Source organism: Carassius gibelio, chromosome B8, assembly GCF_023724105.1.
Source record: "Carassius gibelio isolate Cgi1373 ecotype wild population from Czech Republic chromosome B8, carGib1.2-hapl.c, whole genome shotgun sequence".
In the NCBI taxonomy this organism is placed as follows: domain Eukaryota; kingdom Metazoa; phylum Chordata; class Actinopteri; order Cypriniformes; family Cyprinidae; genus Carassius; species Carassius gibelio.
In genome coordinates, this window is record NC_068403.1 from 24299013 (window position 1) to 24371101 (window position 72089).

At 36.8% G+C, this 72089-nt stretch overlaps 2 protein-coding genes across 8 annotated transcripts; both read left to right on the forward strand.

The window, feature by feature from the left end:
* Positions 1-8157: 8157 nt before the first annotated feature.
* On the forward strand, positions 8158-49041 carry fgfr1a (fibroblast growth factor receptor 1a). 4 transcript variants are annotated; one of them, XM_052563660.1, is made up of 18 exons: positions 8158-8776; positions 18300-18491; positions 27274-27531; positions 27622-27705; positions 28146-28318; positions 30834-30957; positions 32658-32848; positions 33992-34139; positions 38022-38218; positions 40033-40178; positions 40317-40438; positions 41990-42100; positions 43311-43501; positions 43607-43729; positions 44999-45069; positions 45152-45289; positions 45373-45478; positions 47185-49041. In XM_052563660.1, exons 2-18 carry the CDS (start codon positions 18371-18373, stop codon positions 47362-47364), a joined length of 2484 nt encoding a protein of 827 aa, XP_052419620.1. In that variant the 5' UTR covers positions 8158-8776; positions 18300-18370; the 3' UTR covers positions 47365-49041. The 4 variants fall into 4 exon arrangements, with proteins under 4 accessions (XP_052419620.1, XP_052419622.1, XP_052419621.1 ...); XM_052563662.1 differs by having other exon boundaries at positions 38022-38212; XM_052563661.1 differs by lacking the exon at positions 33992-34139 and adding an exon at positions 35447-35591 and having other exon boundaries at positions 8160-8776.
* Positions 49042-58232: 9191 nt separating this feature from the next.
* lgi3 (leucine-rich repeat LGI family, member 3) lies at positions 58233-71556 on the forward strand. 4 transcript variants are annotated; one of them, XM_052562674.1, is made up of 11 exons: positions 58233-58656; positions 60069-60140; positions 62481-62766; positions 64189-64260; positions 65494-65565; positions 67506-67577; positions 67848-67919; positions 68160-68329; positions 69085-69249; positions 69608-69698; positions 69902-71556. In XM_052562674.1, the coding sequence occupies exons 3-11, from the start codon at positions 62555-62557 to the stop codon at positions 70629-70631; spliced, it is 1656 nt and encodes a 551-aa protein (XP_052418634.1). In that variant the 5' UTR covers positions 58233-58656; positions 60069-60140; positions 62481-62554; the 3' UTR covers positions 70632-71556. The 4 variants fall into 4 exon arrangements, with proteins under 4 accessions (XP_052418634.1, XP_052418636.1, XP_052418635.1 ...); XM_052562676.1 differs by lacking the exon at positions 60069-60140 and having other exon boundaries at positions 58233-58437; positions 62548-62766; XM_052562675.1 differs by lacking the exons at positions 60069-60140; positions 62481-62766 and having other exon boundaries at positions 58234-58656.
* Positions 71557-72089: the final 533 nt, after the last annotated feature.

Below are 72089 nucleotides of genomic sequence, written 5' to 3' on the forward strand. Positions count from 1 at the left end.
AACATCTGTTGTTGATGGTATTTTTTAGTTGAAATCAATAGACAGGATTGAAATAAACATTAATCTGTTTTTATGCAATACGGATTAAAGTGACTTCATAAGTTATTAAAAAATAAAACACACCACATGCAAATTCTTTGTTCTTCATTTTCTACAAGGGGAGTTAAAAAACCCTGTTGTGTTTTCTTGTAATATTACAAAAGGTACATCGCTATCTTGTGCTGCCTAAACTGACTTGAACACACCCAATGTCATATTTACAACTCAATGCTTAAGTGCAAACTTCCCAGGAGGACTTTAACGCAGCATGTGTTGTCAGGGATCTGGAAGGACGCAATTGACAAAACAGACTGATACAAGAGGGTAATAAAGTGCACAAGAGATACCACAACATGAATACAGAAACAGCTAAGGAAGGCCACTGGGACAGCTTCCAACATCAACTGGCAGAATACTATGGTGACAAAGGAGGCAACAAGACCAGCCTGATGGAGAAGACCACACCAGGCATCATATTGCAAAACTCAGATACTGGTTGACCACAGACCCTGAAGCAGACCAAGTGCCAGGAAAGTAGAACCAGTGGCAGAACACACAGGAACTCGAACACAAGAGTAGACAGGACAAAGCGCCACAGAAACAACAACAACAAACCCACAAGACAAGGTGAAAAATAAAACTGATAAGTAAAACAAGATATACTAATTAAACACAGAATAACAAGACAAAAAAAATATATCAGTATAAGAACTAAAAAGTTAAAATTAAAAGCAAAAACAAACAGATTACTAAAACAAGGACCAAGTCAAGAACAGGGAACTACACATGACCAGACAAATCGAGGGCACAAGACCAACTAGGGCGACACTGACACAAAATCAGCCATACCCACAGACAGTGACAGGAGGTGTGAGAATGACCACAAACCAGCAAACACAAAAGGGTAAGGGGCACTATAAATAGGGAAGAAAATACATGAGGGACAGGTGAGCACAATTAGACTTACCAGGCTAACAAGAGGGTGTGGTAGAAAGGAAACAAGGAGAAGGGGCTAAAGGAGCACATGGACATAGACACAAGAAACAAAACAAACAGTGCAAAACCCTGACATGTATCTTAATCAACTCATGGTGGCACATGCAGACAGTAGAATGGACATGACATGGCGTTAACTGTGGAAAATACTGCTTTTTAAGTGTTTTAAATTGACTGTAACAATGGATGCGTGACTTCTCTACTGGAGCACGGTCCAAAAAGACAGCAAGGTGGCCAATTAGGTTTTGGAACATTTCTGTTGTCTCTATGGTTCCTCTTGCTAGGCTAAGGCTCTGTGGAAACAAGTCTTCTAGAAATTTCCAGATATACAATGCCACTTTATTGTATCTGACAGAAGCCCCATACTTTCAGCCCCCACATAATATGCAATATTACATCATTGTGTAGCCATTAAAATGTCAACCCTCCCCTAAACCCCAGTGTCTCAGGAGAGAGCAATTCATTTGAGGTGATTCTGACCGAAGAACTATTGCTGCATTTACACTGAGGTTAAAAGTTTTAGCCTGAGCTGTTGCCTCTGTGCGTCTAAATCAAACATAGGGTGTTATACAGTGTTGTACACAAACTCTGAATCATTGAGTTCAAAGACCAGTGCATTGGGATGACATTAACAGCAATCTTGAACATACTGCACATTTAACGATCCCATTTTTACTGCACAGATGATGAACAGGCTTGTATGATTCACCCACATACTGCACTCAGATATGCACTGTATATTTCATACAGTTAATCAGACAGACCTTGAGTGAATGCTTAGCTTAAGAACTGCAAATGCATTCCATGTGCTTCCACAGAATTAAACACATTTCGGATGGTGAGGATGTTCTGAGGATCTGAGGAATGTCTGTGGGCCATTTGAAATGCCTTGTGGTTCTTGGCCTTGGTTACTGTCATGATCCACTGCAGCTGGAAGCCGTACGTGCTGCTGCACGGTCACTGTATTTAGATAATGATGTGCTTATGGTGTTGGCTAAGTAAAGCATCACTTTCACTATTCATACATTATGTGGGGTTAACAAAGTATTAAGCTTTGCATTTAAATGTAACCTGTTAGAAGATAAAATAATCCATAGATTTACATTAAAGGAAAGACCCAGGCCATAAAGTATTATAGAGACATGGGGGTAACAACCACTCAACACATTGTAACAAGCTCTTAGGACCGTCCTGGAAGGGGAACATTCTTCATAAATCACATGGAAACACGTATTTTGGAGGCTACCCAACCCCTGCTGCCATGACAATGAAAGGCAAAGTCAACTTGACATCTTGTCCTGGGCCAGACATTATGATTTCAACCAAGGTGGACCTTCTTTCTCCCATAGAGTTTTTAAAACCATGCCCAAAATTTGGATATGAAACTATAAAATACATGTATTGGTAGCTAAACTTAAAATTGTTGTTTGCATTGTCGTGCAAACATTGTACATTGTCGCGAATTGTTGTGTGCATCTTTAGTATATCCTGAAAGTAATATTTTAATGCCAAAAGATAATTTGCCGCAAACTGTTAGTAAATCTGGTCCCATTATGTGTTAAGGGGTATGGGGGCGCTGGTAGTCACTCAAAGCACCAAGGGAACATCTTTTACTTTGGAAGTCTCTAGACACCCAGAACACCTTATAAATATGGTAGCAAGTTTTGTGCATTTCTTTCCAATTCCAAGCTCTCATATCTAACATCCATCCACCGAGTTTTCAAACCGCTTGTCCTAAGTAGGTTCGCAGGGATGATGGAGCCCATCCTAGTGTCTCTGGAATAGGATGTGAAAAACCCTGGACAGATGGTCGTCCATTGTAGAACTAAAACTCATACCTATGGACAATTTATTGGCCAGTCTAACAGATCTACATTAATTAAAATAACATTCTAACACTCTCCCTGACTTTGTAAATCTTTTTGTTTAAAAAGTGCCAGTAATTATCATAGGGAAAAGAGGTTAGGTGAGAACAGACAAGCTTTTCCTTTTAAATGGATTGTATGGTGCTTGTGATCAATAATCCCAATTGATTTTGGTCAAACAGCTGTGAAGCTACAATCCATTCAAAGGTTCTCAAAAATATGACCAATGAATCCGTTGAAGGATGATTACCTTTGTACAGAAGAAGAATTTACACTACAAAGAGCAGTGAATAATACAAAGGGATCACACTATTCTTTAAAGCATGTTTACTTCAGAGAGAGGATTTGCATTCAAACACAGCATCTCTTATTGACAGTCAAGATGATTTGCAGATTCTATTGAAGAAATGCCAGCATCATTTAGCAGCCAAATGTTGAACACACATGCCTTATACAAGATGAAGCTGCAATGAGTTCACTTTGAGCATTGAAGGCACATATGGGGATGGAAATATATACAGATATGCAAACTAGATGATTGTAATATTACTTCCAGATATACATTCTGTTTTATTATAATGGTTGTGCAATTACAACCGTTCTGAACAACTTGTTTTTGCCTAATTAGTAAATTTCAAACACTGACAACTGCATATTTTAAACTTCCCATAAAGGACTAATTATGTAAACAAAATGGTTCTTTTGTGATGCAAACATGACATTTGACTCTGAGCTGCTGCTAATCATTATTATTTTGTCTATAATATTCAGACTGTCTCACACCTAGATTGCCTACAGTTCTTCATTTCATTGTTTTTGAGGATAACGCTAGCGTTGCAACACGTTTACATGAGTTTGTCAGAATGTTCTGAAACAGTATACCGTCGCTCAGCCTTTTCAAACTTCTTTTTGCCCCCCAAACAAAGAACGAAAATGAAGTTTGTTTGAAGTATATTGGAGCATTTATGAGATCTATGAAGAATAATGGTGTGTGTACACCGAAAGCGAAGTGAATATTCGCATCACGCTATCACTCTAGATTACGTGAATTAAATCATTGTGTAATGCTCTGCTTAATTTTCTGATACAGCCAGATGTGTCAAACAGGATGTGTCAAGAAGGATGTGTTTTTTAACCTGAAATTGTTATTATTGTTAACTGTGTGCTCAACTTACATTTTTGGGTCTAAAACCAAAGTTGTATAAGCCTCAATCGCGTTTTCCACAAGAATAAAAAAAAGAAATTCAACTTGAGCAGAAAATTCAAATGCCGCTCAAGTTTAATTTTTTTTTAAATTAATGCGGACAACGCGATTGAGGCATATATTGCACATTCGCAGCAATCATGTCAGCCAATTTGTATCATTCACTTCCCCAAGTGTGAATTTTGATACAACTTGTTGTTACCCTTATCAGGCCGAAGAGACCCAAAAGTTGAGCACACAGTTAACAATAATAACAATTTCAGGGTTACATTACATTAGAGATACATTAGAGTCAATACTGAATTGAACAATATCATTTTACCTTGTTTCTCTTTACAATTTTGATTTTAGTGACTATTTTTCTTTCTATATGCACACATAACACATTTATGATTTCAACCCTCTACAATCTCCACTATATTCTAACATCTAAGTGACCTCTGACCCATGTTATATTGCTATGATTTCTCTTTCTTTTTCTTTTTAAACCCCACCTCAGTACCCATTATGACACCAATGACAAAAACGATGATTAGGCATATACTTGTAGTAAAGAGCATTTTCACGTGGAATGTATTCCTGTGTAGACTAAAGTGTCTTTGCTTCTGTTCTACAAATGTTAATATGATGGTTCACCCAAAGCATCATGTCTAAACATTTCTCATGGTTTTCCCAATCTTTCTCACATTTCCTTCCTCCTCCTCCTCCATTTCCTGCATCTCTGACTACTTCTTCTCCTTCCTTAGTCTATCCTCATCTTTATCTGGCATCATAGACCTTGGACTTGGAACAAATCTATGAGTCTTCATGTGTTCCTAGTACAAATCTTGAAATTGGTTTTCCAGAGGATCACATCTTTCATCAGGATAGAATTCCATTGCCATTGGACGAAGGTGAGATGTGCTTTGGGTTGTTAGAGTTACAGGTTCTCTCTCTGTTTGTGGAACTGTTCCAAATTTGTAGCAAGGTATGTTTATACAAAGGTCATACTGGTAAGTATGTTCCTCCTCATCTGTGGCATCTGAGTAAGGCTCCTTCTCTGGTTGACTTCTCACTTGCTTTCTCTGTTTTACTTTCTTTGTCTACTTAATTCCAGCCATCGGCTTTTCCAAGGGTAAGTTATTGACAGCCAGCAAGAGGTTGCAGTGAAACACAGGAAGAATATTGGAACACCGGATTGTATCTTGTGCACCGGGCCATCACCAATGTGCTCTATGACCCAATGTACATCCTTTTGCCAGTATGCATGCAACTTTCCCGGGCCATCTCTCTCAAAAAATGTTCTGACCAACACCCGGTCTCCTGGTTGATTGGCACCTGTTACTACTCAGTCACAGTATTTATTGCCCTTTGCTGAAGACTTTTTGCCTGTTCTATTTTGCAATTTGATATGCTTGGCTCATTTTGTCTTCTCAGCATGTTGATTTGAACATGGTCGATTCATGCCTGGCGCTATTATAAGCATGCATAACATAAGGCAGGTAATCTTTCCATTCACTCTTTTTTTTACCTCCTTCAGAGTCCTAAGCATGATTTAGCATCTCCACAGGGTTACACTGAAGGTGATATGGTGTGGTTCGGTCAGTGGGCTATTCCTGACAGCTGTTGTAACCTCTGAAACAGGTTCTCAATGTCCCTGCCCTGGTAGTGGTGATGTTTTTTCAGAATAACCAAACCGAGGAAAATATTCCAGGACTTATTTCTCATTGGATATGTCTGTGTAAAGTAGCAACAATATATATACTGCTGCTTTTTCGCATAGATGTGTAAAGATGCTCGACCGCTCCAAGCATGTAGACGAGTCCACCATCTTGGAATGGTCAATTTAATGTCATCCACAATACTATGGGTTTTCAGACCATCGGCTGTGCAGGATTGTGGCATCTTCGAATATTCATTGGTTACTATGATGAATGACGTCAAGTTGACCATTACAATATGGCGGACGTCTTACGAATAGTGGCCCAAAGAAACAGTCACTAATGAGGAATCTATACATATCTATGCCTTTTTGCGGGTTGTTGTTACCTAGCAACAGGCGTAAACAATGGTCGTTTTAAAGACAGAAATGTATTGTGGTTCTGACCCAAAAATTACAACTGTGAACAGAATCCAGCATGGAAAGTAGGAGGGGAAACAATCAAACTCTTATTCCGACCAAGCAATTGTCCAAATATGAAAGTAGCTACTCTAAGTACATGTGATGAAAATGTTCTGCTCACTCAAAGTGCTAGCGTAGTTCTCCTCACCAAAATGCATGAATAAAGATATTGTTTGAGTAGTACTAATGGTGCAGGACGAGTTACCCCACAAATTGTGCTTTTGACCAAATGTTCACTCTGCATCTATCAGACTTGTTTGTCTGCACCCTCCCCCCTTCTTTCCTGCAGTCTATCACTCATTAGTCTCACTGAGGTCGGTTCACACCTCATTGCCACCTCTATTCATTGCTGTATTTGGTGATAAGCCCCCTTTAGTTGGTCAATGGGACCCTTTCAGATTCAGCTGCCTTCTTGCTTGCCAAAAGAACAGGAGGGGGACTAACAGACAATTAGTTAGATTTATTCCTAGGCTTTGCCATTGTGGAAAATAACCTGAGAGGAACACTTCCTCATTTCAGAGAATGTATATTTTGGGTCGTACCAGCATCTGGTCTCATAAGTGGAGTTAGGGATGACTAATCCATGTGATGGTCTAATGGGAAGTAGGGGTATATAGTAATTTATCTGTCACTGGGAAAATAATGTTAAAGTAACTGATGTTTCAATAAAACGTGTCAAAAGAAAAGAAAACAGACAAGGAAACATTAGTCCTGAGGCCCTTTTTGGAATATGAGTGGTGTGTCACCCATTGCAGAGGTGTCTGCTGTCTCCTTCTTGGAGTTTGCTGTTGTTTGGAGAGCAAATTGGGTCAATAAAGGTTTTAACCAGAGAGAAAATTGTCACCCCGAGCCCTGTGAGGAAACATTACAACTGTGAACAGAACACTGCCAAACAAATAAACAATGATCAAATTAAAATTTCTGAGGAAACTGTTTGGTTGTTTTTCAGAAAGAAGTACACCACACTTTACTTGTTTTATTGTAATGTTTTTACTTGTTAAGATGTTTATTTTCATTTTAATCATATTTAATATAGCATGCAAATGTGTCTCTGCTTCTCACATGACAAAACAAACTAACATTTTATTTGCTCTCCTGAGCTTGTTGAGTAGGCTCTAGCATAGAGGACCTTAGTGGGGCCACCTTCATTACAGAGCCGGGACAATGGCCCCCAACAATGGCTGCGCTGCTACTTAAGCAGATGCTTCAAGGATTCACAGATGTTTTCTATGCTATAGTACTTCCAAACTAATTGGAGTTTGAAATAAAACAGGAGATGTTATCTGGAGTTTGACCGAACCTTTTCCTGCTGTTGAGATAATACATTTGCAAACTCTTAACAGTGTTGTGGTCATCTTTACTATGCAAACACAAACCGTGTCGGGGTGTGTGGACATTGTTGACACAAACACAAAGAATGGACGGAACAGCTTTATCAACGGAGGATAAAGAAACAAGACTTATCAGTCATTCCATGTATCTAACAATGTCTTTCAAGCATTTAGAATGGGTAGTTTATGCATAATGTTTACATAATAACAATGTGTGTGTGTGTGTGTGTGTGTGTGTGTGACCCTGGACCACAAAACCAATCATAAGTAGCAAAGGTATATTTGTAGCAGTAGCCAACAAAATTAGTCAGTTAGTCAAGTCAAAATTATAGATTTTTCTTTTATGCCGAAGATATTTTGTAAATGGCCTACCGTAAATATATTAAACCTTTTATTTGCGATTAGTAATATGCATTGCTAAGGACCTAATTTGGACATCTTTAAAGATGGATTTCTCAGTGTTTTGATTTTTTTTTTTTTGCACCCTCAGATTCCAGATTTTCAAATAATATAATATAATATAATATAATATATAGGATTATAGGATTTTTTAAAGGATTTTTAAGAGGGGTTTGGCGTGATAGAAACTACAATCCCAGGATGCACTGGGAGAGCTGTTTGGTAGTCCTGAGGTGTTCAGTGATGGAGGGGGAGTCAGGTCTTCCATCCGTGAGTGCGGAGTCTCGCTGTATCCTCTGAAGTGCTGGGGCAGGCCGACGACACGGACTATCTTCAAACCAGTTAAAAGATACAAATGTAAACTTGGTTTCCGACGCCTATAACACTCTATACAGAAGACTGAGTGTCGTATTTGAACGTTTTGGTTAGTTTTGACTTTGAGAGGACTGCCGACCGAAGTGGAGATTGCGGTAAAAGTTTTTTCTCCCTCTAACGTACCTTCTTTTCGCACGAGTGCAAACAAACACCGCACGGGTGGGATCTTCAGAAGAAAACAGACGAACTCGGTCGGAAATCGCTTTGTTGGGTCTGTAAGTGAGTGTTCGCTACTTTACGAAATCATCTTGACTCGATCTTGGGGACGAGCACGCGAGAGTATTTCCACTCACTTCAAAGAGAAACCGAGTAACAGCCGCGTGATTTATTGAAAACCCATAAAGCTACGACTCAGAAAGGAATGTGGAGTTGCGTCCAGTGACTATTTGGGAGCCTGTATTTTGTGAACTTCTGAATCTGATCTGGGATTGACTCTTTTCAGAGTATTTGTTCCCGAAAGGAAAAGGTGAGTGACGCCTGTAAACGGGCTCTAGCACGTTCGTCTGATAGCTAAAAGTGCTTTGCGGTTTTATGGAATTTGAATATAGTAGTGTTTTTACAAAAACGCTTGTAGTACACCTTTTTTTTTTTTTTTTTTTTTTTTTGAAGGAGTTAATACATTAATACATTAATACATCTGTTAATACATTAATAAATAGCATTCCTTAAAATTAAGTTGACCATGCAATTTGTTTTAAATGTTACAAATGTTTAAATTCGTCTCTCACTAAGGCTGACTAGATTTCTCTCTACGTTTTTCGTATGAGGACCCCGGATCCCATTAGCTTTCATCATCAGATGGCTCCATATCTTATCTGTTATGAGAACAAGTTGATGCGCGTGCCTGTACTGCCATGCTCGCTCTCGAATAACATCTCATATTTGAAGCCCTCCAGCAGGCTACTGTACAACAACAACAATAAAAAAACAATTTCTCAGCAATTTGAGCAAGAGTAGCGTAAGACATTATATCTCTCCTGTAGATACAGGTAAATAAAACCTTTCATGTTTCACTTAATAGCTTCTGCGGATAACGTGTTTTGGTTTGTTCAGCTACAGTTTGGAGCTATTGATTTTTTTTTAATAGTAAGACATGGAACCGGATTTTGAGTAGAAATTGCCCCTGCACTTTTGTGTGTGTGTGTGTATTGTTATTTAGTTTATTTGTAATTATTGTTATTGTGTACATTCAATATTGGCCCTCCATCTTGAGGTTTTGCAGATTCCCTTTGCCAAAATAAATGCCTGAAGTTATCTTGATGTGAAAGGCAGGTTTGTTCTTGCAGTTGTTTATCTTCCCACAGTAAAGGACAAACAACACAACTATACTAAAGCATGAGTCTGGATGGCACTGTGGCAGAAGGGTTATTCATAAAAATCGTAAAAAAGACGTGAGACGCATTAAATCCTGGAAGCGTTTCAAAATTTTCAATGACAGGAATAGACCGTTCAGCTGAAAGACACATTTATGTCCTTATTTGGGCAGCTAAAGAAATGTACCTTTTACAGAAATCAATATATATTTATTATATTGTATTGTGTATATGTGTGTGCGTGTATATATATATATGTATGTATGTATGTATTAGGGCTGTCAGTCGATTAAAATGTTTAATCTAATTTATTACAGGGTGCTGCAATTAATTAATCTTATTTACCACAAACTAAATATAATTGTGAAAATACACCCAAAAGATCATTTAAAGCTATTATTGTTTTAAATGTTTAGACTACAATGGCCTAACATAAAGTATTGACACGCTCACGGTGTTTTCCTAATCTTATCACAGATAAAGTGAATTAAATGCAATATTTGTAAAATATACAGAAACATTTTTATGAGCTACAGAAACATTTTTTATATACTGCTTAATACAGCATCTTCTGTTTAAGAAAAATGTTCGGCATATAAACATATACACTACTAAAAACCAATAAAGTGGTGCTATATATCATTTTATCATTGTTTTTTATAAAAATGACTGTGTGACTACACTAAATAAGCTTTTACTGTTATAAAATCGCAGATATGTGAGCATTATTGGAATTGAATTGTTAGAATAAACACGCAAAACACTTCGTGCTTGTCATCACAAAATCTAACCAATGAGAATAAAGTGTGTCGTAATGACCTAGGTGGCTGGACTTGCTTTGATCTCGCGGTACTTTGATGGCACGTGTGATTGTAAGACGGCTGCTCTGATCAAAATTGGACAAATGTTGTAACCAGAATGCATTGTTTTGTGGTCAGGTGACAGCCGATCTTTGCGGCGCTGCATGAAGTCGATATTTGTTCACACGGTTCATTCAAAATACGGATTCATTCAAAAACTAAACACCGCTGTGTTGCTCTGAGATGCACAACAGTTCTGCTGTAGCTTTATAGGTCTTTTTTTTTTTTTGGCAAAATTTAACAAAACGCACATCATTGTGTTTTGCACAATATTAATTATTACTAACTTATTTACTGAACTGTTGTATGAAATCACATGTGCACTGGTGTTCTTCATGACAAAAACAGCACTCCTGTGATATTGCTCTCATTGCTGGTGTGATATTGCTTATCATATGATATAAATATGAAACAAAAACTCATACAGGGACGTTTTTTGCACCAATATTTAGATATTTAGAGCATGATTGTATTTACAGAGTTGTTGTCCTGCATCATATCTGTAAACAGTCAACTATATTAAATTTCTGTTGGTGCACAGGTCTGGGACGGGGCTAGTGTGTTAACTTCATTCAAATATTTGAATCACATTCTTTTTCATAATTAACGCGTTAAACTGACAGCCCTAATATATATCTGTGCAAGCACAACAATATTCAAGAATGTTAAGTGATGCATATACACACATGTATACATACATATGCATATTTATCATTTAACATTCTTGAATGTTGTTGTGCTTCAGATCGTACGTTCTGTCACTAGGTACATGGCAGAATAAAGCCTCTGTTATACTTTCTGAGTCCGCTATGGACCGCTAAGGTAGGCGTGACATAAAAATCGTCATTGGAGAGTGTGCGCAGAGGCTCCGAGCGGACGACCGTGTGCCTCCCATTTTTTGTGAGCGCGCGGAGTAGGCTTCAAAAGCACCATTGCATTTGCGCAGGCTTTCTGAAGAAGCCCGTTGCTACCCGAACCTGTACAATCCATCAATAAAGCAATATAAATAATAAATAATTCTGGGCAATTGTTTGTTTAAATGTCTGTTTCGGAGCAGACAATCAGCGTACGCTTTCAGTAGTATAAATACAAGTTGTCCGGATTGCTCAAGCGGAAAGTATAACAGGCTTAATTCTGTACCTTACCTCACAGTGTCACCCTGTCTTCATTCTCGGACCGTGTAATAAAGTCTAGAACTTTCTGATCATTGCAGTACTCTTTATATATACTACAGTTACAGACTTTTCTTTCAGTTCAGTTTCAGTTCTGCTCTTAAGTGACCATTGTCATTTCAAAGAACATGCACAGATAGTCTCCAACTCATCACCAGTGTGAAGAACGTGATGGAGGGCAGAGCGGTTTGTGAATGGCGACATGCTGGCTGGCAACTGCATGCGCAGACTTGACCAATACTTGTTGCAAGACAGTGCAGAAATGTGAGCAAGTCAATTAGATATGAACATCTTTAGGCAGTTTGTTCAAGAACGTTTGCTGAAAATGTTTCCTAATGAAGAACCATATTGTAGCTTGTATTTCTGTGATTTCAATCGAATCTTAAAAGTAATTTTCACAGAACATAAAGCTCATGGTAGATGATGTTTCTGAATCATAGCTGGTTCCTTTATTCATGAAGCTTATTTAGTGCTTTCCATTGAAAGTTTTTTGCTAGTTCTAGTCAGCCACTGAAATACTAAAGTACTGTAACTGACCTTGTGAAAACGTAGTTGTTTAAGTCCATAATTACATCAATTACTTAAATTAGAGGGGAAATCATTATGGCTGCTCGTCCCTTAGGATCTGACCAGTGATTTTACTGTTAGCCGCTCCAGACAGGTCATCAGTTCGTCTGGTTTGCAGTCAAGTTAGAGTATATTGATTTAAGATTCGAGATTTTATTTGTCACATACAACAAGCGGTGAAATGTAGGTATTTTTTTTTTTTATAAAAACAGCGTCTAAGTGGAGCGACCAGGATGGCGTCTGAACGTGGTGGCACCATCTTAGTATTATTGCAAAGCATCAGTGGTATTTCCATAGAGGGATATGGCATTGAGAGTTTGAGTTGCATTGATCAAAGTCAGCAAGCTTGTTTCTGTGTGTTTGAGTCACAGCACAGTGACTTGTGTCAGAGTTTGTGTGTTGCATACGGTCCCAAACACCCATTTTGGTTTGTTGTGGTGATCTTGTAGTTGCCACTTTATAGTGAAATGCTCTTTTGTTTGAAAATGAAAGGAAGCCAATGGATGAAGGAGAAAAGACGTGCTTGTGTTGTGGGTGTTCTTCCGGTGGAAGTTTGTGTTGAGGGTTTGTAGAGAAGAGGAATTCTCTGCCCTCTAATTTACTGGGCTGGCAGGGCTGGGCTGGCACAGTAAACTATCGCCCAGGACTTTTAAAAAGAAAGTTGCTATTACACAACTTTCTGAGACCTTAATCATGAAACTTTAGGTGGAGTCTCTCACAATGGAGAAATTCTGTTCACACCAAAACATCTGCAACAAAACTAAATGTCCTCAGCTGTCTGAAATCAGATATTTGGGGTATGAAAGGTTAGGGTACAAGATGACACTAGATAAGGGCTGCCCTCGACTAAGGATTTTTCTTGTTGACTAGTAGTCATTCATTTTAAGCATTAGTCGACTAATCGCATGCTTATTAATAAACCATTTAAATCATAATAATGAACTTTTAATAGCCTAATAAGCACTGAAGCACATGCATAAAACTTGCCACAGAGCAGAATTAGCCTGATGATTATGAATGTGTCAGGGAAAAACAGTAAGGAGACTGCAATAACATTTTAATAATTTTGATAAGCCTATTTTGTTTTCAGTTTAACAAATGAAGTCGGCGACGCTGACTCGTCTTCTCCACAGTAGTGTATGCACCTGCATGCATGTTTTATATGGATTACATAATCTGGGAATATTTGTCTTCCATTTAAAATGGTTTATTTGAAATTAGGGCTATGCAAAAAAAAATATATTTTCACTAGAAAGGTGCTCCTGTGATTATTAGTAAATTTCCAGCACGTGCTTTCAGACAGAGTGGCATTTACTAAGCAGGGCTGTAGTTCCGACAAACTACACAAAATCACGTTCAAAATCGCGGGCAGTTCATTGCCGGTTATGAACCCGATTTTGTGTAGCTTGTAGATGAACAGAGACAGAGACAGCGGAAAGCGCATCCTGTTTGCTTTCATTATTTAACAAAAGTGCCATGTTTGTTTGTTAGCACGAGTGTGCACAAATAAACTAATAATCGTTACAGATTTGAAAGATATATTACTCTTATCTGTATGACCAAAAATGTGTATTATAGGCGCAAATGAGCACTCTTGTGTCCATCTGTCCTGCAGTGAGCACTAATGTTCAGCTTCCATATCCACACTTGAAACTTGAACAGCGCACATTTCTCTAGTTTATCATCATTAGATTGAGCAGCCATGAAAAGTTGCTAATACTTAGATATTCCAGATGATAAACCATAGTTGTGGTGGATGAATGATATGCGAGTGTTTGGATGCCCTCCTCCTCTGGTCAACTAACGATTATATAATCTGAAATAACATCACATTTCTGAAGCATTAAACATAAACCACACGAGTCAACTCAAAAAAATATACTGACACGCGATTAGTGTTGTCACGGTACCAAAATTTCAGTATTCGGTAACGATACCAGTGAAAATCCATGGTTCTCTGTACCAGTTTCGGTACCAAAGCAAAACACAAAAACACACGTATTAAAAAATGCTTTGCACTCTATTTGTGTCTTCATATATGCAAATGTATTCTCTGCCAGCAGGAGGCGCTTGTAGAGCAGGTGAGAGAGGTTTCTCCGGTAACGGCTGTAATCAAATACGCGCTGAGCCTGCATTCACATGCACTTCTCAGGAATTATTGGCTAGAAGAAATGAAAATGACACCCATAATTTTCTGAAGATGGCCGGTCTCCTTCAGAAATACAGTGATATAAAAACAGCCGCACCAGGTTTCAACTTTGACACGCAGTGCTCAGGTCTATTCACTGAAGTCAAAGCATTTTAGAAAACCTTTTTTTTTTGTGGCACCCTGTGAGTTTAGAGTAGAATTAGAGATTTGGCAGAAAACTGATAAAGAAGCAGGAAAGAGCTATCAGCCTGGCCCTAATAGCCTCCCCATGGAGTGGCAGTCTCCTGGTTTAGTGGGCCGTTTTTTGCTCTGGCTCCCACCGTCGCTGGAATGAGTGAGGTCAGGCGTCCCGTCTCCGACACAAACCAATGCTGTTCTCTGGAATGTTCCGCTCCAGTAGTAGGCAGCGGTAATGAGCTGGGCCTGCTGTACGCTCTCCCCATGTTCCCCTCCAATGATCAGAGAGAGAGAAAAACACTCTGGGGTTCATTAATTAGGGTACTAACTTCTCTTTCCACTTGACTTGGTCTATTTCTTTTTTATACCGTGCACACTCTCTGTCGTTTGTCTGCGCCTCCTTTCCTTTTTTCCCTCTCAAAGGAACACTGTGGAAAGAATTTAAATATAATCAGCTGAATGTTCTGCTGTTTGTTTTACTTAGAAATTGTTTTTTTCCTTTTAAAAAATGTTTAAACATTTGCATCAGCATAACCGTAGCCAAGTAATTTGATCATAAACTAATCCTTCTCCCTTGTGTTTTTTCTCTTTCCAGATGAAGGAAATGGGTTATAAGCTAAAACTAGTTTATGGTACATTAGTCTTTCAAGCCAAGTTACGGTAATTTGACCTGCTGAATCATTATAAGGCTAGATTAAAAGAAAGCAAGATGTTAAAGAGATTAAATGAGCACAGATTTTCCAAAATGTACACTTTTTATATCAAAAAATATTATGTGATGAAGACAAAGAAAGAAATGTCACAGAATCAAATATGTTTCTTGCATGAACAACACAACTTTATATGCTAGAGCCCGTGCATTAGCTGTTCAATAGCTCCAAAAAAGAATTACCATGCTTTTTTCCTTTTTTATTTATCTTTTTTTTTGGGGGGAATCGGCAAACTGAGATTTTGTTAACATGTTTGTATGTAATGTATTTGTTCTGATTTTGTCATATTTAGTTATTGTTATACTTCATTACATTACTGGCACACAAAGCAGATTCATATTTAGGGCTGGGTAACATTTGTTTTTTTTGATAAATTCCTAGTCCAATTCTGCTTTTCGATTCCCAGTTACAATTCCAGTGTGATTTAAAAAAAATAAAGTCAAACATTAAGATATCAAACATATCTATTCTGTGTCTCTTTTTGCTAAACATTTAGTTGAATTTATTCGTTTAGCTGAATACCTTGAACAAACTGGACTTGTTTGAGAGCTGCTTTTGTGCAAAATATATATTTTTAAATGAAGATTGTGGTTTTCTCATGATTCTGAAGGAAAAAAAACCACATAGACTACTAAACAAAATCACATGTAATTTATGAATGAATGATTCAATGACTCAATCACTCAAGATTTACTTGTTTCATAACTAGATGAATCAGCGTTTTTGTAGTTACTAATCTCTTGAATGAAACAAAGGCAGATACATTTTAACAGCCTTTTTGCCACCTACTGCCATAACAATGAAATCGATAAATCTTTTTGAAGTCTCAAAAGGTGATGTACTCTATTTTAATCGCTGCCGTACACATTTAGTTCATATCCGAAATATAATCTATTATCCAGTTACTTCTGTCATAATTTAAATGTTTTTAACAAATAATAAGAAATAATGATAAATAGTGTTTCATTCATATACATGACAAATCCTCTTTAAGTCAGTGTCAGCACAAACGCAGATTTGAATGATCCTCATGAACTAATAGTGATCACAGTGTTGTGTCAAAGGTTGAGGAATGTTCGATCACAATATTATGATCACTCTTGGTTCGTCCCAGCAGTGTACAATCATTGTGAAACCTCCTTTGAAACATGTTTAGCTTATCACAAATATGAGCTTTTTTCGGCTTCTGATCACAGGTGTGACAAAACTTTGGAGTGCTTAGATTAGCGAGCAAGGTTTTTTTTGGTGTATATTTCTGGCTTGGGGATGATCATTGGCATGTCGTAGGTGTCTCTTGCAGTGTTTGGCAGGGGATTGGAGTTGGCACAAGCTTCGAGTCCGTCTCCCCTGTCTGACCATTCGCTCGTCTCTCTATTATTCTGGTTTGTACCAGCTGCAGACATTGCTTGGAAAATGAAACCAACAAGAACTCTATGGGAACAATTTTATGTGTATCAAGTCTCAATTCTTGGTGTTTGTCCAGATTTCTCGTTCTTATTAGAACAGCTGTGAATGCGATAGACATCTCATTGCATTGTTCTGTAAAATATTCATCTCAAGGGCATTATGCACCATTGTTTTTACAGGGGCAGTAGAACTAGAAATGATTGCCTAATACAGTGTAGGTTTGATTTGGAGTCTGTACGTTTCTTTAAAGAAATTAATACTTTCAGCAAGAATAGATGCATTAAATTAACTAAAAGGGCTTTACATTGTTACAACAATTATATTTAAAATAAATTCACTTTTTTTAGACTTACTCTGTTTATCAATGAATCTTGGAAAAATGTATCAAGTTTTGCACCAAAATATGAAGCAGCACAACTGTTTGCATCATTGTTAATAATCAGAAATGTTTATTAAGCAGCAAATCAGTATATTAGAATGATTTCTGAATGATCATGTGACACTGAAGACTGGAGCAATGAATAACTGTTTAAAAACAGTTCTTTGTGGATTAAATAAATACAAATGTATATGAAACCCTAAAATCAAAAGGACAAAATCGGAATTACAAGCAAAGATGCTCTAATTACTACAGCTGAACATTCTGAAAGAAAAGCATCTGGCGAATTGTGAAGCGCTGCTCTTTTCTGACCGATCGGCTCGTAATGGAGTGTGTGATGAAATGTGTAAATGATGAGTTCCGATAGCTAGTCGGACAAATGGCGTGTCGGGGTCATGCTGGGGTCTAAACCGGCACAGGGTTGACAGATATCTGTGAAGGGTTGGAGGAGTGTGGTTGTGTTTCTGTGTATTTTACTGCGTGTGTTAGTAAGAGCCAACAGATGGAGCGACCCTGGCACAGAACAGCACTATGGAAAACTTTCTACTATAAAAGTATGTACGTCAAGCTTTATGTAATCTGCAGTCTTTGTTAGCTTTGCCTTACTACATTGATATACTAATTATGAAAAAAGTGCCATGTTAACTTGTTGTTCAAAGACTCCGAATGTTCTATCCTGTAGTAGTGGAAAAACCTGATGTGAAAATCCTTGAGTTCTTAAAGAACGTGCTGTTCCACTAATGACCTTATACAGAAAAGTTATGTTTTCGTCGGCCTCATGGCTACATCGTAAATGGATGGATAGTTTTATCAGGCTGTTTATATATATATATCATTGATCTTTGCAACGTATGCATCATATTAGCTTTAAACTGAATTTTTCTGTCTGTGATGCTTTTCTATTCTCAACTTTACAATGAAAACTGTAAGATTTATATTGTTAGTAAATGTCCTTCGTGTGAATTTGTACAATTCCTCAGTGCAGATAATTAGCAAATTTGTTAGTATGATTTATTATTCTGAGCAGAATGCTTGCTTAGTAATGGTCGTGTGAGTGTAGGAAAATTTGAACCAATAACATCACTGCCTTTGTTTAACAATCCAGTCAAATCCAGATGGTGTCATTCAAGTCCCGTCCAATGTTATTTCCAACTGAACAAACTGTTTCGCTGAAGTGTCACATTATAAAAGATTCATGTTGTTTTTAATCATTATATGTAAATATTTTTAATTGTTTTGCTTTCTGCTTTCCCAGTTCTGATGTCCTAGCTGTTTTTATGGAGAGCTGGGCTGGATGCAGAGTTCAGATGTAGATAATCCTTGTTGATGACGATGACGACGATGATGATGATGATGATGATGAAGAAGACGACCATGTTGCTGGTGATCGCAGTACTTCTAACTCAGGCTCTTCAGTCCCAGGGCAGACCGGCCACCCAAGATGAGAGTAAGTCTTGTTTGTAGAACTCTTGTTGTATCTCAGTTGAAGTTGAGTTATTAATAAGGCATTTCTCAGACACTTTGCAGCAACCTGAAATAGTTTTTAAATTGGTCATATTCTACACGTTTATGGCAATTGTTTTCTATTTTTCCCACTTTAATCCAATTGATGTTGCTTAAGGTTTCTCTCACCAAAAACAAGTGCGATTGTTTTCCACCCTCTGTCTGTGCCTAAATGAATCAGACTGTATACTGCAACATGATCATTAGGATTTATTCATATAAATGTAAACCTGTAAGGTTTCACAGTGACCTAATGTTAGGCTTATATGCAGGTATCTGTCTGCATAATACATCAAACACTTTTCTTCTTCTTAATATTCACTATAAAACATGATTTAACCAAATTCAAGTTCATTTTTAAGTTTAAAGAGATTCAACTCAGGTGTTTAAAACAGTTCAAGATTAAGTAATCCGCATGTTTGATTATATTTAAAATAAAATGTTCTTATTCTTAAGAGCAAGTAAAATGCTGTCCCTATGAAAATGAGTTTGTTGAAATTGTACAGTACAATTGTATAGCTAGGGCTATGTTGTATGACTAAATAAACATTCTGAAACCATTTTCATATCTCTAATATGCTGTGCATAAGTGGTGTGCCAAAGGGAAAATACATTCTACACTGAGCTGTGGAAGTTTACACTCGGATACCATTCGTTCTCCATTTCCACCTCATATCCAAAATAGTAATTTAAAACCCTATGGACTTTCATGCATTTAGTCATAGATAGTGAGTGAAAAAGGGAAACGGGTTAAAAAAAAAAAAAAAACTCCAGCTGAAATAAAACCCTGAAAAATGTGTCCTTTGGCAGCATTCCAGCTGAGCGAGTGCCTGTGGCTCTCACAGGCCCAAACGTGCTTCCGTAGCCTCATCATCTTCTTTTGGATTTCGGAAACACAATGTTCCCAGTAGACTTCTAAATGCCTTACATTACAGTTACCACCATTATAAAGCGAGCGGTCACTTCTGCTCTGGCTGTCTGTGGAGGCTTTAAATAAACACACTAGGTTTGAATTTACCCCAGAGCTGGAGGTGTGAAATAGCTTCCATCTGTACCCTCCGGCTATGCAAAAATACCTCACTTTTCACTTCCCCCACTATCTCTCTCTCTCCCTCCCCATTGTCTCACCATCCTTCTTTTGTAATGAAAAGGTATTTGTTGTCAATGGTTCACTACCGGAGACGCTATAAATTACTGCTTTTAAAAGAAGACACAGAAAGTACTCCGCCCTGTGGCGCTATTCCACAGTGGAGATCGTGTTTCTGGGAAAACTAAGCATGTTTTCTTGTGGTTGTGAGACCTATGGGTAGAGAGCATAGACCTATGGGTAGTACGCTTCATGAAAACAAGAATTGCATGAGAAATCTGGTAAATATAACCAATAATCCAGATTTATACCTGTAGACTGATTGTGGATTTAACAAAGTGGGGGCTCGTCCGGGATGTAAGATTATTTTGTTGATTTCTGACTATTTTATTAATACATTTCAGTTTCTGACTATTTGTTTGAATACTTCCCTAAAATATTTAGTTGTGACTATAATGTAAGGAGGAAAACTCAACCCAACCAAAATTTGATGGATTGATTTTTACCCACTTAATGCTTGACAGCCAAATGGCTAGGCATGCTGATACCCTCTACGCGTTTCCTCTACTCCTCCTCTCCCTTCCTCCTCCTGTCAGGACAGAGAGCATTTTTGCCTCTCTCCCCTCAGGCCTCCTGTGGTGTAAATTATAAGTTTCAGCTGTTGATGGGTGGCTGACACTCCAGCATTTGGTTACTTTTTTTTTTTCCTAGGTGGGAATACAACCTGCACAAACAACACAATTTCCTTAAGTAGTGTTTCAAATTTTCTAATTTGTGGTTTGGGATCAGAAAACTTTCAAAGGCCCAAAATGCATTTAATTCAAAGTTGAAATAAAAATCTAAATCTAATATAAATGTGTCATTCAAAAATTTTCTGTTTGTACAAATAAACATGTTACACCTTTTCGATATATATAGCAAAACTGTAATAATGTGAGAAATGTTGAAGGTGTCTGAATAAATAGGTTTGATTGTATATTTAATTTTTACATTGAAGACTATCTATTTTACATTTAATTATTTGGTTTCTCTACCTTGACACCTACAAGCTTGAAAGAAACTTAAACATTGTGTAAATAGCACAAATAAATAAAAATAAATGAACATACAAATTAAACAATTTCAAACAGGGCCCACTTCTTCAAGCATTTTGTGATACATTTTGGAAACAGGAGATGAGCCCCTTTTCTAATGCACCACCTAGCTTGATAAACCTCTTCTCAAAGACTTACTGTTTGTCAATTTTATTTGGGTAACACACATATTCTGAACGCCTTCGGCAGAATTCGAATGAGCCATTTGAATCTAGATTAATCTAGATTAATTTCAAGATCACAGTGAGATTAATCTAGATAAAAAAAAATAAAAAATCTATGCCCACCACTATATATATATATATATATATATATATATATATATATATATATATATATAATGTATGTGTATGTGTATATATATGTATTTCTTTTTTTATTTTTAAGTTATTCACTGGAGCAACGTTTCTAATTAAAACATTTTAAATGTAAGCTTTTTATCTAATATATATATTTAAACTTTGTTTGACTTTCATTAAAAAGTATTTTTAATAGTTTAACAATAGCAACACTATTCTGTTAACTTCCAAAGAGCCATGCGCACACTACAGTACTCAAGCTGATTGTCTTTGTTTTGGTAGGTAAGTAGTCTGTGGCAATATAAAATGCTCCAACTAGTCATGGATGCTATGACAGATTTCAAACCAGTTTCGTACTTTAATAAACCTGTTTCAATGAACCAGTAAATCAGTACATTGAAAATCATTCAATTAGTTGTCACTCAATAGTTTCCGCATCATACATAATACATTGCTTCAAGGATATAGAAAAGTATTGTTAATATGTGTGTTTCTATCATTCTGATTCCTGTTGTTCATGGTAAATGTCCACTGATGCATTTTACTGACTCTTTTCTTATTCTTGCCACATCATTTTTGCTCTCTGTATAACAATTTGACTCTCTAGAAGGAGATGAATAAATACTTTGGGGAAACAATGGGTGTGATTCAGCAGCGTATGCTGATCTCATTCCGCCCCTCCTGCAGACCATGTGCGTGTGTACATGGCCACATTTGTGTGTAGGCAAGCGGTGATTATGTTTGTACAACCATGGCCATTGTGAACAAATGCCATTAGCATCCAAGTCCTGATGTGGGCTTTAATTGACGCAGGCTAACATAAGACAAGTTAGGTTAATGTTAGAGGAGGTGTGCGTGTTTCTTTTGGTGTCACACTTAGCCAACACCTTCACTAACCAGAGATTTCTAATCAGAATAATAAGATTTGGTCACAAAATAAACTTAACAGTCTCATTCCAGTTTCTTTGCATTCAATTCTCATGATTTTCCTGTGTTACTGAGACTAAACCTCTGATATCTCAGCCGCAGATCACTGGGATAATGGAGTAAAGGAGTGGTCATTTGTTGGAATATATCTTTGAGTTTGCTCTGGCTCTCTCGTTCTGCTTGTATGTTTTCCTCTTCTCTGTACTTGACCATCATTCTCTTTCATGAAAGGAAATCCCTATGGTCATTCTCTTCTTGTATTGCTTCCTCTCTTGTTTCCAGTCTCTCTCTGAAAGGCCCCTCTGCCCTTCATGCACGCCGCCTAAGACTCACTCGCGCACCTCTTTTTGTCCATCGCCAGAAAACGTCCTTTTCATGATTTACTGTAATTAACTTGATTTTCAGGGATGTCAATCATTTTTTTCCAAACGGCTTGAAGCAGGAAAGAAAAAAATGCAATGGCTATTCCAGCTCGGCTGCTTTCATGAAAACATGGACTTCAATCCAAACTAATCTGGTCCCAGTATCTGGAAGATCAACAGCTTTAGGTTTCCACACAACAGAGTGCACCTTTTCCTGAAGGTAGTTGAATTAGAAATAGATATGCTATATGAATTGTAATAAAAACAGCATTGTTAAAAGGTGACTGCTACACTACACTCAAGATTTACAGGTGGTTATTGCGGGGCTTTTGCAGTGCGTGATCTGCGTGCTCTTCTGCTAACGTTACACCACTGGGCAAGCAGCACATTGCCTGTTACATCGTTTGGGCCGTCTTGTTGAGTGCAGTGGCACTGAGATCATCATATTTCACACACTTTAAGTTGCTTTTTAATTTCCAAAAGTAATCGGATTAGTCTAATGCATTGAATCGTTAAACCGAAAGCCTCGTACTGAATGGTTCAATACGAATACGTGTATCATTATACCCCTAATGTCTGTCCGTCTTTCTTTCTGTCTTTCTCTCAAGCCAGATTTTTGTTCCCAAGTGAAAGTTGTAGAAACAGACCATTACTTTTTCTTAACAAAATGAATATCTAAATAGAAAAATGAGTTTCTTAGTTTCTGCATGTTCTAATGAGTGATATTTTTCAAATTAAGAAACCGGTTTGGGTTGCCTGATAATATTAATAATAATATCATCACTTTTTGTCGTTCTTTTAAAAGCGCATTTGATAGTGGCTTGAGTTAAGATGCAACGGTACATTTTTGTTCATTATCAAAATCAGTAACATCTGTAAAAAATTGCAGCAACATCAGTTTTATATGGTTAAATTTATTCTGACCAAGTTTTTATTTATTTATTTTTATTGCGCATATTTAAATCATGATAAACCGTTAAAACCACGCATATAGCACATCGATACCCATTTCAGGTAGCCTATTTGTATGAAAAACAACAGTCTAAAGACATTCAGTATAAATGCACACATGCTATAGCTTAATCAGAAATAAACATTGCAATTATATATACCATTACTCCTTTAATAAGTTTAGTGTGAAAATCCCACATTTCTGTCACAATACCATGGTGCAGTGAGTGTTACTACAGTAAATGCATGGTAATTTATGGCAGTTTGTAGATTGAAAAGCCTTGACTGTCTCATTTCTCCTGCTTGGCTTTAAACTAGTTTACATCACTTAGGCCCCATCCACACGGCGACGGAGCTTACCCCAATCCGATCTTTTTTTTCCTTGTCTCAAGAAATATCCGCGTCCACACGAAACAGCAAAATGATGTAGTATACATGCCAGACCAGTATGTGGCGCTGTAATTCTGCCACAGAGATACACTAAAAACAGAGAAGAAGACTTGGACTATGCTCATAAACATTGCGCGTGGTACACAAACGAACATGGAACAATACATTTATTAATCAGTGTTAATGTTAGTTAATAAAAAGACAATCGTTCAGTGTTTGTCATGTTTTTGTTGCTGTTACGTGACGTAGAGATGTCTGACTAGGGGGAAGACGTGGGCTGATGACGTCATCGTTTCAGAAAATATACGGATTAGCCGTCCAGACGAAAACGCAAAGACAGTGTTTTCTAATTTATCCACTTTGGGACCCAGTCAACAAATAGCGGTTTCACCTTGCGAAAACGCCAGATCCGTGTGGACGAAACACCTATCCGATAAAAAATTTGTGCGTATTGACAGAAACGCGTCTCCGTGTGGACAGGGCCTTAGTCATTTGTGTTAACTGCTGAATTCAAGCGCTTCACACTGGATCTCACAGCACTGTTCAGTGCTCGCGTGACCAAGTAAACACATCTGCTCTAGTGAGATTGCGTTGCCCAGCTGTTTGAACTCCGTTCTGAGCGGGTAAACGGTCCGTGTGACGCGATTCAAACGAGTCACACGGTTTTGTTCCGCTTTTGCTGCATAAACGGTGTATTGAACATTTATCAATCTTTTCATATTGTTTTATTGGCTAAAATTATATCGCGACAATTATTATTATCGAATTATTGCCCTGGCCTTTACATTCATATTATGTGTGTGTGTGTGTATATATATACCCCAAATGCAGTAGTTGTGAGTGCCAGACTACATCTGGATTCTATAGCTTGCTCACCAGTGCATGTCTTCATTTTTGTTCATTCATGTTTTTGTTCATTCATGTTTTGTTCTTTGAACTGACTGATGGCTTGGTAACATGCCACTATTTCATATCCTGGAAGGAAGCATGTCGATTAATGACTATAAATCATGAAGCAGCTGTATAATTTTCTCCCTGTGTGATTATTGCAGAATACTCTCACTTGATTCCTCACAGTAAACAACTTCTATGGTGACTGGTGCAAATTTTTCGGCACCTGCTCTGCTCAATCTAAAATGCCAAAAGGAAATTACAATCCCATTGTCATGACCTTACGATCAGTCAGTATGTCTGTAATAAGACTTTCTCATCAATTATAATGTGAAACATTTCTGGCTCACTGACACTGAGGTCAAGTGAGGCTGTGCTGTTTTTAGTCTGTGAGTGTCTTTGAATGGACCCAGGACCCATTTGCTGGGTTCCATGGCTGGCAACCCAGAGTGTCAAAATTTTCAATGAGCAGAATCACACAGACCAAAACAAGACATTTTGACACAAAATACACATTTTAAAGCAGAATAACTGGCTGTAGCATGAATTTTCAGAGAAACATGATTTTCAGATGCATGATTTTCAGAGAAACAAGTATGTGAACTCATGTAAACTCTGCAAACATATTATATTTTTCTGCTTCATTACAGTCAAAAATTACATACAGCAACTTTGAATCTTTACTTTCCTGAGCAGTAAGCATGCACATGCTCAATAGCTTTTCTGTAGTATAGAGTTCAAGGTCAATAAAAATGACCTGCCAAACTTGAAAACAATCCAACCTTGAGAAGTCTTTACTTATTTAAAGTAAACTTATTTACTTATTTTGTGGCTAAATAAGTCTATGCTAGCTCATCTTCTTTTCTCCTTCCTTCATTCTTTTCAGCAGTGTTTTGGTGGGGAAAGTTGATCCCTCCCTGGCCCCTGTTCCTGTCAAGATTAAGAGCCTGTTAGACACATGCGAAGCAGGAAATACCTTAACTAGACCCTACTGAGGGCACCATGGATACCAGCCCAAAAACCTGCTGCTACAGACCTCTCACTCGCTCGGCTCTATTAGCAAAGTTAATGGTAGTGATGGGCGAAGTTACTACAGCAGAACTAGTCAAGAGGAAAGCTGGCTTGCGTTTGCACTCTGTTTACTATTAGAAATGTGTCAGTAGTGAGCATGCCAGTATTACTAAGCACTTTATTTTCTTAAATTGTTTTTAAATGAATGCTTTTTCACAACCTTTGCCAGGCTTTTCAGAAAAAGGGGTATTTTTTTTACCACAGTGACTGGATTTTTTCTTTAAATTTACTTTTCAAAACAACAGTGTAAATGTGGTCTTCAGCGGGTGGCAGGATTTCATAGAAGTTTGACCTTTTTTTTGAACAATCAAGTCCTGATGCATCTTTTACAGGAAATCAAGCATTCATATCCTTTCAGAAAGTCAAGTGCATTGTTATTGAAAGGAAATTAATCCAATTACCAATTGAATATGAAGCCGTCACCATTTGTTTTGTAAATACAAAAATCTCACCTTGGCTTACTGTAGAGTCAGAATGTGCTCGTCAGTCAATTCTTTTAAAGAGGACCCCCAACAGGGATAATTCTCCAGTGCACTACTCTAAGAAGCAGCCCCCATTAAAAGAGTATGGGTAGTTGCAGACGGGTGACATAATGTTGATTGGCAATGAATCAACATAATTCAATTTAGACGTCCCACCCCCCAATCTTGCCCCCCCCCATCTCTACTGGTCGTCAGGAGCAACTGGTTGGCTCAGGTGGTGGTGTCTGAGGCAATGCCCCTAACCTTGCATCCCATAATCAAATTTCAGCTCTATCTCAGAATTGATCTGACAATTGGCCCTTGACTACTTCAAACTCGGATTTGATTTAGCAGTGACTGAGGTGGGATTTTGATAGATGCTTGTAGGTGTTGTCGCTCATCTAAAGGATGCCAAACACTTATACTCTGGGGCTCAATTACACCTTTCTTTTCAAGAAAGAAGTTAAGATAAATTCTGAGATGATCATAATAGGGATGTGCCATATCACACCATCCACAATAACACCAGTATACAATTTTACATAAAAAAATTCATTTTTACAAAAAAAGTGTCAATTGCAATATCAGTGATATAGCGTCACAATGATGTATTTACTAGGGATGCACCGAATGTTCGGCATCGTTTTGCACTGCATCTCATGTCTCGATTAGAAGAGAAAGGGGTGGTTGTTGCAGGTTACTGTATGATGATTAAAATTGCAAAATTGCCTTAATTAAACTGCAGAATGTTAATGCAACAAAAATATTTTACTTTGTGTTCCGAAGGTTTGGAAAGAGATGAGGGTGGGTAATTAATGACAAAAGTTAGAAAAAAAAAATACGGTTAAGAAAATAAATTCTTAAAAATGTGTCACAAATCTTGCCCCTAGATTCATTAACACATAAAATGAATGATCTAAATTAGATAAAATTCAAATGTTTATTGTATGGCAAGTGTGCTTGGAGATTGAATGGAAATGCTATATCAGATAGTGTATATAGTAATTCATTTAATGAAGAATTGAGTTTATAGAAATAATTTTGATTAGTTTGACTAGGACAGTTAATTTAGTGCAATTAATTATTTAAACACTTTCTTTAAAAAAATCGTACACTAATTATGCCCCCAATCTCTATTTAACGTCCCTAATTAATTTGATTAATCTAACTAATCTTTTACATCCTGTTCTTAGTGTTAGCCCTGGTCGAGCCGATGCTGTACACTTTGAATCCGGGGGTCAAACTGGAGCTAAACTGTAAAGGTTTAGAGGAGCCACAGGAAGTGACCTGGACTAAGGACCACATTCCCCTGGTTGATGGAGAGCACACTCGCCTGCGTAACCATCAGATGGAGATTGAAGCAGTAGAGCCGGCCGACTCTGGTCTGTATGCTTGCTTTGCTCAGGGACCCAACAGCAACCATACAGATTACTTTAGTGTCAACGTTACAGGTGAGAAATAATCTGAATAAGAGATTACGGGTTGATTTTTGTGTTGTTTTCAACAACAAAAATGTAACCTACATTTTTGATCTCAATAAGATGGATTGGCTTCCACAGAAGATGATGAAGAAGATGAGTCTTCCTCAGAGGAGACCAAGCTATCGAGTGACCAGGAACTGCTTCGTGAGTCACCCTCCTTTCTTAGTCAAACTCTCTGTGCTCAAAATTCTGACTCAAAGATCTGCAAATGTCAATAAAATTATCTGTTTCTTACGAAATTGTTAGGATTTTTGTTTAAAAGTAGGAACTATAACAGGAAATAGTGCACATTTTTGTCTTATAAACCACCGGTGTCTTGTGTGGAGTGTGCCTTTGTTCATTAGACTGAAAGTCTTTATTACTTTTGATGGATTACTCTTTGAGTCCCAAGGGCACTATCTAGCCAGTCAGGAGTGAAACCAGCAACCAACACCCAAAGCTCACACACTTTGATCTGCCACTTTGGATTACCGTTCTAAAATAGTCATGACCTTGGTATTGTTCACATCGTGTTTTTGAATCAGTGGTTTTCTTTGACCAATTCAACTTTGTCTTATTTTATGTGCTTTCTGTCTGTTCCTCAGCAATGGCACCCGTCTGGGCTCAACCTGATAAGATGGAGAAGAAGCTGCATGCGGTTCCCGCTAGCAAAACCGTCAAGTTCCGTTGCCAGGCCAATGGTAACCCTACACCAACGCTCAAGTGGCTGAAGAACGGCAAAGAGTTTAAGAAAGACCAGCGAATAGGAGGCTACAAGGTGAGGGAACTACACCACAGTCCATTAAAATCATGAAACATCCAACATCTTGGTTGTCTAACTTCAGGTTTGCTAGCCAGCTGCTCTGGTTTGGGGGTTAAAAGGGCACCTCGTTCTCAACAGATCTGTCTTCCAGACACCTCACTGTAGCAGGACAGAGGCTGAATAGCCGTGCATGGAAGGCAGACACTGGAGCCCTGGGTTTCTGGTGGAGGCAGCCTACTCTTCCTTGGCTCTCCTCATTTTACTCAACTGTTTGTACTTATACAGATAAGAATAAACTCCAGGATAAACCAACTCTGTCCTTTTAGTCATTTAACCATGTTGAATACCAACAGACCCAAAGTAACAAACCATTTAATTTAATTCCTTAGTAAATCATTAGTAGTAGTGCTTTGTTTGAGTTTCAACCTCCGTTCACTTGTTACACACTTGTTAAATTTGTAATTTGGACCACAGTTGTTCTAGTTATGCACAGTAATGTTTTTATTTAAAATTAATCAAAATTAGATTTTTTTCTTTGTGCATCTGTTGCCAATATACAAACTATTTGGTAACACTTTAGAATAGGGAACCCTCATTCACTATTAATTAAGAGTTTTCCCTAAATCAACTCCTAATTTGCTGCCTTATACATTTTTGGTATGGGGTAGAGTTTAAGGGATCTAAACTATGGCCATGCAGAATAAGGCATTAATATGTGTTCTACAAGTACTAATAAACAGCCAATAATAATAATAGCATGCTAGTAATATGCATGCTAATAAGCAGCTAGTTCATAGTGAGAATTGGTCATTAAAATAGTGTTACCTACAATTTATTATAATTACTTCTGCCAAGCTTTAAAAGGGACCAAAAGTTAAATATATCAAAGTTGTGTATAGAACTTAAATAGGTATTTTACCAATTTTCATAATTTTCCTACCCACATGTTAATCCAGAATCTTTTGAAGAGAGACAGTGGCAGCATATGATTAACTGATTTAATTTAGGATTGAATATTCACATACAAACATTGATCAATACACATATTTAGAGCACATCAAATATGGTCAGTCACAGCTCAAGAATAAAGCTCATGTTTGACAGCCTTAGGGCCCGTTCACATCGAGAATGATAACTATAATGATAACAGTTTTAGCATCCACACTAATGCACAATATCGGTCTGATTATTATAAGCTTGTGCCGTGCTTTAAATGCTCAAGTTCTTTAAAACAATATAAAGAAAATCTGTCTTGTCAGTGCAGACCTGTTGCGTCTGTGTTTCTCATCAAGGTGTTCTCCAGCTGGGAGACATTAGTCCTCTTCCGCTCCTCACCGCATACACACTTTACCATCTGGAGAGTGTTTGAGGCCACTGCAATGCATACACAATAACATCGACAATCCTTCGACATGGTTTATTCAAACATTTGAGTATAACCAAGCATTATGCTCTTTTTTATTTTTATTTTTATTTTATTTTTTTCTAACCAAGCTGTGTCATAGGGATGAAGTTGCATTCATATGTTCAATTAAACGTGTCTTTGAGCTCCAGGAGTGTGCGGGGCTTTCGTTAAGGGGCCCTGCAGCTTTCCGTAGTAACCTCCCCCAGCACTCTTCCCAGTCTCTCCTGGTTTCTTTTGTTTAACAAGAGTCTGGCACAATTGTTCATTTACATGAAGTGATTGTGAAAAGGAAGTCAGGCAGACTGTGAGTGTAGCAGCTCACATCTGGGGTTCTTTAGGCCGAGAAGCCATAACCTCTTATTAATTTTGCCCAACCTAAATCTCATTTAATCAAGGAGAGCTGTTACTGCAGAGAGCACTTGCTCTGCTTCATGGATCTTTATAGGTTTAGTTCAGCTGAAAATGGAAATCCTGTTGTCATTTCAAACCTCATGAGATAGTGGTCAAGGATGAAAAAGGCAGTATGAAGTACAATAACAATACACTTCTGTGCATCTGAAGCCACATTTAACTGTGTGAAATGGTCTAATAAGAATAATGTTAAGTACATATTCACAAATAACAAAATGTTGCAAATATCTGCTATAGTTAATATACACAACAAAACAAAAACAAATATATTGTAAATATTTTAATAAAAATATACATTTAGTGAAAACTCTGCTGGTTGTAATAGAGTAGTGTTTGGCTTGAGAAGAGGTCTGTATTAGTAGACATGGAGTGGCCTGTTTCCCAATCTCCACCAGGAAACACACTGTTCTCCATGGCTCTGATCTCGTGCCTGACTGATGTTAAACTGACCTGATAGGCACTTGCTGCCAACTCACTCTGTTAAACTCCCTCAGCCTTTCACTGAAGTGAACTTAAAAGACAATCAGGTCCTAATGCATCTAGCAGTTTTCAGCTTTTATATGTTGGGCTGCATTGTCTATAGAAGCCTCTAATTGAAGAGTTTTACTTATGTGCCCACATTTGTTTTTTTCCAATAAAGTCCCAACGATATGTGATATCTTTAATTGCATTAAGGTCTACAGAATTTTTGTACATTTTTATTTTATTGCACAGGTTCGAGAGCACATGTGGACCATCATAATGGAGTCGGTGGTACCATCAGACAAAGGCAACTACACGTGCCTGGTGGAAAACAAACACGGCAGCATCAATCACACCTACCAGCTGGACGTAGTCGGTCAGTCATGGTTCTTTTCTTGTCTGTCTTCAACATTTTGAAATGTAGTTTTCATTAAGTCCAACTTTTTTAGTTGTTGTTCTTTGTATGCGAGCAAATTTGTGTTGGTCTCCCCTTGCCCACTAGCTCAGCTGCAATGATTTATTGCTAAACGTCTGATTAAATCGATTCACATTTTTTTTTTTTTAGTAAAGCACAAGAGATGGCAAATGCTCCACAAGGGAGGGTCGCAGAACCACTGCAATGTTTACTCGTGTCAGTCAGATGCAAATGGGTGTTGTTCACCATGCAGCTAATGCTCTGACGCAGCACCGCTAATGGTTACCATTACTTCTCTGAAATGAACCGAAGTAACGGGTGGCTTTACACTTTGCGTGCGAGTATCTGTCTGCTCCTCAATGACAGGCACGTGGACTCCGTTGATGGTGTGTGTTAAATGATCCATTGCAAATACAAAGTGTTTACTTGATGCCGTGGATGAGTTAGAGACACGGTTAGTGGCTCAAGATGAGATCAGAGTATTTGGAAAAAAGGAATTTAAACTCTGATTGGCTGGACTTGATTGATGCCTTCATTAAGTAGCAAATAAATCAGTGCTACACCCATCTAGACGGAGCCCACTGTGACATCATTGGCACCAAACACACACATTAGTGAGAAGACACTGTTTGAATGTGGCACAAAGAAGACATTCAAACATTTGTGCCATCAAGTCCTCCTGGGAAGGACCTACTTCTTAGTTTAAAGGGTTGAAATTATGATCTAATGTCATGTGCATGATTTAGATTTGGAAAAGAAATGGACTTATCGGGCAAGTTCATTTAAATATATATTTTTTTTATAGTACAACAAAATGAAGATCAAAAGAATGCATATAAGGGGTGTAGTCAATGCTTATTGTATTATTATTGTGCAGCCACAGAGATTGAGTAATGTATTTTTTAATTAAGAATTGTAGTTTTTGAAAGTCAGATTTGCATTGTACCAACTACAACAAAGATATCCAAACCAAGACCTGTGGGCAGTAGTTGGCCCATGGATGTGTTTTGATTTGGTCTACCATGCTATCACAAAAAATCTACTGTTGAAGCTTATCTTTTATTTCTAATTTCATATTTGTTTTAACATATTTTTAGTGTTATTTAAATGTAGGAGAAATTAAGATGCATACAATTTAACGTAATACAGTCAAGAACAAATTGTAAAAAAAAAAATAATAATGTTGCTCAATTAAAAAATAAAAAGGGTCTGTAAAGGCTTAAACATTAAGTCAGCTTAAAATTTTAATTTGTACTAAGGGAAAACTTATATTTGAGTTGACTAAGTGTAAGGCACCATGAACATTTAAAGTTAAATCAACTATTTTTTTTTTTTTTAAAGCAGTGTTGTACAAGTTTGGACACCTTTGGACTGTGACTTCTAGTCACAAGGCCTGAGAGATGGGCTGTGGCTTAAAATAACATTTCCCCCAAATTATAGCAATTATAATAAACGTTTAGCCTGCATGTTAAAGAGGCTGCTTCCTGCTGGATTTATGACATTAGTGTTTATTAAATATCTGTTCTATATCCCGTTTGCTGTAATGTAGATTCCAATTTTGATTTCTTTAAGAGGAAAAATGATTCAAAATCTGTTTTTATGTTAATGGGGTCATTTCAACAACACTAACTGTGTGCAGTGTGTTTGTGTGTTTTATTCAGAGCGTTCACCGCACAGGCCGATTCTCCAGGCGGGGCTGCCTGCTAACCGGACAGTGGTGGTGGGGAGTGACGTGGAGTTTGAGTGTAAAGTCTTCAGCGATCCTCAGCCACACATCCAGTGGCTGAAACACATTGAGGTTAATGGCAGTAGATTCGGCCCTGACGGACTGCCATTTGTTCGGATCTTAAAGGTAAAAATCCATTTAACCAGTCAACCTAAATGTTTGATTAAAGTGCTTCCATTTAATTCTTACCTTGCCGTTAATGGAATTTCCCAACGTTTATGAGATGATGCTACCGTGCCATTGACAGAATATTCCAGCTTTCCATGTTTTCACTGTTATACATGAAGAGGTGCTATTGCACATCTTGTTAATGAGCACAGAATCTCTGGATCAAACACACAAGCAAAGAAGATGTGTGTGTGTGTGTATATGTGCGTGTGTGATATATATATATAAATATATCTATAAATATAAGGCATATTACGCAAAACTGCCCAGTGCTACCAAATGAAATGATGATCCGGTAAGTGGCTGGCAAATTATTATTATTTGTATTTTTTTTTTATAAATGTTAATTATTTACATAGTAACACCTCAAGGGTTTACCATATTTTATCTGCAATTATTATTTCAATTCACCCTTCATCAGTGTTATTGTACTGTTATTTATATACTATTGTAGTAGTATTAATATTTTGAATTAATTTTTGTTTTTATATTTTCAGTTTTTATTTTAACTTTTAACGTTTAACGTTTCTATTTAGCTTTTTTATTTTAGTATTTTTAGTGCATAAAAACAATATTTTGAAATGTTAACTTAGCAATAAACTGAAATATGTTTCCGTTTATTCCATCTTTAATTTCAGCTATATTTGAATTATTGAAAATACAGCTTTTAATACTTAGTTTAGTTTTGTTAGTTTTCCAATTGAAGTCTATGAATCAAACATAAACTAATTTCCAATTGTGTATAAGCTTTTTTATTTTTTATGTTTATTTTTTGAGTTAATTGATGTTGTCACAGGAACATTCTTTGTAAATACAAATTTCAGATCTTTAGCTTTTCTGTTGCTGTTAAACATCTGTGTCCAAAACATTTTGACCACGCCTTTTTTAAATGAACTTTCAACATATTTCTTCCCCTCTATGGACCGAGCACCTGAGCAAATGGAGCAGGACTAACAGCTTTTGGAGGAAATATGAGCCATGTTCTTGGCAGACTGTCAGAATGTATTTCATGAGGTGTTGTCCTTTAAAGACGGCTGGGATCTGAGTGACCTCAATGTTTGACTTTGTGCTTGACCTCTGACATATGTTTGACCTCCGCAGCACTCTGGGGTCAACAGCTCGGACACGCAGGTCTTGACGCTGTACAACGTGACAGAAGAAGAAAGTGGGGAGTATATATGTAAAGTGGCCAATTATATAGGCCAAGCCAACCAATCAGCATGGCTCACCGTCGTTAAACACTTGCAAGGTAACACATGACTCCTGCTGCAGAGATTCAGAGATCATCCATGCCGAAAGAGGCAGTCATACACAGTTAGAAGGAGGTAGAGACAGCGGTTATAAGGCTTTTAGGTGACTGCGACACATCCTCTCACTTCGTCGCTCTTTATTTTTATTTTTTCCTGTGGTGCCTTAAATGACGCCATGGAAAATCCCAGCAGAGCAACTGGAAGTATTTTGGCTTTTGTTTACACTGGATGTTTCCTTCTCTCCATCTTTGTGCAACACTTTGCCCTCCTAATAAGGGTGTGTTTCATGCCCTCTGAAGATTACTTGCGCTCTCTTGCACTTCAAAAGCATTTCAGTGGCACCTTGGGAATGTTCCCGTCTAAATTCCTTCAGCTCGCTCAAGGGCTTATTCTCTACCTGACTCCACTTTTTCTTTGCTTTCATAATTAAATTCTACAATCTCTTTCTTCCTCATTGGGTTGCCACAATTGAAAAACATTGTATTAATACAATAAAATAATACAGTAAAAATTCACTTCAAATATTAATATAAATCTCATAATTCTAGGGAACGCATATAGTCTGGATATATTTAACAACCTTTCAAGTATACTTTTTGAAATGTGAAGAAATGATACAATTTAACATTACATTGCTTTTGCATTATGGAAAAAAAAGTAACTGCAAAAATAATAATTCCTGCTTTCTGCACTCCTTTGCAGAAAAGTGAGGAGAAACCTTTTAAACAGTCCACATCCATCGAAAAAAAATAAATTTATTTGTTTTATATTATCTGGCCAATAGTAATCACTTCTGAAGATGGCCACAATTTTTAAAATAGAGCCTCCCAGTGTTTTCTTGATGTGTTGACTACTTGGATAGCAAATTCAATCGGTACTATAGTATCGTTTCAGTACCTTTGGCATCCTGACTCTTTCTTTGTCACACGTTCTTTAACAGACCTTTCAAATCCCTTTTTGCTTCCTTTTCTGAATATGTGAGTATGTGAGAGTCTCTGCTGGGTGATGTTCCATGTGGCCCGTCTTGTGCATGTGGACTCTGGAGGGTGGACGTCACCCTCATCTTCAGGTGTTGGGTCTCTAGCAGGTGAAGCCATGTGCTTCGTTCTCATCTAACCATAACCATCTGTCAGCAGGGTCATCGAAGGATCCAATCAGAGAGCAGTCCTGATTTCTTTATGGGTGCTGAAGGGTGTTTCTCCAACACCTTTCTCTTCACTGCTCTTTATCCAAAACCTCTCTCTCTCAACTCTAATGGGTTTTCCCGGAGCTCTACGGCTTCATCCTGTGGTTCTTTTCTCTATAGACGGCAGGCGTCAACACCACGGATAAGGAGATGGAGGTACTGCATCTCAGGAATGTGTCTTTAGAGGATGCTGGAGAGTACACCTGCTTGGCTGGAAACTCTATCGGCCACTCCCATCACACTGCATGGTTGACTGTCTATAAAGGTATCTTGTGGTGCTTCTTTTGGTTGCTGGTTTCTTCTCTCTTTATAACAGCGGCAGTTCACACTGTGGGTTGAATTCGGTGTCATCACTGCATTGTGTCTTCATAAAATCATACAATCATTTGTTCAAAGGTTTGACTTGATGGAAAGCACAAAGTAGTGTTTTTGACTCTCATGCTCTGTTAAAATTGGGTTTACTGGAGCATATTAGACCACAAAATAACCCTACTCTGTTTTAGCACATAGACTCACTTTTCATAAATATGATTCGCGTTCAGTCAGTTTGACAAAAACGCAATAAAAAAGCAATCCATTATACTTAGAGCTAGTAAATATTTACACTTATGTTTACTTTCATTACAAGTAATGCTGTGGTTTTGTAGCAAGTAACAATGCAAACCTATTCTTTGTGAACCGCACCATTCTTCAACCCCTTTGTGTCTGCTTTGTGTTTTTTTTTATTCATCTGGGTGTTGACTGACACTCAAAATGTCAGTCGAAGCATGTCAAAATGACATGAAAAATGGAATCAGAGTGAAGCCAAACATCCCACAATCTCTAGAGTAAAACTTAACTTTTTAGAGGTGCACCAAGAAAATAGTTTATGACTGTAACAGTGGACTCATTAAAGCAGTTTCATTCTAATGGATTGCCTTAAAGTGGGTGGCTTGCTTTATATTGGTAACCCCATGTTATTTATTCAATTGTGGAAAAAAAAAATTCATAGCCAACTGGCATTGGTAAAGAGCAATTGCTTTTTATTTTAAAGTACATGTACTTACAGAAATACTAATGTTCACCACTTGGATTTCATATGAGTTAAGGTTAGGTTTAGTACCTAGTTGTAGTACAACATGTTCTGCCTATATGTAGAATCAAAGTACGTCAGAAACTGTAATTTAACTGCAAAATAAGTTATGTAAAACATAACAAATAACAACCGAGACTTGTTGAGGCTTGGGGTTTGGCAAAGCTTTGTTTCCATTATAAACTTTTATAGTATAAAACACTTTTCCTAGTTTTTCAAGATTAACCTGTTTCCAATTAACATTTCTGTTTGCCTAAACACTGGACAAGCATCGCAAAGAGCATGATTCTAAGCATAAAGGCTATGCTGACATCATTTCCTCTTTGGCTTTGGTTTGATAAATGCCTCACTCAGAGGGTGAATCTGTTTTAAATCTATTTAAGTAGATTCAATTTATCAAGATGCTTGTCAGTCTTAAATACATTCACCACTTGAGAATGGAATTTAATTCTCACGGTTGAATGTTGGTCTTCTTGCATGTTGCAGTCAGCGAATTGTGGGCTTAAGTCTTATTACAAAGCCCATTTTTGTAAATTCAATAACTTTAGCATTTGAGCTTCATGTTCACACCACAATATTCATATTTGATTGTTCATTTAGTTATTAAAAGAGAAGTCAAAGAGAAGTGATCTGTCAATGCATGTGTATTGTTGTGTGCTGTGTGAAATGTATACATGACACAATAACATCTTTTGTGTGCATGAATTGTGTAAAAGAAACCCAGCATTATGAACCCGAGCCTTGGGGCAGACAAACACCAACCGAATAGCATAGGAAATATCTGTATCAGCCAGACTTCTCATGTAATCTTACCCTCATAACCTAGCTCTCCATTTATACTGAAATGCATACCCGCTCAGATTTTGTCTCCCCATCCAGATAAGCCATTACTCTCAATTTACATTTGTATTTGTGTTGCAAATTTAATGTCTCATATGAGTTTACACGAGGCAATTTTTTGGCCTAATCTCGAAGCGAGAGCTGCCAAGTATCATGAGCAGTGGTTTCCTTCTCCTGCTAGTCACATAAGCAGAAGAATGTGCCATGAAACCCGATCCATGAAAGAAGTAATTATCATGCTACAATAGGAGTTTGTGTCCACTGCAGTGCGCCACTCACGTGAACGACGCCGTCTCCAGAATTGTTTTAAGAGGATTTTTGGTTTGTTTTGTGCATGTATGTGTGTGGATCAGTGTGTCTGTGCTGTATATTCAGGTTTATGAAAAAAATATCTGCTACACAGGCTGACCATTAGGTCACAGTTCAAAATATCCTTTCCAACTGACCTTTTGCTAAGCTCCAGGAAAGAAAAAGAAGATTTTACCTTGCTTCTTGAAAATTGCAAGATATAAACTCAGAATTGCAATAAATAATTTGTGCAATGAGTTGTGTAATTTAATAAATCCCAAAAACATTAAGGCATTAAGTCAGTTGCAGTGATAGTCAAAGATTCAAGCTCTGCTGGTACAGATTCTTGAGCAGTTTGCACATGTATAGACTTAATTTCTCATTTTTAATACACAAAGTCATCAAAATACACATCATCATCATTCCTTGAGCATTCAGAAAGCTCATTCCCTTCTCTTCTGCCACCTTGCATTGCTCCCGTCTTTCATAATACAGCCATTCCTCCGACTCCACTGCCGAACCAGACCTACCTGGAGGTGCTGATCTACTGCGTGGGCTTCTTCCTCATCTGTGTGATGGTAGTGATCGCTGTGCTGGCCAAAATGCACAGCTCGGCCAAGAAAAGTGACTTCAACAGCCAGCTGGCCGTCCACAAGCTGGCCAAGAGCATCCCGCTGCGCAGACAGGTAACAGAAAGTAGATAGGGGGTTTGATCTCTTTACCACTAAACACAAACCTCTCATTTCAACAGCTTCTTCTCCTGTTAATGCTACTGTTGAACATGTGTTGTAACACGGGTTATCTAGAGCCAGTTTTAAGATATTTAATTAGAATGTTAAGCAATGAAAATTCTGTCAGAGGGTTTCCATTAAATAAAATCCTGGTCGCACTTTAGTGTAAAGAACAATTCTCACTATGAACTAACTATTAGTAAAATTACTTTTGCCTCTGTAAACTCCTTATATACAACAGATTAATCGTTAGTTAAGGTAGTTGTTAAGTTTAGGTAAGTTTTAAGGGATATAAAATATGGCCGTGCAGAATAAGGCATTAAAATGTGCTATATGAGTACTAATAAACAATAAATATGCTAGTAATATGCATGCTAATGAGTAACTAGTTAATAGTGAGAATTGATCCCTAAACTAAAGTGTTGCTCTGTTCCTTAAAGCTGCGGTAGGTAACTTTTGACGCTCTAGTGGTTAATAAACAGAACTGCTTGCGTCTTGCGGAAGAACATCGTAGCCGGAACTACTTCTCTCTGTTTATGTCTATGAAGAATCACAAAGGTACTGGGTTACTCCGCCGCGGTACCCCCGAAGCAATCTAAAATAGTCCGAATATAAACACTTATTATAGGTGCACCCTAGTGATTCAGGACAAGCCAAAAACACGGTTTGGAAAATGGATTCATGGTGTACTCGCTTATTATGTAAATTTTTCTACATTTTGAACACAAACAAAGTTACGGACCGCAGCTCTGATTGGTTGTTTCTTATCGGAAGCGGATGAATTTCTGCAAATGGCAATATGACCACTGGGAGGAGCCAGAGGAGCTTGATTTTTTTTCACAGATTATATGTCTCATATTCTACTGTCAGGACATAATGACAGATTTAACAAATATGTAAAAAAATATATATTTACAAAAGTTACCTACTGCAGCTTTAAGGTACATTCACAATTTTTATTTATTAATTTTTTTGTGTTTTGATGTATGAAGCATTTTCAAACCAAGCAGCACTGAACTGCATGACCAACTTGAACTCATTGTGAAATTGCTTCTTCATGCAAAATTCACGTGGATTCCTACAGAAAAGACTTGAGCCTTTTGTGAAATCTGCATGGGGAAATTATTTACAAATATTCAGATCATGGATTCCTGATGAAATAAAGCTTTCATATGGCTTTTAATAAAATCTTTCATTTAAACTCAAGGTTCCTTGCAATGCTCTAGTGATGTATACATTACTTTCAAACCAGGCAGCAGTGAAACGGCGTGACCAACTTGAACCCGCTGTGAAACCTGCATGGGAAAATTATCATATGAAACTCCAGATCATGTAGATTCCTACTGAATTTATTGGACTTTCCCCACAGTGATGTTTAAAGTCCCTCTCAAACCTAGCAGAGTCCTCTGTGACAAACTTGAATGTTTTGTGAAACCTGCAATCAGTAAATATGACTACGTTTTTTTAAAAGCTTTAAAAAAATCTCAATGTGTACACTTATTTTTGAAAATTGTATTTGTCATTGTAAAAAAAAAGGTTTTCCTCAAGGTTTTATGTTTGCCTTAAATGGCAAACTTTTACTTTCTTGTTGAGTTGATTGTTGAATTTGGGGTTTTGATTGCGTACTTCTCTTTTCTTTGAGAACTGCTCATATTTCTGCATCAGCATCTGTAGGAGCCTCTTGAGCTAGTAACTCACATACACACACGAGTCTTCAAATGTTCTTTTCTGTTGCTGTCTTGTACGGAGAGTAATTTATAAGTGTTTCCGTGCAGGTGTCTGTGGACTCCAGCTCATCTATGCACTCAGGTGGGATGCTGGTCCGGCCCTCGCGTCTGTCCTCCAGTGGATCCCCTATGCTCTCAGGGGTCTCCGAATATGAACTGCCCCAGGACCCTCGCTGGGAGGTGGCCAGAGACAGGTAACGCACACATACACACAGAGTACTCAACATTTGTTGACCAGCTGATTCATAAAAATGCTCAAATGGCCTGAAGAAATGTTTGCTATTCAACAGTGATTAATATTGTGTGTGTGTGTGTGTGTGTGTGTGTCTCAGGTTGGTTCTTGGGAAGCCACTTGGCGAGGGCTGCTTCGGGCAGGTGATGATGGCCGAGGCTGTCGGGATGGATAAAGACAAACCCAGTCGTATCACCAAAGTGGCTGTCAAGATGCTCAAATGTAAGTCTTTTCTGCCACCGTTGTTAGCTGACGGTTGTGTGTGTGTGTGTGTGTTTTAAAAAATGGAAGTACCCCAGCAATCTTTGATTTCAGTGTCTCACGAGGAATCTGATGGTCTGCTGAGCGTTCGTCTGTATTTCACCTTGACCCTGAAGCATGTTAAGCGAGCTCTTGTGTCACATACCATACAAAACAGCTGTTTATTCTGATCCAGACTGTCTGTTTCCCATCCTCTCCTCGGAGAATGAATGCTCGCAAACACTCAGACACTCTGTGTGTGCAGGTTTCTGAACTAATATCATTTTTAGCATTAATTACTAGTATTATTTTAGTGTTGTTTAGTATAAATTATATACTATAAGAATGATAATAATTAACAGAATATGTAATAATAGTATAATTAATTATGATTGCATACATGATATTATTATATTAACATAATTATATTGTTACTTTTGTACTTTTGTTACTTTTTATAAATATTTTAAATATACTTCGGCCTATTCATATTTTGGATTAGCTTTTATTTAATATTTTCAGTTTTCATTTCATTTTTTCAAATTGTATGTGCTTTTGTCTTTTTTTATATACAATAATAGTTTTAAATGATCTTTTGGGTGTATTTTCACAACTATATTTAGTTTAACAAGATTAATTAATCGCAGCACCCAGTAATTAATTAGATAAAAAAAAAAAAATAATCCACTGACAGCCTTAATAGGTAATGTTGCTATTATATAGATATATAAAAACATACTTTTTATAATATACATTTTTTTTGTACTTCATCTTCAACTGTTTTTATTTCTTTTACAAAGTTTTTTTCGTTTCTTTTTTTTCCATTTCTTTTTAAGTTTAGGTTTTTATCCCAATGTTTACATTTCATTTGAGCTTTATTTACAGCTTCATAATATGTCCAATGGTTTTAGTTTTTAATTAACAATAAAAACACTGCACTGCATCACTGATTCTATAGCACTGCTACATAATGAATCAATTGTCCTATTTGCGTTGGCTGATTCACAAATAAATGACTCTTATGAATTGATTCTGTAGATAAATTGGCAAAACAAACTCAAACAAACTCCCAAACTCTCATTATCCATTTGATTCATTCTCTTAGTTAACATCTGACGCACTTACTATTCATCATACATAGACAGTATTTTTCTCAACACCATTATAAATTTTAGCAAACTGAATTACCCTGAACAAAAATAATAAATGCTCCTGGACTTGTTGTACACAATCCATCAATGCGCATTACTTTATAAAAAATCCCAGTTATAACATTTTTTTCCCACTAAAATCAAGTGTAGCTCTACATGATTATCTATCAATAAAATACTGGAAAATGCATCAAATTATGCAAATTAAATGTTGCAGACTGTTAAGTTGATTTCAAGTCGACATCAGAAATAAATGAAAAAGGAAAGCATAAATAAAATGTCCCGTCTGCACGGTCCGTGTGACCCTCACAGCTAACAGGCTGAAGGTTTCGTGACCTGTCATACTAAAATATATGTGTGTTCATCAATATTGCTTTTATAGCCGACGCCACAGAGAAGGACCTGTCAGACCTCATCTCTGAGATGGAAATGATGAAGATTATTGGCAAACACAAGAACATCATCAACTTGCTGGGGGCCTGCACACAAGATGGTGAGTGAAGGAGGAATTAGGAAGGAGGGAGGGAGACTGGTGGGCAGATGGAGACGTTTAGAGATACGGACGTATATCATTTCATATTTCAAAATCAGTTTGTAAGGCACGCTGCTTTTTGCCTTCAAAAGGACAGGATGTTGTTATCAGTCCAGCTATTGTGATTGTATATGCTAGATAAATTTGACCCAGCTTCCTTATTGAATCATTTGTAAATCCTAGATTAGAAACAGCAGCCTCTTCAAGGCTGTATTATATATATATATATTCTTTTTTGTTTCATGAATTAAGTACTGTTAGTATTTTTGTTGTTTGTTTGTATTATTTAGAATGTTTTGTATTATGTACTGTTATAGTATTTGTTAATATTTGAAATATATTTTCAGTTTCATTTTAGTATTTTTCTTATGAGTTTATGTTTTGTTTTATATGTCTTTTTATATTTCATTTGTAAGTTTTCGTCACCTTTGTAACTGAAGTTTTACCAAAGCAGCATTTTTGTAAACATTTTTAAAAGGTTTTTCTATTTTATTTATTTTGGCTTTATAATTGAAAAAGAAATGTTTCTAATAGTTTTGGTTAACAATAAAAACACCGTTTAAAACTTTTTTTTTTTGAATATTTTTTTATTATTATTATTATTCAGCAAGGATAAATCTAATTGATCAAAAGTGACAGAAAAGGCTTTTATTAAAAAAAGAAAGAAATTAAAAAAGAGAGATTTCTTTTAAACATTTGATTCCAAGAATCCTGAAAAATATCTGTCACATTTCCACATAAACACAACTGTTTTTTTTTTTTTTTTTTAATTGACAATAAGATTCTTTGCGCATCAAATCGTCATATTAGAATAATTTCTGAAGGGTCTTGTGACACTGAAGACTGGAGTAATTATGCTGAAAATTCTGCATCATAATATATATATTTTTTTTATATATTAAATGGAAAAATATTATTTTAAATTGTAATAATATTTAAAAAATGCAATTTAAATAAATGCAGCATTCATGAGCATAAGAGACTTAAAAAAAAAAAAAGGTGTAAAATACATGTTTATTTAAATCACATTTGCTGTCATTATGTTGTATGATAGAAATACTGGCATTATAATGGCTTTCCAGTAAGCTGCTCTCTAGACACCTTAATGAGTATTTGTATTATGTGTTATATTTCTACATGTGACTGAAATGTTTCACATCTCTATTGTCAGGTCCACTTTACGTCATTGTGGAGTTTGCTTCAAAGGGCAATCTTCGGGAGTATCTGCGTGTGCGTCGTCCTCCTGGGATGGAGTACTGCTACAACCCTGACCAGGTGCCTGTGGAGAACATGTCAGTCAAAGACCTGGTGTCCTGCGCCTACCAGGTGGCACGGGGCATGGAATACCTCGCATCCAAGAAGGTGGGGGTCTCAAATGCTTTTGTTCTCATATCAGTCAAATTAACATATGTCTTGGATTAATTATGTCCTTGATTAATTAAAGCATGCATGTTTTCTCTGCTGTAGTGTATTCATAGAGACTTGGCTGCCCGTAATGTCCTGGTAACTGAAGATAACGTTATGAAGATAGCAGACTTCGGCCTGGCTAGAGACATCCATCATATTGATTACTACAAGAAGACCACCAATGTAAGATTTTGGACTTAGACATAAGCAAAGTCGCTTTATTAAAAATAAAATCATGTTAATTTGGTCTTTGATTGCTGTTTAAAGTATTATGAACCTGTTCTAGCAGCTGCTGCTTGTCTGAAATATTATACTTTATAAGATTATTCTTGGCGCAGTTATCGATTAGATTTTCTTTGAACATCGACGTTGAATCATAACTAGATACATTTTCAGACGTAAATGGGAGTGGTGCTTGCTGTGGCAAAACTCGGCACTGTGCAGTTACTAGCGTGTTTTTTTAAATCATGTTTTATCAATTAGCTAGGATTTCTTTAGCACATTTGAACACTAAGCTAATTGCTATTAGCATGCTAGCATGTGTGGCATGTTGGGAGTCCTGTTTGCTAGCATGAGTCAAAAGAGCCAACCCCCATGTCTATATGATGTTCTGATGCAGAGATGTTTGCCATGCTAAATGGTTGCTAGGGTACTCGGGTTGGTTGTTAGGGAGTGGTTTGGCAGCTGCCAATTATGATATTCCTAAGGCTGCTTGCCAGTATAAATGATATAAAGCAACTTCCATGCCTCTATGACATTCAGATTTGAAGATATGCCTCTTTAGGTTTGGGTTGCTAGGGTGCTGTAAATGGTTGCTAGGGCTTGGCTTGATAGCTTCATGATGATCCTGAGAGTCTGGATCCCCCATGTCCTGGAATCTGAGAGTCCCACCCATGTATAAATGACAGTTTGATCCAGAATTGTGTGTAATGTAAAATTCCTACGCAAGTTACCATTTTTGCAAATACACATGCTCACCATAGTATGTCTGTTGCCCAATTTTGGAGGGCTCTTGCACCCCAAGGGTTCAACTTATACCCCACTGCCGGGGGTATATCCTTGCACTTCTTGCCAGCCTCTTCAAATGCAGTGATCCATGTTTCTACGAAACTCTCACTTGGCGCAATGATCCGTCAAATTTGGTTGCAATGTTAAATCTATTTTTGTTTTTTGTTTTTTTGCCTGCTTAGCAAACATTGTAGGCCCAATCGCTTATAAAAGTCATAGCACACCTCTCCGCCTAATTTGTGGGTCTGTGACAAATGGCGCATGACGAGTTATGCGCCAAAGATTGTACAGAAGAATAATAGACAAATGAGATGCTTCACAAGCAAAACTAATTACAGTTTCTTCCCAGCAGGATTTGAAGGCAGCATTTGTCACAAGCAGAAATCTCAGTTCTTGATTAAACAGCTGATGATTAAGTGAATGAAGTGCTTGTGTTTTCCACAGGGTCGTTTACCAGTGAAATGGATGGCACCTGAAGCCCTGTTCGACCGCATTTACACCCATCAGAGTGACGTGTACGTCTCAATATATTCTGTAAAACTCAATCGCATACAAAATGCATCTGTCTGTCATTAATGGTCATCCTTTGCATCTAAGGTGGTCTTTTGGGGTGTTGCTGTGGGAGATCTTTACTCTTGGTGGGTCACCGTATCCAGGTGTCCCTGTTGAGGAACTCTTCAAACTGCTAAAGGAAGGCCACCGCATGGACCGCCCCTCCACGTGTACCCATGAACTGTAGGACTGTTTTAATGCTGTATCTTCTGTCATGATGGGAGGGGTTCCTTATTACAGTTTTTAAACCTGTATACCTTTTGCAGGTATATGATGATGAGAGATTGCTGGCATGCCGTCCCATCTCAGAGACCCACGTTCAAACAGCTGGTGGAGGATCTAGACCGCACCCTCTCTATGACGTCCAATGAGGTGAGCCCTCGCTGAAGCTACATCAAAACAGTTTAATAATCCACGAATCAGCGTCCAATGATTTTTATACGGCATTATAACTGTGCTTCAAAAAACCTTTTTTCTCCTAATAAAATGTAATTGTGACCTTGCATAACAGCATAGAAATATTGAATAATAAATATACTAAATAATATAATAAAGCATATTATTATTCAGTAATTAATAATTACAATAATTGGTCAATGATAATGAAAATACTAATTTGAACATCAATGATCATCATCAAGGATAATACAAATAAATGATCTAATAACAATCATATTTTTTATTATTATTATTATTATTAATAATTCATAATAAGCGTATATTAATACATGCTCAAATAATAATAACTTAATAGAAAATATTAACAAATAACAACAACAAAAAATGTTTGTTCTTCAGTAGTAGTAGTATTAATAAAAATAATAATTAGTATTTGTATTGGAGTAATTCAGAAATTCATAATAGGGATTTTCATTTTAACCAGTTTACTGTTAACCGACCGTTAAGGATTTTGACCGATTTATACAATGTTAAACAGCTTAAAAAGTAATTTATTTATTTAGGTTCATTAATTTATAAAAATATTTAAAAAGATTTGCTGCATGGTTAAATTTTTTTTTTTTTTTTTTTAGAAAAAATAAGAAGTCATATTTTAATGTATTATTTTATTCAGAAATAGGCCTAAATGCTGACCCGAAATGTTTATAAACATTATATTAAACACTGTAAACATAGGTATGCTATTAGTTCCCCTCACTAATAAGCCTAAATAAAAATAGGATGTCGCTTTCTGCCCTCGGTTTCCTTTTGCTTAGCACAAAAATGAACCGAAAATGAGTTTTTTGTTCATTTTCTTAATTTATTAGGACTATTTAAATAAAAATCTATTTCTCGTATAGGATTATTTATTTCGCAGAAGCACTGCAGGTGCGTGATGTGATGCATGTGAATCCTCGTGTTCTGATTGCTGCTTTTTGCGCATGTAAAATGAATCCCCGGGAAAACAAATGTTAGTATTTTTAACGGGTCACAGACACTTTATTTCATTAATTTCTAATTTAAAATAATCTTGTTGGTTAACGGTTAACAATCGGTTGATGAGCGTCGATTGTATGTTAGGAAAAATAAATGAAATGAACATCCCTAATTAATAATATTAATAGTCAGTAATAATAATTAAATGATCAAATGCTAACTTAAAATAATAAATGTAATAACAATAACAAATAATTTGTTAATAATAATAGTTATTATTAAATAACCACTACTACTAATAATCATCAATGGTAATAATAAAAATAAATTATCTAATAATATAAGTAATAGGCAATAATAATAAATTAGCATAAAACATTAATAAAAAGGTAGCACCTATTCTCATTATTAGCTAGTTGTTTGGCATGCTAACATGCCTATTATTAGCATATAGTCTGTTTATTAGTACTTAGAGCACATATGACCATATTCCACATCCCTAACTCTACCCAATACCTACACTTAACAACTACCTTACTATCTATTAATAAGCAGCAGATTAGGAGTTTATTGAAAAGTCAGAGTTAATGTTTTGTTAATAGTGAGAATTGGATCTTAAAATAAAGTGTGACCAATAATAATATCAATGATTTGTGTTTGTATTAACAACAGTAATAAATGATCTGGGTATTTTACGTTTTCAGGAGTATCTGGACCTGTCTGTGTCTCTGGACCAGTTTTCTCCAAATTTCCCCGACACACGCAGCTCGACGTGCTCTTCCGGTGAAGACTCGGTGTTCTCCCATGACCCCGGCGCTGATGAGCCCTGCCTGCCCAAATTCCCTCCTCATCCCAACCGTGGAGTGGCGTTCAAAAAGCGCTGAGCTCCCTCACCGTCAGTTCCTCTCCAGTGTGCTACCTGGCCGGACTCGGCTCACGAACCCTAGGAGACCATGCTTTGCCACATAGCACACTACAGAGCGGCCAAGAGCTGAAGAGCTTGGCATGGACGCTAGTTTCACCGCTGGAAGAGAACAAACTGGGCCTTCACTGACCCCATTACCTGTTGTTGCTATAAAGCTACAGCGCACTTGAGCAGAAAGTGGTACACGCGTGTTTCTCAAGACTCATCAATATGAAATGTCCTCCTGCCATCTAAAATACAGAAAACCTTGTTTTCAATTGAGGAACCGAATGATGGCTGTTGGGAGTGTTTATTATCAAGAAGGACTCTTCTTTTGACCAAATTCATAAGAAAATGTATCCTACTAAATGCTCTGCCCGAATGTATTTTAACAACGGGCACACAGATGATCTGACTGACAGCTTTTCTTGTAAATACATCTAGAAATGTATAAATATGACTATATATTTACACTCTACCCTTATTTTTATTACACTATTTGTTGCCTTTTGTACCCGGATGAGTTTATGTAGAACTTTTTGAAGTGTAGCTCTTTTGAAAGGGACTGCGAAAAACGTCCAGGAGAATTGTAGATGAAATTATATTATTAAGAGCTGATAGATGGCCAGTTTTGTTTCTTGTTGTTGTTGTTGTTGTCCTCTCTCGTTGATGCAGCTTGGCAGAAGTGGCTCAAAACTGCTGCTATCTTCCTGATGGTACACTCAGTACAGCGTCAGACTTAAGCTATTATATAATATATGTATTGAAAAGGTTCTCTTCTTCGCGTCTTAAGCAAGTCTGTAACAAGTCGGTGCATTTTTGGAAAGATCATAGGAAAGAATTTAATTCTCGATGAACACAAATATATAAATCACCTAAAATGTACCTCAGAGAGAAGCTATAAATGTTTAGTTTCATGTAATGACATGACTGTGCATTAAAACAATGGTCAAATGTGGGTAAGATCAACAGATCGCTTGTGTTACTCTACAAAAATGTCGTACAATAAAATGCTGTCACGAAAGCTTTCATGCCACATAAAGAACCTTGTAAATATCACTCTTGCTGATGAGTTTACAACGCGAATGGTGTTTACAGTGAAACTGACTCTCTCATTTACCGCAGGTTAGTAGGGATGATTAAATATTATAATGCATAGCTTACAGTGTAAAAGCCGAGCGTAGCCATTAGTGTTTTATTTATAGCGGTGTGAATGGCCCTTCCTAGCGAGGTGCTATGCTACAAATGCATCAGACGGGTGACACTGTTACCGTGGCGACTGGCTCCCTGCCAGCGGCTGATGCATCACATTGTGCACTTGTGAACCCTGATGCCTACTACCAGCTCACGCTCCTGCAGCCAAGGCAAAAGTACCAGCTTTGATTTATACGGCTGAAAATGTAGTTGAAGTATACAGCAGTTTAAATTTAACACTGTTTGTCATGTTTATGGAACAGTTGCAGTAAATATTAATTAGCGGAACATTGTTTTGTTCTGAGACGCAGCGTGGGTCAGCGGATATGGACTTGTGAAACACTGGTTGTACGTCTGTTTTCTTCAAAGGCTTGCAATTATGATTGGGAGTGTTGCATTGTGGTTTCTACCACACCAAATTTATGGCTCAAATGCATCAATAAATGTATCAGCTTTTATTTTATATGCAACTGCTTGTGTGGAATTCTTATTCTGAGTTGAAAGTGGGTGACTCCAAGGTCATGGTTTACTCAACTTCATATCATTTCATAGTTTCTTGGAAGAAACATAGGTTAGACACAATGTAAATGCTGCTCTTTTCTGTGAAGTGAAATTTACAGTAAAAACATAAATAAAAAAGCAGATGTGGTTGGTAGAAATATACCATAAAACATTTGTCTCTTGCAACAAGAACACCTTAAAGCCGGGGTGTCGAGTCCTGCTCCTGGAGGGCCAGTGTCCTGCAGAGCTCAGCTCCAACACACTTGTCTTGAAATTTCAATCTGGAGACCTTCATTACTTTGGTTCAGCTGTGTTTAATTAGAGCTGGATCTAAACTCTGCAGGACAGTAACCCCTCAGTCTTAAAGCATCTATATTCTTGTGTGTGTGAAAGAGAGAGGGGGTGAGTTAGCAGGGAGGATGAAAAGTGATTTGTATTATCAGATTGGGCCGATGGTGGGAATTGGAGCCATCAGCAGGAGCAGGACAGCTGTGCTTGAGCCTGTACGTGTTAACTCAACAACGTCAGCAGAATCTCAGCCTTTAGCACAGAAAGTTGAAGGGAATCCAATGTAAGCTGTGTACTTCCAAGCATTAAGTGCCGCAGAGAGGACAAGTGCACAGTGTTGGGCCAAACTACTCTGAGCAGCCAAGAAAATCAGAGTAACTTAATAAACATTAGTTTAGTGTATTTGCTGGTTTATTCATGGTGAGACTGTTTGTAAATACATTATTCAGTGATTATAAAGCCATTCGAAACTCTGAGGGAATGGCATTTCCCTTCAATGAGGTAAAAACAGACATTTCTTTTTGGTTCTTTTTCATTGAAGGGTCAGTGAAAGGAGATTTTCTATAAATTATGGACATGACATGCAAGAAAAAATAAATTGAGCGTGCAATTTGCTAAATAGTTATTATAATTCTCGATTTATAAATCGTGTACACAATTTAGCAAATCGAGGAAACAAATTAGTAAATCGCACGCACAATTTATAAATCGAGGGAGCGAAAAAATAAATTGTGCACACAATTTTGCCTACTATTTTTTTTTTCTTCATGCCATGTGCGGGTAGTTAATAAAGTGGTTAATAGGGTTAAGAAAAGTACGAAAGGCTAACTAGTTTAGGACCAAAATTGATTTGTAATAATAATAACTTTTCCATAAAACTTAAATACATTTATTTTAATGTTTGTTTGTTTATTTTTATTTTTTACCAATACAATGGTTAAAAAACTGTACGCAATGCTACAATTTGTGTAAAAATTTTGGATAAATGAGCTTTCTGTCATATCTTTCCATAAAAACATTACACTATTGATATAACAACAACAACAATGAACAATGAACAATGATTTCTGAAGGATCACATGACACTGAAGACTGAAGTAATGATCCTGAAAATTCAGCTTTGAAATCTAGGAATAAATTAATTTTTAAAATCTATCCAAATAAAATAATAGTTTTGTTAAATTGTAATAATATTTCACAATAGTGCTTTATTAATTTTCAGAGCGTTGCTAAGTTAGCTAGATCAAAATATTTTTTTCAGAACTGATTACCGCACATTGTCATGTCTCAGTAATGAATCCAAAATCCCAGTTCTCTAGGGAGCCGTCAGCATGGCTCTGAGAGAATTTATTTTTTAATTTGTTGTTGACAAAGTTAGTGCCATTCACTTATATTTTTACTTTACAGCTCTCAGATCTGTCTTTGAACTTGCATTTTCAACATGTCTCTTTAATAGAACTTTCCGATCTCATTAACAAAATGAAGTCTACTAACTCCTCACTGGATGTAGTTAGTCATCTTTGGACATTGGTGTGATTCCGAACTGCTTTAAGCATGAGGTAGTTCAGCTTTTACTTAAGAAACAAGGTTTGGATGAAAGTTGCTTTAACGACTTTTAGCCTGTCTCAAAGTTATCATTTTTGTCAAAGCTTTTGGAAAAAGTTATGCAGTTATAGCTGATTACTTTCTTAAATACAGCTAATTTATTAGAACCTTTTCAATCTGGTTTCACTACTTATCACAGTACAGAGTCTGCTTTGCTTTAAGTGTTCAATGATATTTTAGTTGCAGTTGATGCCAGTAAAATGTGGTATTGATTCTACTGGATCTTTCAGCTGCATTTGATACCATGGATCATAATGTTCTTATTTGCCATTTAGAATATCTGATCAGTATCAGGGGCACGATGATTCAGCTCAAAAATATGTATTTTTCTGTAGAGCTAGGCAAGTTTTCCTCATAATCTGCCAAATTATTAGTGGAATACCTCAGGGCTCTATACTGAGACCACTTCTTTTTAACTTATGTATGTGCCCTCTGGGGGATATTATCAGGAAGCACAATGTTTATTTTAATTTATATGCTGATGATTAACAGTTGTACAAGCAAGATTAACAAGCTGGTGATTCTATTCAACCATTGTGGAATGTAGATATAAAAAAATGATTAACAAATAACTTTCTATAACTCAATAAAAACTAAATTATAAAGAACATTAAAAATAATTTATTGTTTCTGGTCCCCCCCAAAAAAGAAAGGATATTATTAAGGAGCTGGGCAACCACTTTCCCTCCATTTTCTCATTATCATAGACTCAGAATTATGTTTGTCCAAACAAATTAATTCTGTCTTGAGGAACAGTTTTGACCATTACGGGTCATCTCCAAACTTAAATTGTTTTTGTCTTTTCAGGATTTGGAGAAGGTTATTCATGCTTTTATTACTTCTCGTTTAGATAATTCACTGTACTCAGGTCTTCCCTCGCTCAACCAGTCAGTAGTTGTGATTTCTGTATTCATAACATTAATGAGCCAAGGTGTTGTGCTGAGCAGAAGCAACAGAAATAAATAAGCAGCTCTCCTCTATTGAGGCCATCCAAGCCCCTGTCCATGGAGAATCAGAAATCTCTGACTGAAGCAGAGCATCATTACTGGGTGGAGTGCAGGGTCTTTATCACAGTCTCTGATATCTTTCCTCTCTGAAAAGGAAAATGAAGGGTATGGAGATCTCTAATCTTCAAAGAGCCCCAGATTGCTCTCTAAATAAAGGCCTCATGAAAGAGAAATGTTTTGTTTATTCACTGAATACTTCAGATGAGGACAAACCCATACATATTTACTGTTTCTGCATGAGTTCTGAATGTACAGAAAGTGTTCATACTTGCGGCATTGTTTATGGTCTGTTGTGTTAGATTTAGCCTACTTTAGTTGTTTACACTTTAGCATACTTGTTAGAGAAACAAAACACTTTAAAAGAATATACTTAAGTGGAAATGTAATGTATGTATGTTTTGGACACACAGTTGCATAGCATTAATGCCATTAAATTAAAATTTACAGTAATATAAATAAATGTAAATTTATATTAAATACTAAGCCCATTTACACCATTGAATTTAAAATAAAAATGAAGTAATTGTGACTTCACATTCTTTAATTAATTGTTTTTATTCAGTGGCAGAAATGGGTTTGCATAAAATACATTTTTTGAATTTGGGTCTTTTTTGATCCACTTAAGTAGGGCTTAATTATATCTTCAAGTCATTTCATAATTACTTCTGTTGTTTTCAAAATGTGGTTAAAGTGAATGTACTGACAAGCATTTACACTACACATAAAATTATTTACAGATTTACAAATTATTCACTTTTTAAAAGTGCTTTTCATGTGCTTCAGTATATAAGTCAACACTTCAAAATAAGTGTACTTAAAGCATGAGAATGGGACGGTTCATTTAACACGTTCAACTTTTGTGAGAACAGGAGATTACACTTTAGTACAATATATGGGGTAAGTTGGCACAGCTTTCAGTGGTCAATTGTCCGCTATATTTCTATATGAGAAAGTCTTGTGTCTAACTCTGGCAGATGCAGGGCTTTTTGACCTTTAGGTGGGCCCTGTTTTGGGTCAGTGACCCCTTGACTAAGTGTGTGTGTGTGTGTGTGTGTGTGTGTGTGTGGATGTACTGCTGACTGGAGTCCATGTGGAGCTGAATCACTGGTGCAGAAATGTCAGAAAGGCCAAACAGGGTGCTCAACCTATCAATCAGTCTGAAATCCTGTATTGTTTGTTATTTCCTGTTTCGTCAGAAGAATTGTGAGTGGAAAAAGAACCAATAGAAATATTGGGTTAGGAGTTAAACTCTCTAACCACCAGGCCACAACTTCCATTTGTTTCTTACAAACATGCAACATTCCGTTTCACAAGACATTAACTGATGGACGTGAGTGGTGTGGGTTACTTGTGGATTATTGTGATGTTTTTATCAGCTGTTTAGACTCATTCTGACGGCACCCATTCAATGCACAGGATCCATTGGTGAGCGAGTCTCTTTTTTTACTACATTTTAATTGCCATACTTTGGGGAAAAAGGAGCAACAGATTGCTCTAGACACGTCTTCTCCCATAATACACCTGTTCCCCTGAGGCTGTGCTCTGCCCCGCTCACACTGGATCAGATTTCCTCCTCAGGTTGGTGATATACTCACATGCATTAGGTGGAGCTATATGATCTTGACTTATCAGCTAGTTATACAGCATTAGCCCTTGGGCTAAACTTATTTTTCCTGTCTGAACAGACAAAACAATACCTGGGAGAGAAAAACACACTATATCACTTTACAGATAGAAACGTCTGGCTTGAGGCTCGTTCTACATTTAGAATTTCTCAATCTTAAATAGATTAATAATGTAGGTCATGACAATGATGGCAATGTTGAAAGCTGAATCAAAAGAATGAATCAATTTGTGATTCCTAAAATCACCCGGCAAATAATGGTTAAGACAATTAGTTCTTCTTAAAAAAAGAGATTAAAGTAACTGACAGAATTTTTTTATGCTTTAACTGCAATAGATTTCTTTCCATTGTACAAAATATTGACACACCTAATTATTAATAGTTGTATTCCCCTTACTTTATCTTTTCTTTTGTTTCAGTCATAAGATTGAAGATCAGACTAAACGATGGCAGCTTTGATAGGTTACTTGAATCTGGGTCTCATGTTTTGTGTAATGAAGGGAGAAATGACTCAGTCGACTGATGTCTGCCTCAGTCTCTCTAATCATATCACTGAACCTTGAAGCTTATGTCTTTGTGTCCTCCTTAATTGAATTGGGCTTAGATTAAATTGCATGACAGCACTCCTATTGTTTAGCTTCAAAATAGGACACAATCCTTCCCCGGTAAGACTGTAGGGCTGAACCCACTGTCAATGAAAAGCATAAATCAGTCCAGATATGTTCTCTCTCCTCATTCTGCTCAAAGTAAAGAGAATGTTGTGTGGAAAGTATCTACACTGCTGAAAAGTTTTTTTTTGTTTGTTTTTTTTTCTGGTATGCAAACCTTTGAAGGTTTCTTCAGCTTATATGGAGCTAAAGACTTAAGACTTCATGCTTCAAAACCAAAACTTCTGGAAACTTTCAGGAAATGTTCCACCCCTTTGCAACCCCAATGGCAGGCAAGCCATTTGACAACTTAGCAGACCACTCCTCATTCCATGTCTGATATTTATGGAATTAACAGGCTTGTCCATAGATTTTGATAAATGAATGGCTCATTTTGCATGTGGTGGCTCTCATGAATGTTTAGAAGTTGAGAAGAGTTTGACAGTCACTGAGACTGAGCTCAACAGTTTTGATCAACAAGCCATGTGCTTTTAGTTACTGTGCAAATTGCAATTACTTATTTGCACACGTGCCAAAACACACACAATTTGCTGAAATCAACAATAAATTCTAATCTAATGTGAACAAGAAAATAAGAAAGACATCTAAACTTAATGTTTTGAGAAAAAAACAACAACTTTCATTTCAGAACTGAGCCAAAGCAATTGAGAAAAAGTAATTTGTGAAAAAGTTTCAGTTTGATTTCCATTCAGATTTCCATCACACACAATTAGTTCATTGTAAAGAGATGTTCAACAAACAGTGTACTGAAACTTATTTACAGAAATGTATTCTGAAAAGTTCATTTGTCCCAGAGTTGTTAGAACATACTTCTGTGTAAAAGGCCTGTGTAAGCTACCAGGTTACTTGTATGGTAACTTCCACTTATAATATGCCTGCTCTTTTTTTGAGCCCATTTGTTCAGTCCAGAACATAGAAGCAAATGATTCATAGCTGCATTCAAAAACATATTCAAGAGAAGCCAAAAAGTCCTGTATGAACTTTCCTACTCAAGTCTTAGACATCGGCCAAACTTTAAAGACAGAGAAACTCCAACAGATGTGCAAGAGAAACACACAGAGACTCTTTCAAGGAGCCTGGCAAAAGAATCGATTCAGGAAGTGGGTTTGGGATATAAACTCAACAGTGTGTTTATCTGCTGTTTTTCTGGTATGAATCAACATGGCAGTAACTCCCGACATAAATTCCAAGCCAAGACAGGTTACAGCTCCATAGAACGGAAGTCATGATTACTGATGAAAGCATATCAAAACAGGCCTAAATGAAAAGGGATTTAGATTACCTGAGACAGACAGACAGACAGACAGACAGACAGACAGACAGACAGACAGACAGACAGACAGATAGATAGATAGATAGATAGATAGATAGATAGATAGATAGATAGATAGATAGATAGATAGATATAATCTAGCATATCCTGTACTGTTTTGAAATTTGAAAAAAATGACCATAAAATCTTTGGCTCCAGAGTGATTGCAGAAGAGCAGATAGAGTGAAATGAAGGCCCTGCTCCAGAAGCACAGCTGGTAATGCTATGCCTGTGGGAAAACTGCTGACGGTGCAGTGTGAGAAAGAGAGGACCATAAAACATGTGTTTGACTCCAACTCTCTGCCCAAGGGCCACATAAGTGACCTGGCATCTCCACACCTCACCCTGGGCTTCTGGGAAGTGAGAGGATGACTCAGAGAAGGCCTGTGGTCTGTGTACCTGTGACGTGGACTGGCTGAGTGAGTGGTGTCAGCTGGTGACAGCCGTGCCTGCCGCTGCAGTGCCACCCTGCCAAGATCTTACACAGTGACCACCGGAGCAGGAAGTGGAGGGGGAAAATAAAAACAAGCCAGTTCTCCATTCAGAGGAACCCTCAACTGTTGAAGGTAATGCTCTAGTGCCCTCTTGTGTTCACCTATCTTAATAATCACTCCCTACACTTTAGATCACTCAAGCGTGTTTGATTTAATACTGTATCTTGAAAAGAGTGTCACTTTATAATAGTCTAATTTAAATGTATTAAAGACGCTCATATGCTTAAATAAACAATGATATTTGACAAAATGAATATGTGTACTTAGTCTTGTTTACTTGTTTAAGGAAAGCTTCCATATTATTATTGTGCATACTTTTAAAAGATACATTAGAATGAATACAGAAATTTGATATTTTCTACAGATGTGAACTGCGAGGTTTACTGTTCAAAGTTGCATTTGATATGTCAAAGTTCTCTTCTCTTCTCTTCTCTTCTCTTCTCTTCTCTTCTCTTCTCTTCTCTTCTCTTCTCTTCTCTTCTCTTCTCTTCTCTTCTCTTCCTACTGTAAAAGCCATAGCTATTTTAAATATTTCCAGTAGATAATACATTTTGTATATATACTATTGTTATATTAAATTAACAATATTTATATTAAGATATTGTGTGTGTGTGTGAGTGTTCTATAAATAATAATAGTAAATATTCATTTTTTTATTATATTTTTCTGTTTATAATTAATAATAATGTTTAAACATGTGGTGTCTGACGATGCTTCTCCACATAAACTGAAGTCTCATTCATGTGTGTAGAAGAAACTTTACAGAATGAGTTACATATCAAAGGAGTAAAAAATCATAGGACTAATGTGAGAGTGATGCCTCTTTTTCTTAAAGGAATAGCTCACCCTAAAATGAAAATCTGTCAACAGTTACTTAATGAATGCGATTGGCCTCTAAGTAAATCGATCAATGTATATAAGTGAATAAAAGAATTACAAATAAATCTTTTCATTAATAAATCATTGATAAAACTGCTGTATTAAATACTTTTTTTCCCTTTTTTTTCACAGTGTCTTTATAAACTGTTTTAGGGGAATGGACATTATTTTATTACGTTAATCTTAACACTCTTCAATTGTGTTTCAAAAATGAACTACTGTCTTATGGGTTTAAAATAACATGCGAGTGATTAAAATAATTTTTAAGAATTTACATTTTTGTGTGAACTATCCCTTTAACAACCTGCTGCATGTGTCTATAACAGTGGGTGCAAACTCAAGCACTGCACTTTTTAATCCGTTCAGCTTCATTCATATGGAATCCGTATAATGGATGCACATGCTGGAGACAGCAACACAAGCTCATCCAGTGATGATGAATCAATGATGTTTTACTCTCTGCTGTGTTGAGTGCATTTCAAAGATCAAGTGTGAAGTTGTGAACTAACATGAAAACGTGTGACCAGTAAAAGACTGATACATCACAGTGCAACCTCTTTTTTACATTATTGTAATTTACAACTGTATTAGCTGACAAATAATTAATAATAATAATAATTGTTATTATTATTATTTGATTTTTATTTTTGGCAGATGGTGAAACACTGCAAACTTCTGCCCACCAACATTTTTGAAATTATCTGAATGTGTCAGTAACATAAACCTGATGCACACTGCCTTCCCAATCGGGAAGACATCCAGAATTGAAGTTTGCTTTATTTATTAAATATGAGGTGTTCACATGACACATGCAGCACATCAGATATACAGTTATTTAATTCAGTCGCAGCCTTTCATTTGCTAATCACACCATGCTATTCACAATTGCCATGTCGTCTCATTTATTTATTTTTGTTTTACATGGGATTTAATGAGTTATAGTTCCTTCGTGAACCGAAATACTGTTCTAAAGGGTGCTTTTTCAAGCTTTTGCACTGACTTCTCTAGGATGTGATGCTTGAGCATAAACAAGAGTTTTGTAGTACACTATTTAGTATAACATCACCCCTTCCTCTTCAACTTGATTCAACCTCCCCATCCCACTGCCTTCTCTGCTGTGTTCCCTGCCGCAGTTTAAGTGTTAGTCCATGCGATTGTTAATAATTCAGAGTCAGCGTTGCTGCACTCTGGTCTGAGGCTGAGCGTGTGCAGAGCAGCGCTGGCTGATACGCTCCTGCAGTCTGTGCACAGAGAGAGAGAGAGAGAGAGAGAGACTGCAGAGAACACTGAGATAATCAAACACACCCTCATACATGCACCCAGGGAACACCAGTCACTGCCCACTCTCTACGGTCCGTCTCTTCTGAGCCTAATTCACTCCCTGAATCTTCTTCTTTTGCGGTTTTCTTGATAGGGACGGATAGAAACCAGGATCATCCAGCCGTCTGTGTTTCTTGACAACTCAAGCTGGAGAAGAGAAGGTGGAAGATGATGGAAGCAAGGCCCAGATGGACCCCACGGTGGCCGGATTGGCGGCTCTCTGTTTGTGTGCTGCTTTTCTGCATGTTTGGGATGGCGGTGGGCCGCAGGGCTCCCAAAACCCCTCGGTGTCCAGCCACCTGCTCCTGTACTAAAGACAGCGCCTTCTGCGTGGACACCAAAACCATTCCCAAGAGTTTCCCGCCAGGAATCATCTCCCTGTGAGTACCGGAAAGATCACGTCTGCCTGTTTCTTCTCTCATTTCTTTTTTTCTTTATATTCAAAAAGGGGAAAGTTGCTCATGACTAATATCACTGACTTGCCATAAACCATTTTCACAGCAGCTTAATAATATAGATTGTCTAGAGATAATGATTTATAGGACAATTTGTCCATTATGTCACTTGTCAAGTGACGTGTGACATAAGGGTTTATGTGATTATAACACAATCAGAAAAATCAGAAAAAACCCTGTCTTCCATATAGTGACAGTTTTTGGCCTGCAAAGCTAAAAAATGACAACAAAACAATATAAAGTAGTAGTATTGCCATATATATTCCAACCTGATATTTTTTAGTCACTGACATTTATTTATAACCTTTGGTAACACATTTGTTGTTGAAGCTGCAGTGGAAGGGATTTATTAGTGAACAATGACTTCGTTTCTCTGTTTGTCACATAAGATCTGTTTCGTGGCTTGAGAAGACTACCGTGTACATATAGTGCATGTTATGTAATGTAGAGTCGTCAAATAGACTACTTTCTGAGAGTCTCGTATGTTGGTGAACTATGACAGATAAACAGAAAGTCAGCTTGCTGAGCTGAGGTCTATATGCTGCTCAGCTTACGTCTGCTGTAGAGACTCAACCACAGAAACCTCAATACAATCACGCTTCTTATCCGCTGGAGAACATAACCGCAGATAGCATTTATTTCATCAACTGGTTCAAGATTTGTCAAGGTTTTTCCTCTCTGTGAGTTTTATATACAGTACTAAATTCAATGAAGTTATCACACAATTACACTATATTTCATTAAATAAAGTCATTAATTTATAAAGACTTATATAACCAGGTTCATTCAGGCTTATTCATATATATTCTGAAGAGAGTATTATTAAAGGCCTTTGATTTCCATTTCATGTTAGCGGAGTAATATAGAGAGTCTTGAACGCTGATGGTGCCCTTATTTTCAGACTGAGAATATAAGAAGCAAAGAAGATCTGTGTCCTACTTTCTAATAATTCATTTGTGAGATCCTTTCAGGTGTGCAGAGCAACTATTCAAGAAAAAGGCCAAACATTACTGCTCAGAATTAGACTTAAATTACTTATAACTATGTAAATGATACAAACATTGGGAAGAAGTGGGGCTACTCCTAAATTATTCATCATGATGCTAGTGTTATACTTAAGTTAAAGCCCCTAAATCTATTATATATATATATATATATATATATATATATATATATATATATATATATATATATATATATATATATATATATATATATATATATATAACTCATGAGTTTTTTTCTTTAAGACGACTGTAAAAGCATTGTGTTGATGATGTCGATGATGATAATGCTAATGCTAATGATTATGATGGTGGTTTCTATTATTCTATCAGGACTATGGTGAACGCTGCTTTCACAGAGATTCCTGAAGGAGCTTTTTCTCACATGCACCTACTGCAGTTCCTGTAAGTACCAAACGCACAATGATCCTCCTCTGCATTTTCTTATTATGGCCTGTGTGTGGAAAAAAAGTGTGAGGATTTTAGTGTTTGTCAGCTGCATGTCTGAGCAGTGTGTAGTGTGATGTGTATCAGTGACAGACCCTCCATTTACAGACTGCCCACACTCACACAACAACAGTGTTTCTGTCCTCCCGCTGTGTGTGTGTGTGTTTGTGTGTGTGTTAGAAAGACACAAGAGAGAAGTTTGTTTTCCAACTTTCGACAGCATGCCAGTTCTTCAGTCACTGAATCAGTAAACAAATTAAAAATGTCCTGCAATATCAGATCTTGTAAAATATATTAGTACAATACATATAACATTTAAAGTGTTTTTGTATGAAAATATGATGTTGTTTGTGTACAGACACTAATCTGCTGTCATATCTGTGGGTCTCGTTCTGTTCCTCGCTGAGGTTTTTGGCATATAGCAGTCAGATGTCATGAAGACGGTGTGCTTTGCCGTGTGTCTGATATTTGAGACCAATAGGCAAGATGTGCTTTCAGTCACAGGAGTTTATTGTGGATTCATAAACTCCAAAGGCAGTGATAATGGATTTACAGGGTGCTCTTTCAGGCAATGCAGCTTTTCAGTGTTTCTGATCTATTAGAAACAGTTCCTAAATGACAAAACTAGATTTGTGCACATACATATTTATATTACATACACTTTGACGTACATGCCTTTTGTAAAAAAGCACACTTTAGCATACTTAAGACTACTTATTATTATTAAGAACTTCAGTGTGCTTTTCTTATCCACTTAAGTAGGACTTAAATATGTCTTTATGTGTAATTTCACAAAAGTTTGAAATATGGTAAAAGTGCACTGCTAAATACTGACAAGGTTTGATGATAAACTAAACACTTAAATGTAGTTTCTATTGAAACTTCTATATTGTGCTTGTAAATGTTTGGACTAATGTGAGAGTGATGCCTCTTTTTCTTAAAGGAATAGCTCACCCTAAAATGAAAATCTGTCAACAGTTACTTAATGAATGCGATTGGCCTCTAAGTAAATCGATCAATGTATATAAGTGAATAAAATAATTACAAATAAATCTTTTCATTAATCAATCATTGATAAAACTGCTGTATTAAATACTTTTTTCCCCTTTTTTTTCACAGTGTCTTTATAAACTGTTTTAGGGGAATGGACATTATTTTATTACGTTAATCTTAACACTCTTAAATTGTGTTTCAAAAATGAACTACTGTCTTATGGGTTTAAAATAACATGCGAGTGATTAAAATAATTTTTAAGAATTTACATTTTTGTGTGAACTATCCCTTTAACAACCTGCTGTATGTGTCTATAACAGTGGGTCCAAACTCAAGCTCATTCAATGATGATGAATCAATGTGAAGTGTGAAGTTGTGAACTAACATGAAAACGTGTGACCAGTAAAAGACTGATACATCACAGTGCAACCTCTTTTTTACATTATTGTAATTTACAACTGTATTAGCTGAAAAATAATTAATAATAATAATAATTGTTATTATTATTATTTGATTTAATTTTTTGGCAGATGGTGAAACACTGCAAACTTCTGCCCACCAACATTTTTGAAATTATCTGAATGTGTCAGTAACATAAACCTGATGCACACTGCCTTCCCAATCGGACGTTAAACTCGGAAGACATCCAGAATTGAAGTTTGCTTTATTTATTAAATATGAGGTGTTCACATGACACATGCAGCACATCAGACTATACAGTTATTTAATTCAGTCGCAGCCTTTCATTTGATAATCACACCATGCTATTCACAATTGCCATGTCGTCCCATTTATTTATTTTTGTTTTACATGGGATTTAATGAGTTATAGTTCCTTCGTGAACCGAAATACTGTTCTAAAGGGTGCTTTTTCAAGCTTTTGCACTGACTTCTCTAAGATGTGATGCTTGAGCATAAACAAGAGTTTTGTAGTACACTATTTAATATAACATCACCCCTGCCTCTTCAACTTGATTCAACCTCCCCATCCCACTGCCTTCTCTGCTGTGTTCCCTGCCGCAGTTTAAGTGTTAGTCCATGCGATTGTTAATAATTCAGTGTCAGCGTTGCTGCACTCTGGTCTGAGGCTGAGCGTGTGCAGAGCAGCGCTGGCTGATACGCTCCTGCAGTCTGTGCACAGAGAGAGAGAGAGAGAGAGAGAGAGACTGCAGAGAACACTGAGATAATCAAACACACCCTCATACATGCACCCAGGGAACACCAGTCACTGCCCACTCTCTACGGTCCGTCTCTTCTGAGCATAATTCACTCCCTGAATCTTCTTCTCTTGCGGTTTTCTTGATAGGGACGGATAGAAACCAGGATCATCCAGCCGTCTGTGTTTCTTGACAACTCAAGCTGGAGAAGAGAAGGTGGAAGATGATGGAAGCAAGGCCCAGATGGACCCCACGGTGGCCGGATTGGCGGCTCTCTGTTTGTGTGCTGCTTTTCTGTATGTTTGGGATGGCGGTGGGCCGCAGGGCTCCCAAAACCCCTCGGTGTCCAGCCACCTGCTCCTGTACTAAAGACAGCGCCTTTTGCGTGGACACCAAAACCATTCCCAAGAGTTTCCCGCCAGGAATCATCTCCCTGTGAGTACCGGAAAGATCACGTGTGCCTGTTTCTTCTCTCATTTCTTTTTTTCTTTATATTCAAAAAGGGGAAAGTTGCTCATGACTATTATCACTGACTTGCCATAAACCATTTTCACAGCAGCTTAATAATATAGATTGTCTAGAGATAATGATTTATAGGACAATTTGTCCACTATGTCACTTGTCAAGTGACGTGTGACATAAGGGTTTATGTGATTATAACACAATCATAAAAATCAGAAAAAACCCTGTTTTCCATATAGTGACAGTTTTTGGCCTGCAAAGCTAAAAAAAGACAACAAAACATTATAAAGTAGTTGTATTGCCATATATATTCCAACCATGATATTTATTTATAACCTTTGGTAGCACATTTGTTGTTGAAGCTGCAGTGGAAGGGATTTGTTAGTGAACAATGGCTTTGTTTCTCTGTTTGTCACGTAAGATCTGTTTCATGGCTTGAGAAGACTACCGTGTATATATAGTGCATGTTATGTAATGTAGAGTCGTCAAATAGACTACTTTCTGAGAGTCTCGTATGTTGGTGAACTATGACAGATAAACAGAAAGTCAGCTTGCTGAGCTGAGGTCTATATGCTGCTCAGCTTACGTCTGCTGTAGAGACTCAACCACAGAAACCTCAATACAATCACGCTTCTTATCCACTGGAGAACATAACCGCAGATAGCATTTATTTCATCAACTGGTTCAAGATTTGTCAAGGTTTTTCCTCTCTGTGAGTTTTATATACAGTACTAAATTCAATGAAGTTATCACACAATTACACTATATTTCATTATATAAAGTCATTCATTTATAAAGACTTATATAACCAGGTTCATTCAGGCTTATTCATATATATTCTGAAGAGAGTATTATTAAAGGCCTTTGATTTCCATTTCATGTTAGCGGAGTAATATAGAGTCTTGAACGCTGATGGTGCCCTTATTTTCAGACTGAGAATATAAGAAGCAAAGAAGATCTGTGTCCTACTTTCTAATAATTCATTTGTGAGATCCTTTCAGGTGTGCAGAGCAACTATTCAAGAAAAAGGCCAAACATTACTGCTCAGAATTAGACTTAAATTACTTATAACTATGTAAATGATACAAACATTGGGAAGAAGTGGGGCTACTCCTAAATTAAATTATTCATCATAATGCTAGTGTTATACTTAAGTTAAAGCCCCTAAATCTATTATATATATATATATATATATATATATATATATATATATATATATATATATATATATATATATATATATATATATATATATATATATATATATATATATATATATATATATAACTCATGAGTTTTTACTTTAAGACGACTGTAAAAGCATTGTGTTGATGATGTCAATGATGATAATGCTAATGCTAATGATTATGATGGTGGTTTCTATTATTCTATCAGGACTATGGTGAACGCTGCTTTCACAGAGATTCCCGAAGGAGCTTTTTCTCACATGCACCTACTGCAGTTCCTGTAAGTACCAAACGCACAATGATCCTCCTCTGCATTTTCTTATTATGGCCTGTGTGTGGAAAAAAAGTGTGAGGATTTTAGTGTTTGTCAGCTGCATGTCTGAGCAGTGTGTAGTGTGATGTGTATCAGTGACAGACCCTCCATTTACAGACTGCCCACACTCACACAACAACAGTGTTTCTGTCCTCCCGCTGTGTGTGTGTGTGTTTGTGTGTGTGTTAGAAAGACACAAGAGAGAAGTTTGTTTTCCAACTTTCGACAGCATGCCAGTTCTTCAGTCACTGAATCAGTAAACAAATTAAAAATGTCCTACAATATCAGATATTGTAAAATATATTAGTACAATACATATAACATTTAAAGTGTTTTTGTATGAAAGTATGATGTTGTTTGTGTACAGACACTAATCTGCTGTCATATCTGTGGTTCTCGTTCTGTTCCTCGCTGAGGTTTTTGGCATATAGCAGTCAGATGTCATGAAGACGGTGTGCTTTGCCGTGTGTCTGATATTTGAGACCAATAGGCAAGATGTGCTTTCAGTCACAGGAGTTTATTGTGGATTCATAAACTCCAAAGGCAGTGATAATGGATTTACAGGGTGCTCTTTCAGGCAATGCAGCGTTTCAGTGTTTCTGATCTATTAGAAACAGTTCCTAAATGACAAAACTAGATTTGTGCACATACATATTTATATTACATACACTTTGACATACAGTACATGCCTTTTGTAAAAAAGCACACTTTAGCATACTTAAGAGTACTTATTATTATTAAGAACTTCAGTGTGCTTTTCTTATCCACTTAAATAGGACTTAAATATGTCTTTATGTGTAATTTCACAATTACTCATGTAATGTTTGAAATATGGTAAAAGTGCACTGCTAAATACTGACAAGGTTTGATGATAAACTAAACACTTAAATGTAGTTTCTATTGAAACTTCTATATTGTGCTTGTGAATGTTTGTGGTTACACATTTGAAAGGATGAAGATGCAATTTAGTACATTTAAAATGTATTATCTTTAAATACAATATTGAATTACAAGCTACTTATATATTTTACTATACATGTGCTTTAGTATGTCAACACATCCAAATAAATGTTCTTCTTTAGAGAAGTAAAATAGTCCTGGCCCTAAGAAATTCTAAATCTGTTGAAGAAGGATGAGAAATGTTCAGCGCAATGAAAGTGCAAGCTCTTATCTTTGTCTCTTTCTCTTTGTTCTGCACAGGCTGTTGAACTCAAACACATTCTCACTGATTTCTGATGATGCTTTCGCCGGTCTTGGACACCTGCAGTACCTGTGAGTATGTTTCCATGTTGCTTGATGGATGGATGGATGGATGGCCTGAATGATAGAGGAGGAGTGGGTTGATGGGTGGACAGATTGAACACTTTTCCAACAGATGGACCGATTAGATGTTTCAGAATGACTTCTGTTGCATTTCAAGTGTGATTTATTCTGATATTTTTTAGACTGGCTTTTGGTCAAATAAATGAACCCCCCATGACCCCCCCTCCCCACCCAATTGAAAATATCCAGGTAAAATCAAATATATTCCAGACTTTTCAAGGGCCCTCTCTTCCTTTGGGGCCCTGGTAATCATTACTGGTTTTACCCCCAGTCCGACACCCCTGTTTGAAAGTGTTTGCTCATCATAACCAGCCACAGAAGGATTATTCCTTTTTTTTTTTTTTTATAAAATCAAGTTTCAAATGAAATGTTTAAAACAGGTCAGAGATCATTTGCACAGCCATTCACAACAATTATCTGTCAGAACATTTATTGATATGAAACAATGTGGCACAATAGCTTTCCCAATGACTACAAAGTCTTCCTATCCATCTCTCGTTCTTTCTACTTTCCTTTCACTGTCAGTTATAGATTTTCATTACCCTTTTGGGGTTTTGCATTTTAGAGTGATGAATCAACAGATGAGCCTCCTGTTGGAGGATGTGCCAAATTCATATTGATTCACCAAAGAGTTTGTGTTCGTTTCTATAAATGAGACAACTGATAAAACCCATTTTCCTTTACAGAATATTAAAAGGTAATTTGGTAGAAGCCAAAAACTCCATTACCGCTCAGTACTTGTATATTCAAAGTAAATAATTTTTTGTATGCTGCAAACATTTAATCAGTGTTGGAGGTAACACTACTGAGTAACGCAAGTTACATAATCAGATTACTTTTTCAAGTAACTAGTAAAGAAACACATTAATTTTTAATTAACAACAACATATCCAACGTATTTAAGTAACACCGGTTACTTTGTTTTCCCATGTATTCACTGACATCTCTCCCGTCCTCATGTTGAGGCTTATTCGTTTCACTTTTGGTGTGAAATGGTTTTTACAGTTACCAGAACATATAACTTTTGGATTTTTTTATATTAATAAACAAACAAGCAAGCCTAGCTCAGGTGGCAAAAGTAACACAAAAGTAAGGTAACATTACTTTCCATGAAGAGTAACTAAGTGACACAATTAGTGGAGTAACTCAATATTGTAATGCATCACTTTTACAAGTTTAAAAATACTGCATTTTATTATATAACAGCATATGTGATGACTCTTAAAAAAGAATCATTTAAATCAAATCCTTTTTGAAAGCCATTGAGATGAATTGGAATATTAATATCTTTCTCCAGGTATTAAAGAGACATCTTTGAGTAAGACTTGTGTGTGCCTGTCTGTGTCTCTCATCTGAATGCAGGTTGTGCAGTGAGTCCTTCTTAAGATTCAGGTAGCGTTGTCTTTCAGACGAAAGCATTGGCAGCTCAATGACTGCAGAAAGAGAGTGAATGAGATAAAAGAGAGAGGGGGGCGGAGGTCTTGCTATTACAAAAAGCTTTTAGCATTAATGAAAACGGCCACAAGCTCAGTGTCATTAAGCTAAAAGCTTTAACAAAGCAAATGCGGCAAGGTTTGCAGACAGAGGCAGGTCTTCAGAAACGGCTTGACTCATGAATCCATCAGGGAACAGGCAGTGTGCCTTTCCATCCTTACTGTTTATTACGGTAGATACAGAGGGAGAAAATATGCCATTTGATTAATATCCCTGTGCTAATCTTCTCTCGCAATGGCATCTAAAACATTTGAATGACTTCACCTGCAATTATCATATTTACAAAAATGTAATTTTATAGCTGTCTGACAAATGAGTTGTTGGTTGAATTTATTCACATGACTGAAATTGTTCATTTAATTCCCATACTGTATTATCTTTTGTCTTCTTTACAGATTTATTGAGAACAACGACGTCCAAGCTCTGTCAAAGCACACATTCAGAGGACTGAAGTCTCTGACACATCTGTATGTATTGCATCTACCTATTATCAATTTTCAGTGTATTGATTCAAAAATAAAACATTTAATAATCGAATAAATCCATGTATATGTATATTTAAAAGTGTCTGTAGCTCCAAAAGAGTCCACAGTCAACATGTTTACATGGTCCAGTCTTCAATACTCTGAGTTAATCACACCGTAGTGTTACTTATTATATCTTATAGATTAGAATAAAGAATGAAGGAATAAATAGATCATGTTTTGTCTCTCTGGTTTGAATTTCCTTCGCGTCAGGTCTCTGTCCAACAACAACCTGCAGGTCCTTCCCAGAGATCTCTTCAAACACCTGGACATCCTCACTGACCTGTATGTACCAGATTCCCAAATATTCCTCTGTGAGGGACTGAGCTTTTTCTTTTAATGTGTACAGATATAAAAATTCCATATATATCTTCACAAGACTAAAAAAAAAAAAAAACTTCTCAATTTATCCATGGATCCCAGAATGAAAACCACTCACATATCAGAGTCAACAGGCAATTTTTTTTTTATTATTATTATTATTTTTTACTATTTTGTACCTTTTTATTTTTCTCTCCAATGCAGAGACCTGCGAGGGAACTCGTTCCGTTGTGACTGTAAGATCAAATGGCTGGTTGACTGGATGGAGAAGAGCAACACTTCAGTTCCCGCCATATACTGCGCCAGTCCTTTTGAGTTCCAGGGTCGACGCATCCATGACCTTACACCACGCGACTTCAACTGCATCAGCGCAGGTGAGCTAGTTCAGACCTTTACATAGGTTATCTGAGACTGGTGGCTGAAATTCAGTGGGAATCTAAATCTGTAAAACATGTCAACTATATTACCAAGCGTATGGGGGGGCATCCTCCCAGACTCCAGTTGTAGGCCAACCCAGACGTTGGCATCACTTTGGTTCCCTTGATAAAAAGCCATTGAAGATAAGCTCTATGACCAACAAAAATGTAAATCACTAAGAGCAATATAGTCTGAAACAGATCCTGAGGCAGTAGAAACTGAAACATAAACTATAAATAAAAAATGGATTAATTTAGCAGACGCTTTAATCCAAAGCGACTTACAATGCATTCAGGCTAACAATTTTCTCCTATCATGTGTTCCCCGGGATTCGGACCCACAACCTTGCGCTTGTTAACACAATGTTCTACCTCTAGAGCTACAGGAACCCTATAATAAAAATATTCAACTTAAGTACATATTTCTGATCTGGCTATTCACTAATATTATTATTAACACTCAAACAATGATGTGCTTGAGTATGTTATTGTGATGTCACAGTTCTCCCCATTTAAAATCCTGGTGTTTTAGAAAGGTAGAAATGCATATTTTATCTTTTAAACTGGAGAGATAGTTTTGAGTTCTGAAACTTATATTATTAAAGTCTTACATCTGTACATATCAAGAACCTTTTGATTCTCCATTTCATTTCACCCCTTAAAAATTTACACAATATACACTGGCTCTGATATGAATTGTTCTTCTAATCCAGATTTTGCGGTGTATGAGACATACTCATTCCAGTCCCTGTCTGTGGAGTCATACGAGTTTAGCGCTGACCAGTATGTAGTTTACTCTCAGCCCAACACTGGAATCTGCACCGTGTTCATTTGGGATCATGTGAACATGCTTTTCAAGACACATTACAACATCACATGTAAGTCAAAAACTACAAGGCTGTAAGTGGACTTTTTTTTTACTTGATATATTAAAACCAATAAAAATAGTAATTTCCATAGTAAATTAACTACGGACATTTTCTCTGAAGCAGTGGGTATAGAAACAACCTTTTTTCATGAGACCTATGTTTTCGCAACAGTAACAACTGAATGTGTTGTTGAATTAATCTTTTTAGACACTTAATTTCACAAGGGAAGGCTCTGAATATTGCAGAGGTTGGAAACCCCTGCTCTGGCGTATTAAATTATTACTAATAATGCATCAAGATTTGTTTGTGCTACATGTTTAAAAAGTAGTTACATTCAGTTACAAATACTAATGTATGTGTATTCCAGCTCGTTCGGCTGTGTATTGTAAACCTGTGGTTATCAACAACACTCTCTACATGGTTGTGGCTCAGCTCTTTGGAGGATCCCACATCTACAAGTATGTTTGACTACTTTTTTAAGATATTTTCAAATATTGTGTGGATATACTTAATAAATTAATAAATTAGCACCACACTACTTGAATGCACCTTTTATTTGGTCAAATATTTCAATACGCAGAGGTTGCTATAGCATCTGTTTGCATGTGCTTATTATCATCATCATTATGACATCATTACAACATCCTGTTGTTGTTGTCAGATGGGAGGAAGGTCCATTGCGTTTCGTCAAAATCCAGGACATCGACACCACCCGTGTCCGTAAACCCAACTTCATCGAGACATTCCAGATTGAAGGAGACTGGTATTTCGCAGTAGTTGACAGCTCTAAAGCCGGATCCACCAGTTTGTACCGCTGGAACAGTAATGGCTTTTACTCACACCAGTCCCTCCATCCCTGGCACAGAGACACTCACATCGACTTCCTAGAGGTGGACGGCAAACCTCGACTCATACTCTCTAGTGCCTCGCAGCCCCCGGTGGTGTATCAGTGGAACCACAGCCAACGCCAGTTTGCCTACCACTCTCAGATCACCGAATCAGGCGATGTGCAGATGGTGAAGCACTTCTGGGTTCGAAAAGTGCTGTATCTCTGCCTCACGCGCTTCATTGGAGACTCGAAGATCCTGCGGTGGGACAACCAGCGCTTCGTAGAGATTCAAACCCTGCCATCACGGGGCTCAATGGCTGTGTATCCGTTCAGCGTTGGAGTGAGGCAGTACCTTCTGCTGGGAAGCGATTATTCGTTCTCTAGGATCTATCTGTGGGATGAGCTCATTCAAAGATTTCAGCCCTTCCAGGAACTCAACATGCTCGCGCCTCGAGGCTTTAGCTTGATTTCTGTTGACAATAAGGATATTCTGTTAGCGGCCAGTTTTAAAGGAAAGACCATGGCCTACCAGCATCTAGTGGTGGACCTCAGTGCCAAATAGGCAGCTGGAGTGGTTTTGTATAAGTGCGTAAATGCCAAGAAGTGCAAAACTTTTCTGCATCTGCATTAACACATGAATTGATTCTATCATTGCTAAATACTCATACACAAGTTACTGTGTAAGCCATCACCAACTCAATAAATATATGTTAAACTTTAAACTGATTACCAATCTTTGGGTCTTTAAATAGACAAAATTAGTGCTGTCAAATGATTAATCACGATTAATTACGTCCGGAATAATTTTTTTTTTTACACATGTATGTGTGCTGTATTTATTACGTATATATAAATAGGCACACATACATGTATATATTTAAGAAAAATATGTTGTTTATATATTAAATATATTTATATGTAAATTAAATTATATGAATATAAATATATACATGTAAATATTTTCTAAATATATACTGTATGTGTGTGTATTTATATATACATAATAAATATACACACACATATTATGTAAACAAAATCTTTACATTTGGATGCAATTAATTGCGATTAATCGTTTGACAGCACTGACCTAAACATTTACCATATGCATTGCAATAAGTACATATTTATTTGATAGGATCTACATTGTTCAGTTTCATATAAAAAAGGTGAATTATATTTTTAGACAGATGTTACTCCCTGATTCGCATATCATCATAACATGAACATGTCTGAAAATACTTTAAGAAAATTGTGTTCCTAAGGAAAATAGCAAGTTTCAAGTCCGTTACTCAGTTGATCTTGACTGTTAAGGCTTCGCTTTAAGGATTTTCTATGCAGATTATTCTCTGAAAATGGACAACAATTACTAACTGGCAGGTCATTATAAATCTGCTGTCATCAGCATGCATTGCAGTAAATGACTGTGGTGGAAATGTCATAAGATGTGTCACAAAATAAAGTTGAAATACCTATCTTTTTATCTTGCACATGAATTTCTTTTCTTTCTGTCCGTCTCTTTCTTTGTGTCTATTCTTCTACCCCCTCTCATTCCTTTTTGTCAGCAGCCTCCATGTCCTCCATGCCAAATATGAAGAGCGTTTTCCTTTCTACTGTCTTCATTTTAGCGCAATCTATTGTGCCAAATTAGTCCGAGACTGTGTGATCATTCATCTTTGATGGAGCAGTGTAGGATCTAAATATATAACTGTTACAGTTGACCAAATCTGGTCTAAATAAAATAAATAAATGTAATGACAGTCAACTATCACATACAAATATTTATTCCGAAGTCTTTCTTGTTTTAAAAAGAAATTATATAGCCTAAATTTAGGCTATATTGTTGATTGAATTGTGTCAGTGACTTTCAAGGGAGCTCTACCCTTACGAAAGGAAAATATATTTACCAATATATTTCTTAAAATATATTGTGTTATATTGTAATATATTATTTTCCCTTTTTATTTTCTAATATATTATATATTTGAATACATTTAATAATATATTGATGATACATATCTAA

Bases quoted from the DNA above. Each gene is read 5' to 3' on its own strand.
- fgfr1a (XM_052563660.1), top strand. From the start codon at position 18,371: ATGACGATGACGACGATGATGATGATGATGATGATGAAGAAGACGACC. The intron at 40,439-41,989 runs GTAAGTCTTTTC...TTGCTTTTATAG, and splicing joins GGCTGTCAAGATGCTCAAAT to CCGACGCCACAGAGAAGGAC. The intron at 45,290-45,372 runs GTAGGACTGTTT...TACCTTTTGCAG, and splicing joins TCCACGTGTACCCATGAACT to GTATATGATGATGAGAGATT.
- lgi3 (XM_052562674.1), top strand. From the start codon at position 62,555: ATGATGGAAGCAAGGCCCAGATGGACCCCACGGTGGCCGGATTGGCGG. The intron at 62,767-64,188 runs GTGAGTACCGGA...TTATTCTATCAG, and splicing joins CCGCCAGGAATCATCTCCCT to GACTATGGTGAACGCTGCTT. The intron at 69,699-69,901 runs GTATGTTTGACT...TGTTGTTGTCAG, and splicing joins GGAGGATCCCACATCTACAA to ATGGGAGGAAGGTCCATTGC.